The 72,089-nt window shown below is 30.5% G+C and overlaps 4 protein-coding genes across 5 annotated transcripts; 1 reads left to right on the forward strand and 3 right to left on the reverse strand.

Annotated features, from left to right (window-relative positions):
• Positions 1 to 10,497: 10,497 nt before the first annotated feature.
• Positions 10,498 to 12,564, reverse strand: LOC115714784 (uncharacterized). Its single transcript, XM_030643536.2, has 3 exons — positions 11,995 to 12,564; positions 11,814 to 11,896; positions 10,498 to 11,402 (listed from the first exon to the last, which is right to left on the reverse strand). The coding sequence occupies exons 1-3, from the start codon at positions 12,083 to 12,085 to the stop codon at positions 10,815 to 10,817; spliced, it is 762 nt and encodes a 253-aa protein (XP_030499396.2). The 5' UTR covers positions 12,086 to 12,564; the 3' UTR covers positions 10,498 to 10,814.
• A 9,831-nt stretch (positions 12,565 to 22,395) lies between these two features.
• On the forward strand, positions 22,396 to 26,670 carry LOC115714214 (ATP-dependent 6-phosphofructokinase 5, chloroplastic). Its single transcript, XM_030642805.2, has 13 exons — positions 22,396 to 22,961; positions 23,057 to 23,147; positions 23,247 to 23,320; positions 23,672 to 23,783; positions 23,930 to 24,025; positions 24,158 to 24,259; positions 24,347 to 24,421; positions 24,855 to 24,995; positions 25,132 to 25,248; positions 25,322 to 25,426; positions 25,724 to 25,804; positions 25,939 to 26,067; positions 26,168 to 26,670. Exons 1-13 carry the CDS (start codon positions 22,669 to 22,671, stop codon positions 26,333 to 26,335), a joined length of 1,584 nt encoding a protein of 527 aa, XP_030498665.2. The 5' UTR covers positions 22,396 to 22,668; the 3' UTR covers positions 26,336 to 26,670.
• A 14,514-nt stretch (positions 26,671 to 41,184) lies between these two features.
• Positions 41,185 to 44,303, reverse strand: LOC115714274 (cyclin-D4-2). Its single transcript, XM_030642910.2, has 6 exons — positions 43,411 to 44,303; positions 42,921 to 43,007; positions 42,708 to 42,806; positions 42,391 to 42,592; positions 42,173 to 42,294; positions 41,185 to 42,073 (listed from the first exon to the last, which is right to left on the reverse strand). Exons 1-6 carry the CDS (start codon positions 43,753 to 43,755, stop codon positions 41,768 to 41,770), a joined length of 1,161 nt encoding a protein of 386 aa, XP_030498770.1. The 5' UTR covers positions 43,756 to 44,303; the 3' UTR covers positions 41,185 to 41,767.
• An 18,619-nt stretch (positions 44,304 to 62,922) lies between these two features.
• Positions 62,923 to 66,351, reverse strand: LOC115712674 (14-3-3 protein 1). 2 transcript variants are annotated; one of them, XM_030641001.2, is made up of 4 exons: positions 65,620 to 66,351; positions 65,391 to 65,513; positions 63,443 to 63,559; positions 62,923 to 63,132 (listed from the first exon to the last, which is right to left on the reverse strand). In XM_030641001.2, the coding sequence occupies exons 1-4, from the start codon at positions 66,121 to 66,123 to the stop codon at positions 63,118 to 63,120; spliced, it is 759 nt and encodes a 252-aa protein (XP_030496861.1). In that variant the 5' UTR covers positions 66,124 to 66,351; the 3' UTR covers positions 62,923 to 63,117. The 2 variants fall into 2 exon arrangements, with proteins under 2 accessions (XP_030496861.1, XP_030496860.1); XM_030641000.2 differs by having other exon boundaries at positions 62,923 to 63,138.
• Positions 66,352 to 72,089: the final 5,738 nt, after the last annotated feature.

A 72,089-nucleotide genomic window follows, 5' to 3' on the forward strand; every position in this document is an offset into this window, starting at 1 on the left:
GACTAGATATTTTAATGAAGAATTCTCATATTTTGTAAAAGTCACCTGGTAATTCAATTTTAGGCTTCTATTTTGCTTATGAAAGTAATTTGGTACCATCACATTTGAATAAGATTGAGTATGTTGACTTGTGACTGGGTTTTTAATGAAGAATCCTCATATTTTGAAAAGTGACCTGGTAATTCAATATTAGGTGTTTATTTTACTTGTGAAAGTAACCTGGTGCCTGCACTTTTGAATAAGATTGAGTATGTTGATTTGTGATTGGATATTTAATGAAGAATTCTCACATTTTGAAAAAGTCACCTAGTAATTCAATTTTGTGTTTATTTTACTTCTGAAAGTAACCTAGTACCTGTACTTTTGAATAATATTAACTGTGTTGTGACTGCAATTTTTAATGAAAAATCCTCATATTTTGAAAAAGTCACCTCGTAATTCAATTTTAGACTTTTATTTTTCTTCTGAAAGTAACTGATAGATGCTCTTTTGAATAAAGTTGAGTGTGTTGAGTTGTGCTTGTATTCTTTTAATCAAGAATCTTCATATTTTAAGAAAAAGTCACCTGGTATTTCAATTCAAGCTTTATTTTTCTTCTAAAAGTAACCTAGTACCTACACATTCAAATAAAGTTGGGTGTATTGAGTTGTGACTGTATTTTCTAATGAAGAATCCTCATATTTTGAAAAGGTCACCTTACAATTCAATTTTAGGCTTTTATTTTGCTTCTAAAAGTAACATGGTACCAGCACTTTTGAATAAGGTTGAGTGTGTTGAGTTGTGACTCTACTTTTGAACAAAAAAATCTATTATTTTTTTTTAAAAAGTAGCTTGTTAATGAAGTTTATTCTTTCTTTTTTCATAAGGAAGTAAAATGGGGCCTATAATATTTTGTGTAAACAATTGTAAGCAGTATGTTAGAGCTTCTACATTCAAACATACTGAATATTTTAAAATTAAAAAATATGTGAAAGAGCACACATGCTCATTGGAAGTCATCATATGTAGGATCATAGACAAGCAAATTGCAATGTTATTAGAGTGCTCATCAAGATAAAATTCACGACAATCAAGAGGGTAGATGCACCAAGTGATATTATGAAAGACATACTTGATGATTATAGAGTATCTATGAGTTACTCAAAGGCTTGGAGATAAAGAGAAAATATATAGAATCGGTAATAGAAAATATATATGAATCATACCAACAGTTACAAATGTATTTTCATATGCTAAAAATAGCAAATCCTAAACTACTTCTAACTTGACTACATATAACAAAGATCGATTCAAATACTTGTATCAAGCATATGCACATTCCATCAGATGGCAACATTGTAGAGCAAATATTATGGTTGATGGAACCTTCCTTAAATCTTACATAATACCAAGTGACCTTATTCATAATACTATTTTTTTATTATTATTATTTCACATATGCTTCACAAGTGAGACAATGCAACACCATTTTTTTTAAAAAAAAAAATAATAATTGAAGAAAGAATAATAATTATAGACAATATTCAAAATAAAACCTCCACATGTAGAAGGTTTCAAGAATATGAAGTGTCATGTTCAAATGGACTTGTCATTGCCAAAAAAAAAAAGCTCAAGAGTTATGACTTTTGTTCTACTTACTACAAAATTGAAACAATATAGAAACTTATGCAAAAATAGTATATCATTTGCCACATGAGGATGAATGGAGTCTACCAAAAGAATTGAACGTACTTGTGCTACCTTCAAAAGAAAAAATTCCTCCTCATAGACCAATAAAGAAAAGAATAAGATCACGAGAAGAGAAAAGAATAAGATTACTGAAATATCATTTATAGGTAGCTAAGTATTTTAAGGGCCAGTTTGGCACAGCTGTGCTGTGGGGAAAAGCAGCTGTAGCTGTGCTGTGGGAAAAAGCAGCTGTAGCAGAACTGTGGAAAAAAGCTGAGCTGAGTGTTTGGTAAATTATAATTTTTAAAGTGCTGTGAGTTGTTAAGATTCTATTACAATAATAATAATATTTTAATCTAGTTCATTATAATTACAAATATATATAAAAAAATATGTTATATAAATTTTTTATTTTTTTATATATTTTTAATTATTTTTTTCTATAGTATAAATTTATATGCATTTGATAAAAATAATTTTTAATATTTTTAAATTATATTTTTATCACTTGCAAAAGATAAAATTGTAGTTTATAAGAAACATAAATTGATATTATTTGTTAATAATAAAAATATCAATATAAAATATTTTTTAAAATAAAATAAAAAATTAGAAATTTAAATATTATTTATTTTTAAATATTTTTTCATTTAAAAAATATTTTTATTTTTTATAATATATAATAAATAATTAAATAAATTTTTAGTAAAAATAATTTATTATAAAGTCTTTTAATCAAAATAGTTTTTTCTAAAAGTTGGGTTGTACCAGCTTTAGCTTTTAGCTGTAGCTTTTCCATAATTTCTTCAATAAGCTGTTTTTTAACTGCTTACCAAACACCTTTTTGTCACAGCTTTTTTGAAAAGCAGCTTTTAGCTTTTCCAAAAGCTGTGCCAAACGGGCCCTAAGGATAAAATACATTGAAGGGTAGAATGGTAAATTTGTCCCTATTCGATGTAGATCATTTATAGAGGATCTTTGACTATTAGGATTGTAACAATAGGTAATCATAACATATCTATATCCTGGTATATGTAGAGTGTTCTATATAATTAAGAGTGTAATTCTAAATTTATAGTGGCGCAAAGAGGAATTAATAAGTTAGAGAATTTACTTTACAAATTCTAGATCTACTTATTGGAAGCTTGGTTATATAGGCCCATGGTCCCACACTAGTTGAGATAATAGTGCTTGCAGACTTAGTTAATTGGTTTTAATTAATCAATTATAATTCTAAAATTAGACTATGTCTTATTAATGAATTTTCACTAAACAATGGCTTAATTTTGAACAAAAGAGGTTTGGAGGTTTATTTGTTAATTAAGAGACTTTGTATGGTCTAATTAATAAATAAAATTAATGGAAATTTTAGTTAATAATTAATTATAATTATTAAATAAATAGTTTTGACATTTATAAGATTGAAATTAGAAAATATGGTATTATTGAAAGAAGAATAAGTGGTTGAAATAAAGTGGTAAAATTGTAACTAGTGAGGCTCATTAGTGTGGTCGACCACTTAGTGTTTTTTTGCCCATTTTTTTATTCTTTTTTATTCTATATAATTAAATCCTAAACCCTAGTTGAAATACTATAAAAAGAACATGATACTCTCATCTCATCCAACAATTCAATTCAACCAACCAAAACCTAGTTTTCATTCACTGACTACTAGTAGATGAGAGACACATTCTACAGTGATTTTGAACCCTCATTTATTATTCTTCACCAATTCTCCCATAGTGATAGAGTACCATGCCCACACATAGCAAGTCAAGTACTCAATCATAGTGCGGAAGACGGTGGTAACCAACCCGAAGGAGAGAAAGAGATCAGGCTCAGATCTTGTTATTACTCTGCGACAGAAAGGAATAAGGATTAAATATCTGAGCGGAAGGAGTCATTATTATTTTGCTGCATTAATGTAAGGTTTTCTAAACTCTTATGTGTTTAATTTTATCGTATTAGAGATATTCATATTTAAGGTGTTAATGAAACATACATGTTACTAAATCTAGATTCTAGTAAAATAAATCCCAACAGAGACAACCAATAGTCATTAAAGGTGGTAGGCCCAGGGGTCAAGGTAGTGATGAGTGGATTTGGACTAAAGAATCAAATATTCATTTCTTTACTAAATATGCCTATCTAGCTCAGGCATTAGATCGTTCTCCTACTAGCCACGTTGCTCCCGCTTTATGAAAAAACTTTAGAACTCTAGAATCTTGGAGCGTCACAAGGTCCTTTGGTAGAGTATTCTATCAAATGCCTTACCTATTAGGGCTGCTCTTGCTAGAAGGATGCATATTGAGGATGTATCTTGTCCTATTTGTGGTGAGAATGAGGAAGTAATGGAACATCTTTTCCTCTATTGAAACCTTGCTTTTCACCTTTGGAGGTCCTCCCCCTAGGGTGTAATGCCAGTGCAGAATTCTGGGGCCCGAGTGTGGAATTGGATCAAATTCTTATGGAGCCTGAAGGAAAAAGGGGTGGAGGTCCAGGATTTCTTTTTGTATGCTTCAATTGTAGTAGATACAATATGAAAAACCAACAATGAGACAATTCACAATAATTCTATATGTAATATTAAGCGTTGCATTGACTCTATTTCTATATGTTACGTAGATTTTAGTTCTTGTCTGTTTCCTTTGTCGATGATGGTTGCGACTCCTGTTTGATTTCCCCCTCCGGAAGATTGGGTCAAAATCAACTGTGACGTCAAAGTTGGTTATGAATCAATGTGCATGGTGGCTTTGGCTAGAGACCACAAGGATTTAGTTTTGTGGGTGGCTATCAACATGCTCAACTTCTCTGACCCACTCATTGGAGAAGCTACGGCCTGTTAGTTAGCCCTGGAATCAGCGATCCTTTGGAAGCATTCGTTTGTGATAATTGAGAGCTATTCTGAGACAGTGATCAACACGTTGAAGGAGACTTGTTCTGTTTGGGGTATTGATAACTATGTACTTCAACGTAAAAATCTTTCAAACCTTTTGATTAGTTGTAACTTTTTGTTTATTTCTAGACCGTGTAATTTTACGGCCCATAATATGGCTAAGTAGATTTTTGCCTGTAATATAACTAGTATGGTCTGTCCTCCATACCAAATAAATTATTATGTAATGACCATGAGGTCTAACGTTTTCTAGTTTTAATATATCTATGCATTTTATTCAAAAAAAAATTGTGAAGCTAACAAACTAACTAAACCAATCTTTAACTAATCTTTATTGGTTAGAGTTGACATAGTACTCAATAATATCATTGCTAGCTAACATTTTCTTACTCTAATATGTAATAAATATTATCCATCTCCCTATTATGTGTTTTCCTTTAAGATTATTTTTTTTTTAGAACTTTTAGACAGTTTTAAAATTCTCCTTGTATAAATACCACTTATGTATAGTTGTTTCTATTGCCATTTTAACCAAGCAGTAAAGTATCGGTGATAACCCGCTCTTATTAATACAAATATTATTATAAATATGTAATATAATAATTTGTACATATATTAATAGAAAAAGAAAAAAATCAGTTTTATATTAAACGACTATATATATGTTCCTACCTTTGTTTCTCTGATCAGTTTGTGATTTATTTTAAAATGTTGTAACTTAATTAATATACTTATGGGTAATTATATGGTGAGGATGTATTGTTAGTTAAGGGGTGTTATTCTTTTTTGTATAGCTCATTGTAAATACTTTTCTGTTAGCATAAGTTAGTTATTTTCTGTTTGATTCTACTAAGCTTCTGCTATATATAAACCTTGAGCTATTGCTCTGTAAATCAATAACAGTTTCATTTCACATTCTTTCTCTCGTTAACATGGTATCAGAATAGCTCTCTTTTTTTCGTTCATGGCGACTCTTTCGGCTTCCTCGTTTACTCCGGTGGCATTTTCTCACAAAGTTTCAGTCAAGCTTGACGATAATAACTTCTTACTATGGCATCCCCAAGTTTTATCTGCTATTTGTGGCTATCGCCTTTCTGATTACAGTTCCAATACTGTTCGATCTCCATTAAAATTTCTCCATGAAGCAGATGAAAGATCGAGTACTGTTAACCCTCAATTCATAGAATGGGAAGTTCAGGACCAGCTCCTATTCTCCTGGCTTCTTTCTTCCATGTCTAGCAGCATTCGCACCAGGATCGTTGGTGCTGAAACATCTGCTCAAGTCTGGAAAACTTTTGAGATCTACTTCGTCACTCAAACTTCAGCCAAGATCGATCTACACCAATCAGCTGTAGAACTTTAAGAAAGGCTCTCTGTCTATAAATGAGTATCTGCTTCGAATTAAGGCCCTTGTCGATCGTCTTGGCTTTATGGGTCATCTAATTTATGCTAAAGATCATGTTGCAGCCATCTTTAGAGGTTTGCCTTCTAAATACGATACTTTTGTCAATTCTGTCAATTCCAGAAACTCTCCTTATATTGTTGCTGAAATAGAGACATCGTTGCTCTCTCAAGAACATAGAATGGGCACTCATAATAAAGATCTTGACTCTGTTAATCTTGCTACTAATCGTAATTTTTGTGGCAAGGGAAGTACTTCTTCTAATCCTGTAGTTAATGATCAAAAACCTCATGGAGATTACGCTGCTCCTTACTCTGGTCGTGGCAATCGTGGTCCTTGGAATCCATATGTTGTTAGGCCTAGATCCACTTCCTTTGGTTTTCCTTGTTCATCAGCTGGCTGTGGTTTCTCTCCTAACTCCTCACCTAACACACCTACTACTCCTGCATCTGGATCAAAACCAGTTTGTCAACTTTGCTCTAGAATAGAACATATTGCCTCTCGTTGTTATCAAAGGTTCAACTTTGATTTTCCAGGTGTTGGAGCTGCAAATATAGGCCAACCTTCAGGTAGCATTGCCACTGCAGATACTCTTCTTGATGAGGCTTGCTATCCGGATTCTGGTGCCACCTCTCATTGTACAGCAGATCCAAGCAATTTTACCCAAAAAGAACCTTATTGTGGCTCAAATCAAGTTCACATGGGTGATGGTGCTGCATACTAATTCAAAATGTTGGTAAGACTCTATTCCATACACCTTTTACTTCTAAAACACTGATTCTTGATAATATGCTTCATGTTCCCCAAATAACAAAAATCTCATCAATGTTTCTAAGTTTATCTTAGACAATAATGCTTTCTTTGAATTCTATCCTAATCATTGTTTTGTTAAGGATCAGGTTTCACAACAAACTCTAATGGAAGGCAAACTTAGTAATGGTCTTTATGTCATCTGGCCAAATCAACTCCAGCTCACACCATCTCCCTCTTTTGTGCATCCTACTGTTACCTATGCTGCCTGTGAACTTACTAATAATTTACATTCAATAAATGTCTGTAATTCTTTTTCTCTCTGGCACAAGAGGCTAGCTCATCCCTCTAGTCGTGTACTCAAGTCTGTAATGACTAGTTGTAATGTTCCAATTCATAATAAAGAAAATATTGAGTTTTGTGAAGCTTGTTACAAAGGAAAATTCATAAGTTTCCATTTCCTCACTTTACAAATGTCTATTCTAAACCTTTACATCTAATACACACTGATATTTGGGGACCCTCCCCCACTTTATCATCCAATGGCTATAGATATTACATTTCCTTTATTGATGCTTACTCGAGATACACTTGGACTTTTCTGTTAAAAGCAGAGTCTGAAGCAATTCAAACCTTTCAAAACTTTCACACACAGGCTGAAAAAGAATTTAATAACTCTATTATTATTACCCAATCTGATGGAGGGGGTGAATACCAGGCCTTCGAGTCTTATATCTTGGCCAATGGTATCAAACTCAAAATCTCTTGTCTGACAACTCATGAGCAAAACAGAGTTGCTAAACGAAAACATAGGCACTTAATTGAGTCTGCACTTACTCTTTTAGTTCAAGCATCTATGCCTCTGAGCGATTGGGATGAAGTTGTTAGAACTGCAACCTATCTTATTAATAGGCTTCCATCCCCTGTTATTCAAAATCAAACTCCTTTGTTTCTACTATTTAATCAAACTCCTGATTACTCCACTTTAAAAATCTTTAGCTGTGCTTGTTATCCTAACACTAGGCCCTATAACAAAAACAAATTAGAATTTAGAATTTAGAAGTGTACAATGTACATTTCTAGGCTATAGTCTTAAGCACAAATGTTACAAGTGTCTAGCTAATAATGGAAGAAATTACATCTCTTGAGATGTGATTTTCAATGAACAATCCTTCCTTTTGCTAATGTTTCCTCTTCTAGTGCTAGCACTTCCACTCAGCCATATTCTGATTTTCCTACTGCATGCATCCCTACTGTGTCACCTATGTAACCACAACAAGACTTTCCTCCTTTTCCTAACGATTCATCTCATCATCTACACCAGAGTCTTCCCACTCACATGTACACAAATTCATCATCTTCATCTATACCAACCACTTCCACTCCTTCTTCACTTCATTCTGATTCATCCACTTCACCTCAACCACCCACAAACACACCACCATCCTCTCATTCACATAATCCATCCACAAATCAACCTGTTACAACCTCTGTCCATCCTCCTGCACCTGCCAACCAACATCCAATGATCACCCGAGCCAAAGTTGGTACTTACACACCAAAAACCTTACTGGTTTACAAAACTCCTCTATCATTGGTTGCTGCTCTTAAAGATCCAAAGTGGCATGGTGCTATGGATAATGAAATGCATGCTCTAAGAACCAAAGGCACTTGGACTCTTGTTCCTTTACTCATGCCATTGGCTGCAAGTGGGTACATCGAATTAAAGAGAACTCTGATGGTTCTGTTGAATAGTTTAAATCAAGGCTCGTGGCTAAAGGTTTTTTGTAACAGTATGGTTTTGATTTTAAAGAAACCTTTAGCCCCATTGTCAAACCCACAACTATTAGAACTATCTTAACCATTGCAGTCACTAAAGGTTGGAGCATTCGACAGTTAGATGTTAACAACGCTTTTCTTAATGGGGATAACCTCCTGGTTATGTTGACAAAAAATCCTCATTTGGTCTGCAAATTGAACAAAGCACTATATGGTTTAAGACAGGCACCTTGTGCCTGGTTTGATAAGCTCAAAATTGCTCTCACACAGCTTAGTTTTCATTGCTCCAAAGCAAATCAGTCCCTATTCATCAAGCTCACTTCATCTCATACAATTTTTTTCTTGGTATATGTTGACGATATTCTTGTTACTGGTTGTTCTACAGTGCACATCTCTGCTTTAATTTCTCAACTCAATGCCTCAGTTGCTTTGAAAGACTTAGGGCATATTGATTATTTCCTTGGTATTGAGATACATCATTGCACTACAAGTTTGCATCTCAGTCAACAAAAGTATATAATTGATCTTCTTTGTCGAGCCAAGATGGAACATGCTAATCCCCTACCTATTCCTATGGTTGGTGGGGACAAGTTAAGTGCTCATGATGGAGATCTTTTCACTGACCCTCATCTATTGGTTGGTGCATTGCAGTATGCCACAATTACAAGATCAGAAATTTCATTTGCTGTCAACAAAGTATCTCAATATATGCATCAATCTTGTGAGCCTCGTTGGAAAGTAGTCAAAAGAATCATTCGTTATCTCAAAGGCATTCTCTTCACTATGGACTTCATGTTCGACCCTGCTCAACTTGTTCTCACGAGTTTCTGTGATGTTGATTGGGTATCTGATCCTGATGATCGACATTCCACAACTGGGTTCTGCATCTACTTGGGATCTAATCTTATCTCCTGGAGCTCAAAGAAACAACAGACTGTATCCCGATCCAGCACTGAGGCTGCATATCGGAGTCTTCCTCATGCAACTACTGAACTTATTTGGCTTCAGTCCTTGCTTGCAGAAATTAGCTTTTCCAAGTTGCCTACCCCTACTATTTGGTGTGATAATCAGAGTATTGTACTGTTGTCTGCTAATTCGGTGCTTCATTCTCGAACTAAGCATATTGAGCTTGATCTGTACTTCGTTCGAGAACGTGTTTTACAGCAGCAACTTCATGTTTGACACACACCAGCTCTTTAACAGATTGTTGATCTCCTGACTAAGGCCCTCTCTACTCGACTTAAGTGTCTTCGAAGCAAACTGAGTCTAGCTTTAGCTCAGCTTAGTTTGAGGGGGTGTTAGTTAAGGGATTCTATTTTGTACATCTCATTATAAATATTTTTCTGTTAGCATAAGTTAGTTATTTTCTGGTGGGCGCTTCTGCTGTATATTAAACCTTGAGCTATTGCTCTGTAAATTAATAACAATTTCATTTCACAATATTCTTTCTCTCATTAACATGCATCACATACCTATTTACATTTTCAGCACTTTTTAATATTAATGATTCAAAACATATAGTAATTATTGATAACATCTTACAGATTTTCAAAACAAAAATATGAATTCTTTACAAGAAATGTCACTTTTGCCAGCACATTTTTGTACTGGCAAAAGTTGGTATTGCGCTGGTAAAATAAAATTTACTTGTGATGTGTTGGCAAAATGGGGTTGGCAAATCAACGTTGGTATTAGAACTTTTGCCAGCATAAAATGAAAAGCGCTGGTAAAAATGACTTTTTCCAGCGCGTAAATGCGTTGGTAAAAGTTAGATTTTAGCCACTGTAAATGTACGCTGGTAAAACTTTGACCTCTTTGCCAGCGTATTTTGTGAAATGCGTTGGTAAAAGTAACTTTTACCAGGGCAATAGCAAACTGTGCTGGTAAAAGTGACATTTCTTGTATAGTGTACACTAAAACTAAGATTTTGAAATGTAAATGAAACTAATTGATAAATGTGTATTATTTTTATTAAATCATGGATATAAAGTTGAAAGGATAATTTCACTAAAAATTGATCCACTTTTCATTTTCCCAAGTAATTAACATACATATACATTGATATAAAACAAACATGCATATTATATATTCATAACGATTGCTGATCGAGAACAATATATATACAACAATACCATGCATATATATGTCGTATATATACGTACATAAATTAACCAATAAAACTCAACAACACTATCGTGTCAGATTGTTATGATCCACTTCAAATAAGTAAACCTAAATCATATTTTTATAAGTAACTTATATATCAAACTCAAACCGATTAATATATTTATAAATATATAACAGTACAACTCATCTACCTCAAATTTTCCAACCCAAATCAAGTGGTTCTCGGTCGTTATTGAAGCTGATAGCCCCCCTATGCAGCCGGTGGCCGCCACCACCGTGGTTAATATTACTCATCATACTAGCTTGGTTTCCATGTATTTTCTTAGTCATGATCACCGGACCAGAATCTGATCGGAGACTATTAATCCAATCAAACTTTTTTGGTTTCTTTGATGATGGTGATGATCTTGAATCATTAATATAACTCTTATTAACAACATGAGGCTTTGTAGTAATTTTATTGTCATTTTTCTTGGTCTCTTTAATTTGTATCTTGGTCCCTCCTTCCATTTTTATGTTTATATTCACCTCAGAATAAGTCTCTTCCTTTTCGAATAATCTCCCTCCAATATTATTATTATTTTTAGATTCTCTTTTAGTCCTCTGTTTCCGGTGCTGATGAAGCCTATGCAAACGGAGGGCAAGATGGTAAATTCCTTCCTTAATCTCTTCTTCCAAGTCTCTCTCCACATCCAACTCCAGCTCGTGCCGAATTTTCATGATCTCTTCATCATGATCTTCTTCCCTCAACAATTTGTTTTCTGCCTTTACCTTCATCATCTACACTTTAAACATTTAATATATTCATACGTACTTATGTAAATTCTCTATAAATTAAGTATAATATATATAGAAAAAAAAAAATTATTGTAATTACACTTCCTTCCTAGTATAATAACAGAAGTTTAATTTGTAGTATATACTACGTACGATTTAATAAATTTGTCTTAGCTTCCTTTTGTTCTAAATCTTCTCCATTATTTGTTAGTTGTATTTTTACTAATATTAGTAGATGTTGTAATTTTGTTGTGCGCTAAGTGAGTTTTTACCACACAAGAGGTTTGCTTGTATTCCACTTTCAATTATCTCTGTAAACCCTAAACCCTAAACCGACCGAGAGGTTTAACTGATTTGCTATCTATTATTAACACGAATTTATTCAAAATATATATATATGTCTTAGCTAATTACCGGTGGGTCATCAGGCCAAGAAATTTCATTCTCATTATTGCTGAAATAGTCCAGAGACTCGGTCGATAAAAAGCCTGAATATTCTGCAAAAACACACATACATAAAAAAGGTATTAAATAAAAAACTACACAAATGGGAAAGCTTAGAAAAATTCATATGTGTGTATGAGTGTGTGTGAACCTAGTAGGGGATCTGATTTGGTGTGTTGTTCTTCTAGCTGGTCCATACTTGAACTTTTTGTAGTAAAAAACGTTGAGAAATGAATGAGCATTTTAAATGGTTAAAGAGTGATTTGGAGTGGGGGTGAGGGGAAAGCGAAGGGGGACCCTTGGTGCTGTTGGGATGAAGGAGACATATATAATAACACACATACATAAAAGTTTTAATTTTGTTAGAGAATTGGAAAGAGGATGTTCGTTAAAGATGTTATTTGGATTGGCTTATTTGAATTTAAGGGCCAAATGAGTCAGCCCAAATTGGAATGATTTGATTGTATTTGGAAGATGAAAATGGAGAGAGTTTTGCTAAGTGTGTATCAAGTAGATATATATAGAATAGATGGTGCTTTACGTGGAAGGGATTATGGGGTTTGGGTTTGGGTTGCCCTTAAAGCATAATCAACGTACATATTTGGAAGGATCATGATATTGAGTAGTAGTAGACTAGTAGTATTGTACCCACATGCTTGATGTCTTTGCCTATGGATAGCTACCCTTCACTTGATCAGTTGGGTTTCCTTCAATTTAAACTTTGGGCTTTTATTCTACGCCCAATTCTACAAAATTATGGCCTAATTGGAATATATTGTAGGAGAACTTTCAAAAATACTACAATGGGGGAAGTTTATAAAACTAGACACAGAGTTTTTTTATATTTTTATTGTTTTAATTTTTTAAAAAGACTGTGTTTAACATTTCAAAATTATAAATATATTATGTTCCAGTAACATAAAAAAAAAAACAATTCAAAAATAAATAAAAAACAACTCTAGAATAACTTAGGTAGTGTTCGGTAACCATTAAAAAATCAGTTTTCTGTTTAATTAATCAGAAACTAAGAACAAATTATAAAATTTTGTTAAGGTGAATAAAGAAAAACAAAAAATAAAATAGTTACCGAACAAGCCTTTAACAAATAACATGAAAATAACTATAAAATAACAAAAATATAACTACAAAGCAATAGATGAATAACAAAATATTGACCTAATTGCAATAAGCAAAATAATATCAACTCCTCAATATATTTTGGTATTACGAATTTTTATTATTTAGTTTTGACAACATGATTTATCTTTTTGTACTATACATTACATTGTTTTTTATCTTTCATGAAATTTGTTGTTATATTCTTTCAACTTTTTTTTTTTTATTGTGAGTTAGTGATAATTAAAAAAATAACTATAAATTGAAAAACAACTAAAAGTAACATAAAAATAATAATACAATAATTGCATATATATACAACAAAAATATTTTTGGAACAAACTGAAAAATATACACAATAAATAATGCACATAAACTAAACAGTAACGGTAAAAAAATTAACAGAAAAATAATTATAAAATAACTATAAAATACCTAACCAGCAAAAAAAAACTATGCAAGACATAAAAAATCTATGTTAACATTAAAAAAAAAAAACTATAAAATAATTATTAAATAACAAAAAAAAAAATAATTATGAATCAATAGAAAAATAACAAGACATCAATCTTGTTAAAATATGCAAATCATTCATAAATTAACTCTAGATAAACTACAAAGTATCTCCAAGAAAATATACTATTTTTATTAATTATGTAAAAGATAGAAAACTATAGGAGGAGTGCTCTTAATTTTTTGTAAGAGAGAGAAAGAGTGTTAAAAAAACGAGATATAAAAATGTACACTTATTATGTACAAAGATAAAAAAAAAATTAGTTTGAGAAAAAAAATAAAAAAAAAATAGAGAGAGAGAGAGAGAGAGAGAGAGAGAGAGAATTGGAAAAAAAATAAAAAAGAGAAATAGAGAGAGGAGAGAAAGAAAAAAAATCAGCAACTCACTCAAAAAAAAATCAAAAATTGAATAAAAAAATATAAAGAAAATAAAAAAAATAAAAAAAAAATAAAAACTTTTTTGAAGCTTTAATAAGTAAAAAATAGTAAAAAAGAAAAAAAAAATTAAGTAAGGAAAGTATAAATATAAAAAATTTCTTGTCAAAGTATAAATAAAAAATTTGAAAAAAAAATATTTAGTGTAAATTTCTCTAAGTACACATAAAACATGTGTAAGTTGTTTAATTTTAATATATTGAATTTTAATTTTACAACATGGAGAGTTTTATATAGGGCATTTTACAATTTTGTATACATTATTTTAATTAATTACAAAATATGTGCAAAACAACTTATTATCATTTTCTCATATACTTTTATATATAATTAAAAACTTTTTTTCAATTTTTATTATAATATATATATGGTAATAATTATTGATTAGTATATATATGGTAATATTAGTTAGGTTTATTTTTATGTTTACAATTATAATAAACATATTAATAATATAAAACATTTTATATATGTATTTATTGGCTATGTTTATTTTTATGTTTACAATTATAATAAACATACTAATAATATAAAATATTTTATATATGTCTTTATTTTATTTTCTATTAATTAAACATACTAATTTAATAAACAAAATAATAATATTCACATAAGTTTATTATATCACTCTACGTGTGTTATGTTTATTTTTTTAGTAATTTTTTAGAAAATAAATAATATATATAAAAAATTGTTTATCTTTATCTTTTTCTTTGTTTATTAATTGTGTCGTGTTTATTTTTTTTAATTAAATAATTTTTGGAATTTATAAAGTTATGTTTGTTTATTTATTGTTTGATGTAAGAATTATACTTCAATAAAAAACTTGTTCACTAACTCATTAGAAAATAATCAATATATAGAAACAATAGAAAGAAAATATACTTATTTTAGTATAGTATAAATTGACTATGTCTATTTTTATGTTTACAATTATAATAAACATACTTATAATATAAAATACTTTGTATATATATGTTTATTTTGTTTTCTATTTATTAAACATACTACTTTAATAAACAAAATAATAATATTCACATATGTTTATTATATCACTCTACGTGTCATGTTTATTTTTAGTAATTTTAAGTATTGATTTATATTTATATACATTAATGTTTATAATTTTGATATTGTATTTTATTAAAAAAAAATCTTATTAAATTATAATAATTCATATTAAAATAGATAATAAACATTTATCTTTTAATAAAAAAATATTTAACTTGTTTATTTTTATAAAACCGTTTAATTAATTTTACGAAATTGTTTATTTTGAGGTTTAATAAACATATTAAAAATGTATGGTTTCATGTAATAAGTTTTCAAAATGTATAAATTTTTAAAATAATTTTTTTTTGCACATTTTTTGTAATTATTTTATTTTTGTTGTACATTTATGAAAAAAGCCCTTTTATATATATTAGGTGGAAGTTACGTATCAGGCCACGTAAATATTAATTTTATTTCAGGTTTGGTATTTTTGGTTTTTTTTAGATTTAGGTACTTAAAGTGGTATAATTATCAAACTGCTTATTTTTATAAAAGTTAAATTTGTGTCAGTGCATTTGGTTAGTAAAATATAGTTGTGTTTGTAAATTTATGATATGTACATTGTTATTAATTATAAAAAATATGCTAATATCAATATTTACATACTAATATTGTAGTTATATTTCACCTGAAGAATTAATTTATATATGATAAGTCATAATAATATATAATTTTAACATTTATTATTTGTTTTTAGAAATTTTAAAGAAACAATAATATATATATATATTACAAAATTTAATAGAAACATTATGTAGCGAAAAATAAAAAAAAAAATGGCACCTTAAAATAGAAGAAAACAATTAAAAAATAAAGTCTTAATATAGAATACCCTATAAAAAAAAATTAATCAAAGCATAGTGAAACTTTATCCTAATCTTCCATCGAATCAGCTCTTTAAATGGTGAATTGATTGTACTTTAAACTTATCGTTTGTTTTGGATATACTTACAATTAGATTCTCTATTTTTTTGCTGATAATTTTTTTTAGTTTTTTAGACAAACAATCTATGTTTCTGGAAAAATAGTTTTTAATATTATTTTTATAAGAATAAGATAAGATTTATAATTCTTTTATTTGTGAAAATATATTATATGTATTTAACTGTTAAAATTTACGTCAATCGAATACAACTTTAATTGAATTGCAGTACATGACAATATATTTTCTGTAATATCTGTGAACATCACAGCATCTAGCAACTCGATACTATCGTCGAATTATACATATGTTCTTACACTAATAATTCATACATAATATATTAGTGTTGGTATGAATATCAATTAAATTCTAATGTCAATTTAAATAGATTGTATTTACCGTGGTTTAGAAAGACATCTTTTTCCGTAAATTGGATACTCACAATCAATTTTTATATGATTAATAAGAGAACATAAATACGGGAAAAATCTTATTATTATTTAAACAATTCAAATTCTTCCACATATTTGTTATTCGAGTACACAATCATTGTTATTTAGATAATCATGTTACACTTTTTTCAACAGATAGACTCCTCTAAATTCTTTCGTCATTGGAGTTTAGTATTAATAAAAGCAAACGAAATTATTATTTTTTAAATATTACAAAATACTAAGAGAACGATTAGAAATTGAGAATTAGAGACCTCATCTTGAGACAAAATGTGGAAGGAATGGGTTAAAAAAAACTACAAATATCTAAATTTAAAATCATTTTTTAATTAAAAAAGAATAAAAAACAAACTATCTGAATTGAAAGTAAAATTCAAAAAGTAAAGATAATTTATTTTAATATTCAAATTTTTTATTGTAACAAAAAATTAAATTATATACATTATTTAAATTTCAACATACGCCATATATATTGTATACTTTCTACAAATTAAAATGGAAAGACATGTTAAATCAGCAATTCAAAAATTATATATACACTCTCTTTAAAGAGAAAACAACTTAGATTCATCCCCCAAATCATCATCATCTTTTTGGTCCACACTCAAATCATCCTTCTTTTCGGTCTCCCCTTAGAAAAAAAGAGAGCACTGAACTTTGCTCGTCTCAGGTATCTCAAAGACTTCATTTATATTATGCTTGCCAAGGTAACCTGAAACTAGCTTCAGTAACAACTCTGTTGCATTGTTCACCTTTACATCAATGCAGAAGACCTCATCTTTCAATTCACAAACAACTTTGTAAATTTGTTCATTTGTTGGTTTCCCAACTACAGCAGATTCAAAACTTCGTACTACAATATAGGTGTTAGTCAATTTCACCTGCTTAGTACACAAAAAAAGTTATTAAGCATATCTCCTCCTTCAAATTCAAACGCATCAGAAAATTGAAGTAGTAAATGTACATGTCCACTAGTGTGACCACCGTGGTCTCGAATCCACTTTGTACACTAATTTGCAATGTTTAATGTTCCAAAAGTCAATTGGAGGCACAGTGCGGTCCACGTGACTAGCAGTCCAGTCAACACGAGTCAAGTATACAAGCTGCCACAAAACAAAAATACATACATCTATAAGCATTACAATACATGAGCGAATAAAATTAATACCATCATAATAAGGGGAAAACTGACCTGTAAAATATAGTGCAGCCAGAAACATTTTTTCGTGTTTTTAGTCTTGTACCGCTGTAGAGAGCTCATTAGATATCGAAAGGCAGCAGTGGATCAATTCTTCTTCTTAATTGACCTTGTATCAATTAAAGAATGCATGTAGATAGTGTTGACATTGGTACCATTCTTGGGCAGCAAGACTGTTCTGATACAAACCAGAAGAAACTTAATCAGAAACATGTAATCGCTTTCGCTGCTTTGCTTCAAATCCTTCTCCAGCATAGTCAGTGAAAACTTATAGTCATTGCCCTTCAAAATTTTCTCAAACTCATGAGGTCACGGTCACTTTCTGTTACGACAAATTCACCCCATCCCTGATTGCCATGACATCCTCTAACAGCTTGGCCGATAGTTGAATAGTTCTTCCAAATATCTCTAGCCGACAAGTGGTTGGATCCACGTGATCGATGAGCTAACTAACTATCTTCCCATAAATGTAAGGGTCATCCTCCCTTAAGAATGTAGAGAAACCAACATTGGCGACCATTTCTTTTTGCGCGTTGTTGAGAACTGGGACTATTCTACCCGACCGTTCGAAGGAACAACGACCAGAGACATGAACATCCCCTATCCCTTCATTGTTCTCAATTGGTTGCTCACTAGATACTGTTTCCTTCAACTTCTTTCCTTTCCCTCTAACACCAACTTTTGTAGGGGAAGGCTCAACTTCATAGGAAGCCCAATTTTGTATCTCTTCATCACTCAGCAGCTTGAATTGCTCTTTAAAACTACCCAGTACCTGCAAAATTAAGAATCTCAATTAAGTAAAGAACACTAAATGATGAATATCAAAAATAAAAGATCCATAACACACTCCAAGTCACTCACATCTTGTTTTGACTTATCTGCATGTGCTGCAGCATACACTTTGAAATTAGCTTGGTTGCATCAATTAAATAAAGGAAGGGTATTAGAAATATTTTTTTTAAAACCAAAAAAATTAGTGCTAAAACACAGGGATAAATAACTTACTAATATTTGACCCAAGCTTCCTTTGCATTTTTTTTTCATCTCAGCTGCATCTTTTTTGTCTACAGCAGGACCCCTCTTTCATTTAAATCCCATTGCAAAAACCTATTACACAAGACAAAATATCTTAAATTAAAAAATATTCAAAACAGTAAAATGTTGGAAGACAAATTTTTTGAATAATTCATTGCAATAGTCTAAAATTTCAGTGTATTCATGACATCCCTACACTTAATTTTCTGTTTTGTTTCCAATAACAAGTAAGCATCTCTTTCTATATAATATCATTTCACTTTATGTACTCTAATGGTCAAATTTACTTTTATCATACTTATAAAAACTAAATACATTGGAGCAATTAGCCTAAAAAAAGAATCTGAACCAGTAACATGTTTCATTTAAGAGTACCAAATAATGTCATTCATATACAACAATCAATCTAAATATTTCAAGTAAAACCACTCAAAAGAAGTAGCACAACCATCACCAAAACAATATCATATTTAAAACCCCAGTTATCCTTTCAGGTTACAGCACCATAATAGAAAAAGCAGTTTTCATACTGATTCTTTAATGGAATCAATCTAAAATTTCAGTAATATCCCATCTCTATTCTTAATTTATGTTTATGTAGTGAAAAAGAAGTGCAAGTTCCCATAATTAATATTAAGGAAGATGTATCTTCGATCAAATAAGATGTTTTATGTAAGAGCACCAATATGTCATTCATGTACAACAATCACTCTAAAGATTAAAAGTAACACCAATCAAAAGAACTAGCAACAGCATGACCCAAATCATATCACATTTAAAACTCTAGTTATCCTTTCATGTTAGAGCAACAATTACACAGATTAAGAGAGATGTCTCTCTTTTCATGTTACAGCACAACATAAACAGACATAAATCAAGGGTGAGATCTCTCTCCTCCATAGTTTTCAAAACTCATATATTCATTTTAATACTTATTACATGTTACACAATCAAGTACTTTAAAATGATGAGAAAGTCATTTACATTTGAAAGAATTCCAATATTTAAAAATGAAACAAAACAAAAACCATTCCTAGAATTTAGACATGAAACACAACATGGACAACCAACAAACACATATGATAAGTAACTTTATTGAGTCTTTTTACAAATCTATAAAAAATTCCCTAAAGAAAATGTCAATCCTATGCTTTGATATCAAGCAATATTAGTCAAATCTACCATGGTAGCTACTCTATAAGATCTGAAAAAATATATTTTTCAACCAAATTAAATGAAGAAAAAGCACCACATCTAACAAGAGTATGCAAATCTATTATCACTAAATATTAACAATTTTTTACATAATTTTAATTATGAGTGACTAATGTACCTAATTTTCATTGACAAGGAACTAGAAAACTCCCCAGGCCAAATATACACTTAGACAAGCACACTTTTTTCATTTTTTTACCACTAACAGTGAAGATAAAATAAAGTTTAATGGTTGTTGTGTGTGACTTTTTTTAAAAACTATTTTATAAAAGTAATTAACATTTTCTATTTCATAATAATTTCTTACATAATTTTGGTTATGAGTGAATAACACTAACACTAACACTAAACTCCTCAGGATGAATAAACACTTAAACAAGCAATTTTTTTTCTTTTTCTATCACTAACAGTGTAGTTAAAATAAGGTTTAATGGCTGTTGTGTATGAATTTTTTTAAAAAATATTTTAAAAGTACTTAACATTTTCTATTTCATAACAAAATAAAACAGTTTTCCCTATGTTAATTCTTTAATGGAATCACTAGTTACAATAGTCTAAAATTTTAATATATCCCTATGCTTAATTTACATATATCCAATGAAAAATGAGCAAGTTCTAATTTTTGTACTTGTATCAATAGTACTATATGAGTCCAGGCCAAAATCAGAGATAAATAAACTACATTTACACCTAAAAAAGAAACTCCTAATCATTCGTTTCCGCAAATGCGAGAACAAATATAAAGGAAAATTAAATTTTTAATATACTAATTGAAAACTCAAACTTTTGTTTCTCCTAAACTAAAGCAATTATTTATCAACCCAAATCTATTTCTCCAATCCCCAAAAAATAAAAATCCAACCAAATTAACAAACAAAGATTTCTTCAATCAAATTAAACAATGCAAGTATTTTATTGCACCAAAAATACATAAATCAAAATACAAAATGACAGATTCGTTCTTCACTGTGGGTAATCAAAAATGAAACAATACAGTACAATGAACACTTCAGAATCAGAACACATGCACGGGGAGAGAGAGAGAGAGAGAGAGAGAGAGAGAGAGAGAGAGAGAGAGAGAGAGAGAGAGAGAGAGAGAGAGATACCTCAACAGAGAAACGGTAACTCACTTGAAGATAAAGTCGTCGATACCTGAGAGAAAATAAGACTATTAAAACTGCATCACTTGTATCAATACATGAAAATAGACTTCAAAAAAGATTTTATTTTTGATTACTCACAGTGAAGAACAAAAATCATGAAAAGTATAACCAGAGAAACTTACTTGTAGAACAAACTGTCGAGATCCCTACGACTGTAACAACCATAACAATGGCAGAACACGAATAATGTACACCACACACTTGCTCCCTCAAAGTATGTACACAAAACGAAGGGGAAAAATGGAAAATATGAGTTTTACCTAATCTGAAACGAAAATGGAAATTGAAGAGTTTTACCCTAATGTAAAAGAAAGAAGATGAAGTTCGAAGAAGAAGTGGGTCATGAGTGAAGAATGAAGAAGAAGAGAGGAGGACGGTTGGGGTTAATATGACTGATGGTGGTCATGTCAGTTTTTACTTTTTTAAAATTTATTAATTTTTTATTATAAAAAATGAACTGGTTACCAATATATTTTATCCTAAATACTCTTATATTAACCTCAGTCCTCAGATTAAATAACTAATCCATCTAACGGTCAGGTACATCACGGAATAAATACCCTTAAATACATTTAGGGTCGGCCCTGGGCATAGGCAGGCTAGGCCCGCACCTAGGGCCCACTCATTTTAGGGGCCCAAATAAAAAAATTGTCTTTTAAAAAAAAAATATATTTTTAATAATTTTTAAAAATACTATTTATCTTTAAAGTAAGGGCCCAAATTTTTTTTTTTTGCCTATAGCCCATTTCAACTCATTAACGAGACAAAATCGTGTCCCTATATATTTATCATCTTTATTACTTAGTTGAGAACTTATTCAAAGAGGAAATTAGACTCTATACCCTTTTTATATTGTCCTCTTTTATTTTTACCCTCTTTTTTAAAATTTATCATTTAGGAAATTTTATTTACACCCCAAAAATTTTTAAAGGCACCCCATTTTAATAATTTTAGTTTAATATAAAATTTATATCTTTAATTGTACTAAGTTTTTTTAACTTTTTTCTTCCAATTTATATTCTTAAAAAATATACGTATCAAATAAAAATAAAGTATATTTTAAATATTATGACAAAAAAATTAAAATAAAAAATTATATTAAATTTTCTTAGAAAAAAAATATATATACATGAATTAGAAAAAATTATAAAATAAAATTAAAATAAGTATTGAAATTAACATAAAATAATGTGAAGAAAAAAATTTTAAAAATTTTTTAAGTTTATATTTTTTTTAATAATGAAGTGTATTTATAAGTTTATGGGGTGCAAATAGAACTCCCTTTATCATTTTTATCTTTTTATCATGGTATTTTGGGTACAATATATATAAAAAGAGGTATGTTTCAATGTAAATTTGATTAATTAATAAATAAAAGAAGTATTTTTTAATACACCCCTTATTCAAATCCAATAGAATATTCTTTTCTACAAAGAAAAAACATAATTCAAAGTTTTAAAAGTATTATTTCTTTGAAAAATAAGATAAAAAAGCCGGCAACGGCAATAATGAATGAAGCCTAATTCTATTAGAAAAAGGAAACAGTAGACTGTTCTAAGAGTCCCCGTTGGAAAAAGGTTCTTTCTTTATTTCTCTCTCTTTATATAAATATTGAAACACAAAGTCAGCACTTTCAGCTTGTACGGTCACCACCACCAAGGCTATTATTCTCTTCGATCAAAGCCTCAACATTACCGGTGGCTGTGCTTGTGATCTTCCATTCATGGACACAATCTCGCATTCCATTATTGCCCCAAAACTCACCATCTTCCGCTATGGACTTTCCCCTTCCAAACATCTAACCTTGAGGTCCAATTCAACGGCTAGAACCAACGCCGCCTCCCGGAGCCGCGTTTCCGCCGGTATCAAGATCCAGAACCCGCCGATCGATTTCAGTGATCCTGATTGGAAATCCAAGTTCCAGTCCGATTTCGAGAAACGCTTCAATCTCCCTCACATAACTGATACTTTCCCAGATGCTGAACCCATTCCTTCCACTTTTTGTCTCAAGATGAGGTCTCTAATTCTCAATTCCTATTCATTCTCTGAATACCAAGTGTTTCGTATTCTGTTTCTGAAAATTTTCATTTGATTTCTTTTTTCTACTGTAGAACGCCTGTGACGGAGGAATTTAGAGGAGGTTATCCTTCGGATGAAGAGTGGCATGGTTATATAAATAACAATGATCGTGTACTCCTTAAGGTGAATTACTGATGACTTAATTCAAAGATTTCTTATCACAACTCCATAATCCATGTTTTAATTCGTTTTGTTTCTTTATATAATCTCTCTCTCTCTCAGACCATTTACTACTCTTCTCCTACCTCGGCTGGTGCTGAATGCATTGATCCTGACTGTACTTGGGTAGAACAATGGTGAGTCTTTTTTTTCACTGGTTTCACTATCATATTGATGTTTCAAATTCCTTGTATTGAGCCGCTGAAGGCATTGTGTTTGAAGCTTTTTTATTGGTCTCTAGAACTTAAAAAGCACAGATTTTTACATATAACTTAAAAAAGAACAGATTTTTGTTTGTTTAAAACATAATGCATGATTGAATCTTGTACCATAAAAAACCATACTCCATGAAATATTGCAGTTTGAAAATTAACATTATTTAACTGTTATTAATTCTTCAACACATTTATAGTTGAGTTTGTTTTGCATGTAATGTTAAATTAGACAAATATATCTCTTATTGATGGTGTAGTATTTAATTAATGCAGGGTTCACCGTGCTGGCCCTCGGGAAAAAATATATTTCAAACCTGAAGAAGTGAAAGCAGCGATTGTCACATGTGGAGGCCTCTGCCCTGGTCTTAACGATGTGATCAGACAGGTTGGTTTCATCAGGCAGTAACTAAAAATGAAATAAATAGATCTCGATGTTTATAGTAGCTATAGGATATACTGATATTTCTTAACATGCATATGATTTGAGATCAGTAAAGATTTATTGCGAACCTATAAAATTATCTGCTGCAGATTGTGATTACACTTGAAATTTATGGAGTAAAGAAGATTGTGGGGATTCCATATGGTTATCGTGGATTTTCTGACAAAGAATTAGCCGAAATGCCTGTAAGTCTTTGTTTCTATCTTCCAGATGTGCATATACTTGTTAATGAAGTTTTACCCCCAAAAAGAAAGTGCTGAACTTTTTATGGTGCTCTATGTTTACGTAAATATATACTGTTGAATTGTGATTATCAGCTTACCAGAAAAGTGGTACAAAACGTTCACCTGTCCGGTGGAAGCTTGTTAGGAGTTTCACGTGGAGGACCAGGAATAAGTGAAATTGTGGACAGCATGGAGGTTTGTAATTTCAGTTTTCTTAAGAGTTAATAATTTTGAGGACACACATGGTTCTTAGCCTGACAACATTTATTAATCTGATATCAGGAAAGAGGAATCAACATGCTTTTTGTGCTGGGTGGGAATGGAACTCATGCTGGGGCAAACATAATTCACAAAGAGGTTGTTTTGCGTGTATCCATTTACTAATTTTTTGTGTTTCATGTTTCATAATTTATCATGCATTCATAAGTAAGGTCACTTTTGAAGAGATTACTGAAAGCAGTAACCTTTAGGAATATAAATTGCTTTGGTACAAGTTGCTTTTAAATTTCTTGATGATGTTGATGCATTCCTGCTTTACTTAAATTCATTATGCTTTTAGTGTAGGATTCATAACCATAATTATTTGTCCATGCTTTCCATCAGCAATGGTAGAAATTAGAAAGCAATTTACTGCCATATAGATGACCATGCCTCTAGAATCATCTTATTGGAGATGTTAAACTACTTTTACTAAATTTATGATTTTGAAGCTGTTTCTCTTTATCTTGCCTTGACCTTGCCTGCCATTTCTATTTAAGTCTCATGTCCTACTTTTCTCATTTTATTTCAGTGCTGCAGAAGAGGGGTAAAGGTGGCTGTTGTTGGCGTCCCCAAAACTATAGACAATGATATTTTGCTGATGGACAAAACTTTTGGTTTTGATACTGCTGTTGAGGAAGCACAACGAGCCATAAATTCAGCATATATTGAGGTACGAGTTTTCATTATAATTTGTGACTTGTTCGATTTCACTTAAATTGCTCAAGCCTTATGTATAATAATTTCATTGTTAAATAACTCAGCAGGAGAAAGCTAAGTTTTTGTTAACTTCTCAATCCTTATTACAGGCACATAGTGCATTCCACGGTATTGGAATTGTAAAGTTGATGGGTCGTAGCAGTGGATTTATAGCCATGCATGCATCCTTGGCTAGTGGACAAATTGACATATGCTTGATACCAGAGGTACTTGTCCGACTTACCAATTGGTTTAGTTATTTTTCAGAATCTGTACTGATAATGGTTTAATACATTTAAGGTACCTTTCCATTTACATGGCCCTCATGGTGTTTTGCGGCATCTGAAATACCTCATTGAGACAAAAGGATCAGCGGTGGTCTGTGTTGCTGAGGGAGCAGGGCAGGTTAGTTAGTTTAATGTCAGTTTTTCACTGTTGAAACATGATCAACTCATTGGGACAACCTTACTTGAACAGGATCTGCTCGATAGGCTTGTACCTCTTTTTCCTTTCAAAAAAAAAAAGAAAAACTCATTGGGACCAGTATATTTTTGTGTTCTCAGTCTAAATATTATGAAGCCTCTCCCAAAAAAAAAAAAATGCCAGACTTGTTTGAGATTCAACTTGCTAAAAAGAACTAACAAATTGATGTTTTTCTTTCTAAAGCTCTAAGTTAGGTATGTTACTTTTTTTTTCATGCAGGATTTTCTTAAGCAAACTAACGCTAAAGATGCATCTGGAAATGCTATTCTTGGGGATATTGGTGTACATCTTCAGCAAGAGGTACCTCTAATTTCTTTTGTCCAGTAATTTAGTACTAAATTTTTCTGATAACCAACATAGTTATTCTCTTCATATTTATTTTGGTTGTCTTGTCGTAATTGATGTATTAATGTTAATTTCTATCCCTTTGTCAGACGAAGAAGTATTTCAAAGAAATTGGTATTACAGCCGACGTGAAGTACATCGATCCCACATACATGATTCGTGCATGCCGTGCAAATGCATCAGATGGGATTTTATGCACCGTTCTAGGACAAAATGCTGTGAGTTTCTCTCTCTCTCTCTCTCTCTCTCACACACACACACACACACACAGACCTTATTGTTGATTCTTGACTAAAATGAGTTCATGAAAATTTGCAGGTTCATGGGGCATTTGCTGGATACAGTGGCATCACTGTAGGGATATGCAACACTCACTATGTTTACCTTCCCATTCCCGAAGTCATATCTTATCCAAGGCTAGTAGACCGCAACAGTAGAATGTGGCATCGTTGTTTGACCTCCACAGGTCAGCCTGATTTTGAATAAGAGCCAATACTCCATTACTTTGTTATAGACTGAGGTTAAGATAAATAAGTCTCCAGTTTAGAATAAACTGTAGAAGAAAGTAGCCGCTTTGAAGGTTTTATATTTTTGGTTAGTGACATTTACTTAATCAACCCGGAGAAGGAGGAAATAATACAGAGGATTAATTTAGTCGACATTTAATAATTTATCAAATGTATAGGCTATCATTGCTCCAGAGTTATATAAAATTTGTTTTTATTATTGAAATCCAGACAAGTCACCAAGCGGTATGTGCTTGGTTCATATTTTTTTTGTACAACCATATTTTATCAAATGCATTACCATTTTTTCTTAGAGATTTACTTTCTATGTGGTGGTTTTCTATTTGCTTAGTGTTGAATTACTTTTTCCAAAATAAATTTTCTCGAGGAAAGAAACCCATATTTACCAAGGCACGGAATTGCAGATTGAGTTGGAAAGATTAATTTGGTTATAAGTGAGAAGGTTGGGAAGACAGAGGGAGGAGATCATTATCATGGTATTGTCAGTTGTTGATTAAAATTGATTCCATAGAATTTGTTCAAAAAAGATGGATAAATTGATTCCATAGAAAAGGATTTTGCATTTTTATGGATCTCTATTACTAAGTTTAATTCTAAAATTGGGGGTCATTTTTGTATCTCTATTACTAATACTAAGTTTGATATTGAAAGTGATATGATTTCCACACTTTTCTTTTTATATCTCCAAATCCAATTCAGTATACTAAAAAAATATTCAGTTACAAAAGTATAGGAATAAAACTGATACTGTGAGAATGACTGTTGATAGTTCTAGATAAAATTGATACCGTGTTCTATAATTTTCCTAAGTTATGTTTTGGATAGTTCTCTCTCTGAAGGGTAGTACTAGGGTTTTAATGTTTCCTCTTGTCGTCTACCAGCCATTGTTGTCGTCGTCAATTGGCGTTCTTGTCCGTCCAAGGTCGTTACTACTGGTGGCAGTTTCTATGTGATGCTCCCTCACAATTTCACGACATGGATTGCAGTCAACAAATGATGGAAAGCCTTCAATGCCTTTGTCTTCCCCAAAACATGTAACCTTCTAATCGCCATTTACTCCTTGCTTTGTGTCCCATCTAATACTTATTACCAGGGCCGATCCTGAAATGTAGTGGGCTATAGGGAAAAAATTATTTTTGGGCCCTTATTTAGAAAAAAATGGTATTTTTTAAAATCAGCAAAAAAAATTGTGTAATTTTAAAAGGAGAAAAAAAAATTTTGGGCCCCTGGACTAGGTGGGCCCTAGGCACAGGCCTAGCCCGCTTATGCCCAGGGCCGGCCCTGCTTATTACCCAGTTCGACCATTAACTCCGCAGCCCCTCTTTCCCTAGAACCCCTTCATACCCGCGATAAGATCCCTCCTCCTGATGGAGTTTTTAACCAATTTAATCCCTCTGCACCTCCTTGGTTAATCATTGAACCTATATTTCTAGGTAACCCTTCCCCTTCTCCAGGCGTCTTTATATCTGCTATAGAAGCCACTATCATTTTAAGGTATATCATTGAAATTCCTAACATGGAGAATTTACTCTTCTCTGCTACATAATACTTTGAGATACTGGTTTTTGCTATATTTGTCTATTTAAAGGAATTTTTTCACTTATTCCCAATACCCTGTTCCCATCTGCTACATTCTCTTTCAGATACGAATCTAGCCCCTTTCTTAGTCTCGTCCTCCTCTTTCCCCCTTTCGTTGTCACCTCTGAAAATGGAAGACCTCTCTAATACTCTTACAGCCACCCTTCAACTTACTGAAATTGAAACAAAGATACACTCATTTTCAAAATCCACTGATCAGCCTAAAGAGGATAATAGAGAAGAGCCTTCAGCTTTTCTTGCAGTCAAGCTCCTTACCACTCGCCATTTTAATCCAGATGCTTTCAAAAATTATCTTTGTCAAATGTGGCCTCAACGGTTTTCAATAAACATCTTGGAAAAAGATTCAAATTTCTACACTGTCGAATTTGGTTATTTTGGTGACCGTAGGCGTGTGCTTATAGGCCAGCCATGGCAGTTTGACTATAATCTTATAGACATGACACCCCTTGAAGCTGGTTCTTTAGTCACTGTTGATATGCTTTACCTCAACTCTTTTCTGGATCCAAGTTTTTGGCATCCCATTTCTAAAACGATCTCGTGCTTTAGCATGAAAACTTGGTGAAGTTCTAGGGCGCTTCATTAAAGTTGATACTGCTTCGCTCAAAGAATCTTAGGGCATGTATTTGCAAGTTCGTATTGAAATTGATGTAACTCAGCCTCTACTGTGGGGAACCAGCTTTCATTTTCAAGGAATGGCAGTTCCGATTTGGCTTGAATTTTGTTTTCAGAACCTTCCTGATTTCTGTCACTATTGTGGCTATCTAAGCCACATAGTGAACCACTGTCATGATTTTCTTGCCAAATGCGACTCTTCATCAACTCCACCTCTATTCAGTTACGATCACTCTCTTAGAGCCAAGATTCGTATTACCTCAAATCCTTTTTATATGGCCAGCACTTGTTCACCTCAGGCCTCACATTGCTAGTCCCAAATTTTTGGTTGCTACCCATCATCTTTGTTCAAACCAACCAATGATCATCTCCAAAGGTCCTTTTAATGAGCCAACCTCTGATTATGGCATTCAACATTTCAGCTAGCCCCGTACCACTCTGGTAGGATGTTATATGGCTAGCTCATCCCATTCATTTCCTCTTACTCGTTGCCCTAATAGTGCTCCACCCCTCCCACCATTCTCAAACTGGCCTTCTTCAAGTAATGTTGTTGTCCTTGATGATCTAACTCCTCGGCCACCTGTCCCCTTGCCTTACCCAGCGGCTATAACCCAAAATACCAACCCTCACCCTGCTGTTACCACTGCTGAACAACTTCTCACACCTATACCGACTTCAACAAATCCCGTGATTGCTAACATCACGGTCACTACCGATACAAGTGGCCATACCGTCCCTGTTGCCCAATCTTTCTCCACTATCCTGGCAGACCTTACCCCCAACCAGCCCCCACAGTTTGCCATTGACTCTTCATCTTCACCAGTTTCTGCTCCTCCAACAATCTGTCAGTTCAAGTCACGCCGTCCAAAATGTATAAATGAAATTGAATTTTGGAAGATGCTAAAGCATACTCGAAACTTAGGCAAAATCCTTGATAAGGATCACACCTATGAGGCAGGTGTTGCTTAGCGCGCCCTCCAGGAGCATGAGTTTCATAAGTTCGAATGCTCGCGGACTGGGGAGTAAATGAGCATAATGTTCTCTCTCCCTTTTAGTTAAGCAATTTTTCCCAACCCTTTTGTACATAATGGAGACTAAACTCCCAGTTGGTGCACTAAATAAATTTAAATTGCATCTTAAGTTTCCTAATGGGTTAGAATTCCCTAGAGTCGGGCTGAGTGGTGGTCTTTTGTTGCTATAGACTCATGATATGGATGTAACCCTGCTTTCTTATAATATAAGTCATTTTCATTGCTTTATTAAGCTTCTTAATCTTACTACTTTTACTTTTATTGGCTTTTATGGAGCTCCTAACCCAATAAATAAGCCTCACTCTTGGCAATTTCTACATAGACTTGGATCTTATACTCACCTTTCTCCCTAGCTTATCATGAGCGATTTCAATGACTATCTTACTCTGAATGATAAAATTGGTGGAGACATATCTCGCTGTCCATCAGCTCAGTTCCAAAACTTCCTCGATGCTTTTGCCCTTCACCCTATTAATGCTCTTGGAAACCCTTATACTTGGACTAATAAACAAAAGCAACAAACCCATACCCAAGAGCGTCTTGACTGGGGCATCTCAAATGATGATTGGGATCCCTCTTTTCCCTCAGCTCGTCTTCTTCATGGTGACTTCTATGGTTCCGACCATCGTCCTCTTATTCACCCTCTATCACAGGGCCACCCCTCCAACCCAAACTCGCGGTTCATCTTTGATAACACCTGGATCTCTGAAGCGAGATTTGAGGACTGTCTTCGTCAAGCCTGGGCACCAAACAATGCAACTAATGGGCAAGACTCGAGAGTCAAAATTAGTGTCAAACTGCAAAATGTCTTTATCCACCTCAAGCAATGGAAAAAATCCCTTGGATCCTCCCTTTCTCACCAAAACAGGATATCCAATCTCAACTTAAAAACGTGAATGCCATCTCTCAGCCTTCTAATTCCCAATTGGCTTTAGGAAGAACCCTGGAAAGTGAGCTTCACAGACTCTTATATAAAGAAGAAGAGTACTGGCAGTAGTATTTTCGTGTTAACTGGCTTAACCTCAGAGACAAGAATACCTGCTATTTCCATCAGATGGCATCTTCTCGACGCGCTACCAATAAAATTCATTCTCTCCAGCGCCCTGATGGCTCTACTGTTATCGATGCAGCTTCCATCTTGCATACCATTGAACATTATTTTGCTCATTTGTTCACGAGTCAGAATCCTAATATCGACTTCATTGAAAATGTTGTGATTGGGATCACTAATCATATTTTTGAGTCGAAAATGACAAATTTTCAGGCATCTTTTACTGAAGATGAGATAAAAATCGTTGCCTTTCAATTAGCTAGTGATAAAGCCCCTAGAATAAACGACTTCAATGGAGTTTTTTTCTAAAGAAACTAGCACTTTTTGGGGAAGGACGTTATTCAAGCAGTTCAAAGCTTCTTGAATGGGGATGCTGACATTGCCACAATAAATAAGACTGTCATAGTCCTTATTTTCAAGCAAGCTCATCCCCAGTAAATCACTGATTACCGTCCCATCATCCTTTGTTCCACCCTTTATAAAATTGTCTCCCAAGTGTTGGTTAATAGACTAAAGCCCATTCTTATCCGTATAATATCCCCCACTCAGAGCACTTTTCTCCCCAATCGATTAATCTCATATAACATCATTATTGGCCAGGAGATTATCCATTCCCTTAACCATCGCAAGATGGGTCGTATTGGATGGATGGCTCTAAAGCTGGACATGGCTAAAGCCTTTGACGGAGTTGAATGGATTTTCGTTCGGAAAGTCATGGAGAAATTTGCCTTCCCACCCTGATTCATAGCCCTTGTCATGACTTGCATCTCTACAGCCACCTTCTCTTTCTCTCTTAACCAGCAGGCTCTAGGACATTTTCAACCTTCAAGAGGTATTCACCAAGGGGATCCACTCTATCCATACTTATTTCTCTTATGTTCTGAGAGTCTCTCGTCTCTCATTACTCAGAAAGCTCAGCAATCTCAGCCCCAAAAGCATTCCGATGGTATTAAAATAGCGCCCACTGTGCCAATAATTTTGCATCTTTTCCTTGCAGACGATAGCTTACTCTTCAGTGCAGCTTCCTCAATCGCAGCAACCACAATCAAAGATATCCTTCATGATTACAGTCTGGCATCTGGCCAAATGGTCAATTACAGTAAGTCATCTTTTTTTTTCTCACCTAAAACAACTGAGGCCATCAAAAACCACATCACTTCTCTCCTTGGCATTCCAATAAATGACTCAATTGGAAATACCTAGGCTTGCCACAAACTTTTGGTCGATCAAAAAAAGAGGCCTTCAACTACCTCAAGGATCGGGTTTGGTCTCATTTGAACAAATGAAATTCCAAACACTTCTCCAAAAGGGGAAAAGAAGTTCTCTTAAAATTGGTAGTCCAAGCCATGCCCTACTATGACATGGCTGACTTCAAACTCCCAGCTTTCTTTCATTCCAAGCTTGAGTCTATGATGGCTCTTTTTGGTAGGATTTGGCAAATTGGTCCTCCCTAAGCTATTCCAAGTTTCATGGCGGGCTCGGTTTCCGATCTCTGAAAGCTTTCAATCATGCAATGTTGGCCAAACAAGCTTGGTGTCTTCTTCAGGCTTCACACTCCCTTGCTGCAACCTTACTAAAATCTCGTTATTTTCCCTACACAACATTCCTAAATTCTTCTAAGGGTCATAGGCCTTCTCTAGTCTGGATCAATATCTCTTGGAAAAAGGAACTTCTCATGTCAGGTCTTAAGAAATTTGTGTGTGATGGTTCTACAATCTCAATCTTTAATGACGCTTGGATTCCACGATATGGCAAGCTAAACTACCTAAAACACCTCTCAGATGGCAGTATGGTAGTAGCAGATCTCATAACCCCTACCAAAGAATGGAATATTCCAAAAATCCATAATATCTTCCTTGATGATATCAGCCAAGCCATTATCACCATCCTACTAACCCCCTTCCCTACATCTGATACCCATTACTGGTCCCTTACACCACACGGAACTTACACTGTCAACTCTGGTTATCACAAAGCACACAACTTAATCTGCCAACTTGAATCGACACCTTCGGACACCATGGCAACTCATAAATGGTGGAAGATGATGTGGACTCAACCTCTTCCCCCCCAAAATTAAACACTTTCTTTGGCGAGTATACCATGATATTCTCCTAAGCTATAATTTGCACAAAAGAAAGTCTCTGTCCTCACCAAGATGCAGTCGTTGCAACCACCAGTATAGACCCAAGTACATGCTCTTTTCAGATGTTCAACTATCCAGCAAGTATGAAAATTAACAAATTTTTATACATTTATATCTAACCATACCTCCCTAACTTGTATGGACTTACTTCACTTGGCTGCTAGCACCTTCACAACTAGCAAATTCCAATTTTTTGCTTGTTTTCTTTGGAAACTATGGCATTGCAGGAACGAGCATCTGCACCACTGCTCCATTCTCTCGCCTATCAAAATAATACAGTGGACTGAAGACTACTTGGCTCATTAAAGTTGCGGTTCAGAATTCCTCATAGCAGTCATCACACCAGGGGCTAACGTTACCATCCTATCACTTGAAGCTTACCGTGGACGCTGCTCAAGATGAACAAAATCATAAAATGGGATTCGGTATGGTTCTTCACAACAACCGCAATGAAATGCTTCTGACTTTGGCAACACCATGGTGGGGTATCCATTCACCCTTGATAATGGAAGCCCATGCACTCCAGCACACACTTAATTGGTGTAGAAATCATTCCATTTAGCCAAATTGTATTGAATCGGATTGTAAAATACTTGTTGATTATATTTATAACATTGTTAATCTCCATTTAAACAGGTTTGTAACAGAGATTGAAAGCTTGTTGTCTTTCCTCCTAAAGCTACTGCCAGCTATATTCCTAAAGGAGCAAATGAAGCTGCTCATCGTTTAGCTAAGTATGCATTAAGTCTAGATCAAGAAGGTTTATGAAAAGGATCTAATTTCTTCTCTAGTTTATATCCTGAACTTTGATTAGTGGTGTTTAATGGATACAGGTGCTTCTTCAAAAAAAAGAAAAAAAAGAAACAATGAATGTTGATAAAAAAATATAAAATAAAAAATGAAAAATAAATAAATTAACAATATATGTAGTTTTATTCCTTCCCAAAAAAAAAAAAAAAAAAAAGGAAAAACACTATCTACTTAGTGTTGCACAAAATTTAGAATTCGATTTATTTACATTGGAATAGTGCAAAATTTAGCATTCCATTGATTTGGTATAATCTTTATACTTACCGATGACACTTAAATATAATCTTAGAACAATAATATAAATGGCACAATAATGTGTCATAATAATAGACAAAATTGACAACAATTTCAGAATAATTTTTTATATTTACACAAAGATTTTGTTTTTTTTTTGTATTTTTTGAGTTTTCGATAATACTTGAATATAATCTTAAATAGGGTCATAATAATAAGAGGAGAATTGATAAAATGCATCACTAGTGTCTAGTACTCTACTCAATATCATACCGCTATTTGATGTAATTAAATATCGAGTTTCATATAACTTAAGAAAATAACTTTTAAAAAATATCGCTAATAAATCGTTGGATGCATTGCTACCTATAAAAGATATTGGGCACCACTAATGCCCAATAGCAATGCTCTAATAAGAGCATGAAAGGCTAAGGTATATAGGGTAAATGATATGTTTTAAATAATTATTATGGGTTATTTTAGGATTTTATGTTAGTTATCTATATATATATAAAGCTTTTTCATTGGTTGTATTCTTTTGTTTTTGACTTTGCAATTGAATAAAATCATACTTGGGATTTGGTACTTTTGCCTCCTGGTAAACATGTTATTGGTTCTCGTTAGGTGTATAAAATTAAGACCAAGTCTGACGGGTCTATTGAACTGTACAAGGCTCAATTAGTGGCTACGGGTTTTTCACAACCGTATGGTATGGAATTTGAGGAAATTTTTGCTCCTATAGCAAAAATAATTATTGTTCGTACTCTCATAGTAGTGACATCAGCTTTCCAATCGACTATACCTCAAATAGACGTTAAAATTGCCTTTTTGAATGATGACTTACATGAGGATGTCTACATGGTTCCTCCTCCAGGTGTTCCTCATAAGCAGGGTGAGGTTTGCAAGCTAAAAAAAATCCTTGTATGATCTTAATCAGGCTCTTTAAGCATGGTTTCAAAAGTTCTCTACTGCTATTTTATCTCTTAGTTTTGTTTCAAGTGATCATGATTCAACTTTATTTGTCAAGTGCACATCTGCAAGTCGTATTCTGCTTTTCTTGTATGTTGATGATATGATTATTATAGGAGAAGATTTACAGGGAATTATAGTGTTAAAGTCAGAATTAGCTTTTCAGTATGAGATGAAATATTTGGGTTATCTGTGCTATTTTCTAGGTATTGAAGTTGCCTTTTCTCCATAAGTTTATCTTCTTTCTTAGTCAAAGTACACTACTGATATTATTGAGCATGCTCGCCTTATAGATACTAGAGTTGTTGACACTCTCTCTGAGTTGAATGCTTGGTATTCTCCTTCTAATGTCTCTCATTTGGAAGATCTTACTTTGTGTTAGGGTTTGTGCTCTGAAAATCCTGTAAAATTATTTTTGCTTATAAATAAGAGTTGAACATTTTGATATATGCTTGAATGTTAAATTATCAAAATTTAATATTGAATAATTTATATATATATCAAAAAATTCCTTACATGAGGTTGTGACTTGTATAGTACGGAGAATTAAGATCACTTAGCCATGAATAAAATAATCAGCAATATATTAAAGTTATGAAATCTTTAATCAACGGTTCCTAGTACGATTCACTGATGCCCATTAGTTGGTGCAAGTAATCTTGATTCAAATTGTTGATGTAGTATGACATCTAAGTGAATGTGTTGTATATAATAGATATTATAGATGACATGGACCGATATGTAATTAAGTTGTCTTTATCAAACATGTCGTTTACTACAAAGACCTATTTATATCATAAAGATGATCAATCGTAGATCGACCTAAATCTTGAGTAATCATGAACTCATGTTCATGTTATTAGTTTCTTTGATTCACTTGTTAAAGTTTCATGGAGAAAATGATTGTTACAACTTCTATTTTGAGAATCTAATATATTGATGATTGGGAACATGATCTACAATTATGAGATCCTGATTTTCCTAATAGATCAAATATTGGTTCTCTTTTAAGTGTTATATGTATGTATATGTATTTGTTTCATAATTATTATTGATTTTGTTTTATTTTTTTATAGCAACAATAAATAATGAAGATGTTGATGTTGATCCAACAATGGTAATTAGTTTAGTTTTTATAATTTATCAAATAAATTATTAATTTTTATTATTAAAACTTTTCTTTATTTATTTATTTTTTTTTTACAGGAGCTTTACGTTGTTGATCTTGATGATTAGAATATATGTTGTTTCATTGTTAGTTTTTATTATTAATATACTTTGTTATTAGTAATATGAGTGTAATTTATATTTGAACTTCACTTCAACTCAACTCAAATCATAAATCAGAATTTGTTTAGAACTTCATTTTTTTTTTATGGGTATTGTTCAATTTTAATATGAACATCTTTAGAAATTTGTGTCCCTTAAAGTCTCTTTTGGAAATTTGTTTATAAGCATGTCTTAATGAATCCAAGGACAACAAGCAACCTAGGTTAAGATATAATAGTAATTAAATAAAAAAAATTCTCATAGAAGCCAACATATTTGGTTTCTTCATTTTAAAGTTTCTTTAAAATTTACTATTCATACTTTACATTTATAGAATATTATTTATTGCTTTAAATATATTTTATTAAGGGATTTTTTTCATAAATGTACAACAAAAATAACATAATTACGAAAAATATGCAAAAAAAAATATATTTTAAAAACTTATACATTTTAAAAATTTATTACATGAAACCATACATTTTAATCATTAAATAATAAAATATGTTTATTAAAACTCAAAATAAACAATTTCGTAAAATTAATTAAACAGTTTTATAAAAATAAACAAGTTAAATATTTTTTTATTAAAAAATAAATATTTATTATGTATTTTAGTATGAATTATTATAATTTAATAAGATTTTTTTTAATAAAATATAATATTAAAATTATAAACATTAATGTATATAAATATAAATCAATATTTAAAATTATTAAAAATAAACATGACACATAGAGTGATATAATAAACATATGTGAATATTATTATTTTGTTTATTAAATTAGTATGTTTAATAATAGAAAATAAAATAAACATATATATTCAAAGTATTTTATTATATTATTAGTATGTTTATTATAATTGTAAACATAAAAATAGACATAGCCAATTTATACTATACTAAAATAAGTATATTTTCTTTCTATTGTTTCTATATATTGATTATTTTCTAATGAGTTAGTAAACGAATTTTCTATTAAAGTATAATTCTTACATCAAAAAATAAATAAACAAACATAACTTTATAAACTCCAAAGAGTATTTAATTAGAAAAAATAAACATGACACAATAATCAAAGAAAAATATAAAGATAAACAATTTTATATATATATTTACTAAAAAAATAAACATAACACGCATAGAGTGATATAATAAATCTATGTGAATATTATTATTTTATTTATTAAATATAGAAAATAAAATAAACACATATACAAAATGTTTTATATTATTGGTATGTTATTGTAAACATAAAAATAAGCATAGTCAATATTGCCATATATATAATAATCAATAATTATTACCATATACATTATTAAAAAAATTGAATTTTTTTTTTAATTATATATAAAAATATATGAGAAAATGATAATAAGTTTTTTTGTACATATTTTGTAATTAATTAATATAATGTATACAAAATTGTAAAATATGCTCTTTTATTAATTACTTTAAGTTTTAATAATTATTTTTTTATGGGAATGTGTATATATTATTAATATTATATATTTAAAATGAATAAAATATAATAAAATTTTAAAAAATAAGATTTTTGTAGTGTATTTTAAGAAAATTGGTATATAGTATAATGTAAAAGTATATTGTAAAATTGAGAAAATAAATTTTAATGAATTATTTTAAAAGATAAAAGTAAAAAAAAAAAAAACTATAACATTAACACTTGTTTTGCCTATGTTCAAAATTTTGGTGCTGCAACCAATGTTAGAATTATCAATTAACACATCATATTTGTTTATGTTTTCAAAAAAAAAAAAAAAAAAAAAAAGCTGTTTAAGTCCGAAAGAGAGACAAAAGTTGAGAATAAAAACACTACTAGACTATGCTTGCAGTAGTCACAATTATTTATTTAGTGGTTCCCATACACATAATTATTCTGTGCTTGACTCAACAAATTTCAGTGGTAGTGGTAATAGTATATTAGTGAAAAGAAGAAGTAGAACAAGCCTGTCAGAAAATATTCAAGTTAACAAAAATATTAGACATAATCTGTATATGAATAGTACAGTTTAAATATGTTAAGAAAGAATAAATCATATTAAAAATATATGTATGTTACATTAATGTTGTAAATATGGGTCAGATTTTTTTAATATTGTACGAAATTAGTACGAGTCTGAGAGGCATGAACACGATCCGACACACAAAAAAATAAGTTTTTTCATTTTTACACTTTAAAACAGTTTTTTTTTTTTTGCATTTTTTTGCATTTTTATGGAATTCTACATAGAAATCCCTATTGCAACTAGCACTGCAACCACTTTAGAAACTCAAACCGTAAATTTAAAAAAAAAAAAAATTAGAAAAATAGTATGTAGAGTAATTCCCAAAAAAAAAAAATATATGTTTAGGCATGACATAAGACGACACCAAAAAATAAGAACTGAGGCATGCATGACATAATACAAGAAATATGGGCTTAGGGTGACACGACACGAAAACATATGAGCTTAGGCATGACACGATACGAAGTCCGAAAACATGACACGTAAGTACAAATAAATTAGCTCGAAAGCATAATACATTAAAATGTCTAATAATTTGATAACAATAACAATGATAAATTTTTATTTATCAATTAAAATTATAATAATATTCAAATTATAATAATAATTATTTTTTATATGATATAAAAAAATATATATAAATGTAACTAAAATTATAAAATACATATATTTTAGTATTTAGCTCATCAATTGAAATAAAAAAAAAAAATATAGTGCACAAATTTGAGCTCATATAAAAGACATGTTTGTCTATTTCAGAAAAACGAGTCGGCCTGAATAAATCACTACACAAATCTAAGCACGGTATGAAATACCGGACTTGCAGGCTGTAACGGGCATATCCTATAAAGTTAAGGGAAACTAACAAAAATACTGAAATTTGTGTTAACTTTTACAAAAATACTGTCACACGAAAATCTTTTCAAAAATACTGTGTTTTTATAAAACACCAGTAAAACACAAAGCATAACAACTCAAAACAACAGTAGAACACCAGTAAAACACCAGTAGAACACCAGTGAAAACTTAACACAGTATACTGCAGTATGAAACTTATAAAAAAACACAGTAAAAATGTAAAAAATACCGCCTAACAGTATTTTTGTAAGAAAATAGCAAAAGTTAGTATACAATGTAAATTTCCCTAAAGTTAATGCACGACATGACATGACCCATAACTTTTTATGTCACAGTATGATACGATCTATATTTTTTTATGGTTTGACACGACACAATTCATATTTTTTATAATACGGCACGACTCATTATTTTATGGTCTGGCACGGCACGATTCGTATTTTAAAAAGTATGAAAAATATGAGTTAAGCTAGCAAGACACGCACATATTTATAGCTATGTCAGGAAATACCTATCACATGTCTATTGACTTCATACTATACCTACAGAAGTTTCAGAAATATAATTTAAGTATTATTATCGTCCAAAATTAAACTTAAATATTTATCCGAAAAATTAATTTTCACTATGACACAAATTACTGAATTAGCTTATGTAATAAAATTATCATTGGAAGAAAAAAAAAAGTGCTTTTTTAGGGTGTGAAGTGTCTCCACCACGTCTAAGAAGAGAAATTTGTTGTCCTTATCCCACCACACCACCCATATTAGCACATTAAAATCACAATAAATAACAGTTCTAAAATAAATCACAATAAATAAACCTTTAAATAAATAAAAAACAACAACAACCCTAAGAAAACATATTGTTGGCCTCACACAAAGACATCTATGTGAGGTCATGAATTACATTAACATTTCGTATGCTTTCAAAGTAGATGTGTCTTGATTTGTCCAATGAAGAAATTTTTATATTTTTTAAGAAAAGTTAGAAAGGATCAAACACTTAACGCTACTTTATATTGTTTTTTAATAATTAAAAAAAAAAAATACTTCTATAGTGGCAATTCAGTAAATAAAAAAAATCATTTTTATATTTCAAAATATATATATTTTTTTTATTATTTTTACAGAATTCTACATAAAAATCTTTACTACAATTAACCGGAAAACTTAAATCTCAACCTAAATAGAAATCATTAGAAAAAACACTTTAGAAATTCAAACCGTAAATTTTTAAATAAAATATTATTAATCACTCTAAAAGTAAAATCGTATAGTAAGTATTGGACACACTAATATTGAATACATGTTGCTTAAAAAACCAAGTATTATATGTATTTTGAAATGCACAAAGATTTATGAATTGGACAATTTGTATTTGTTGCAATTTGTATTTGTTATTTATGAATGTAAATTTGCTTATTTGTTGTTGAGCTTGAGAAACCTAGAAAAACAATATAATGAATCATGATGCGTTTAATAGACTAAAAATCATATAATCATTATTTTTCATTCCCAACACATCCACATTGTACAATCACTACATAGAAAGAAAGAAGAAGAAATTGGACAAGTAAAGAAAAGGTGAAATAATGATTAAAGAATTCCCAACGAAGCCATGATTAATTTCATTTCATTTATAAATAATAATATAGTTTGCAGATGGAAGTGGAGGTGGAATTGAGTTGAGTTGGAAATGAAGTTTGTATTGGGTTCTCTTCTCTCTCTTCTCTCACGCCTTGGAACTGTTGTTTCTTTCTTTCTTTCTATCTCCATCTCATTCTGATAAATCAATCAATTGCAATCGCAGTCAGAACAAAATCGTTGTGGGCCTTCTTTTTTAGGCCCAGTGGGGCCCATTATGGCCCTTTCCAATACCCAAAACACAAATACAGACAAAACCAAACCACTCACTGCCTTCTCCTGACTGGCCACTGTAGTGTACCCTCGACCAAACCTAAACCAAACATATAACCTAATAATAATATTATTAATATAAATAATATTCATTATTAAATTAACCATATCAATGACCCCAACGTCGTCGTTTTAATGCAAAGACAAATCTAACCTATACGCGGCCCACTTTGCTAACTGCTACACAAATATAAAAGCCCACCAAAGTAAATCAATTTTGTTAATACTTTTTAGTTGTGGTAAAAATAACGGATCATGAATTTTCCATTTTAACCCAGAAATAAAAAAAAAAAGAGAAAAATTGTTTATTGTGTTATTTGATATTTGATAGAAGAAGAAAGAAAATCACAAAACTTGGAGAAAATTTTCTTCTGTTCCCTCCCACTGAAATGAAGAAAGATGTGAGAAGAAAATTTGTATTACTCTGAAAAGACCAAGTAATTGGCTATTATTTATGTTTTCATTATGTTCTTCACTGTTGATCACCAAACCCCACCACTTTAAATATCCATATATGCTTATGCTGAGAGGAGTTCTTATGTAAAAGTAGCTGCTGGGAAAACTTCAATTTCATGCTCCTAACATGAAAACCTTCTCTTGATGTGTCATTTCCACCACATTTATTTTGTTTGTTTAAATTAAAAGGGAAAAAAATAAAAATAAAAAAAACTTGTTCACTCCTTTTGTTTCTCTCTCTCTCTCTCTTTGTCTTTCTCTCTCTTTTATCTTTTCTTTCTTTGTGATTTGTATATGGAATATCTCCAAAACCACACCAAAAAGCCCCATTCAACCAAAACTAATTTGGACTCTCATTGAGAATGAGGTTGTGTGGTGTGATGAGTTGGAGAAAACTTTGGCAAAATCTCATGACTTGAATCCTACATTATTAGATAATGCATCATCACCGGATTTCCTTCTCTTGGTAACTCGACTAATATTATCAAGACTAGTGTGTGAAGAGTTTTTTGCATATGACACAACTGTGGTCAATTCATCACTTTTGTAGCTCAAGCATGTAGCAGCATCCAAAACCCCAACTGGGCTTTGAGGCACTGATGATAATGATGATGATGATGGAACTGAGGCTGAGCCACTTACTACTCCATTAGTGGTGCATCTACTGATCAGAGACAAGTCTTTGATCAGTTCAAGACACTTCAAAACTCTCCCCTGCAAAACATACAAACCACACACACAAACACAAAAAATGTTATTGATTTCAAATCAGTACATCATGTTTTTAAGTGGGCCAACATTTTTTTTTTTTACCTTTTGTACTAGCGTGAAAGAGGAGATGGCCCTATCTATGTCCACTGCTTTTACTTCTCCTGAAACTGAAATTGCCACCGCTGCAGCAATTTCAGAAGGTTTGAATTCCAAGAAGTCAATTCCTGCATTGAATTCCCACCAAGAACTGCATCAAACTCCATTAATCCTAAAGAGGAACAAGATAAACACATACATTCATAGATGGTCAAGAAAATGACCTCTAATTGTGCCCAATATGAGTTGTGCTGATTGGCATATGGATGACATTGATGGATGCTGATCATCACTGATCTTGCTGAGAAAATAGTCAACGAATGAGCAGGAAGTAGAAGTGTGCAATCTCCATTTCAGGGTGCTCAACACTAAAAGCTCCATTCTTTGTATAGTTATAGCTTCAAACACAAACTTGGGATCTCCAACCTGCCAATCAAGTGATCAATAATACTTCCCCACATATCAGAATCTAAAAACAGATTAGGCAAAATCATATTGCCAATTCAACAGTCTAAATCGAAATATGTAAAGACTTCTATACCTGCAAATCCACAGACTGAGGCACTTTAGTCTCATCCATTTTTGCTGCCAATGACAAACAAGCTACAGCTAACAATTGTACAGTCCACGCTTTACCTCTCTAAATCAACAAATGCAAGTAGAATAAGAAACATCAATGAGAAAAGAGAACAATTAATATGTACAAATGTAATGACATAAATGATGTAAATTCAGGTTCATCTTCTCAACTTACAGGCAATTCATAATGTGAAAGGAACCGGTCTAAATAGTTCATAGCTAGACAGATACACATGGGTCCAAAACAGTAATGAGCTTGAGCCTGTCCATTGCAATATTGAAAAATCAGTCAGTGACAGAAAAGGAAAAATAAAATATAATCAAATGAACTACATAACTAGGATTCTTCATAACCCAATTAAACTATGAACAAATGGGAAAAACTAAATTAATCTACCAATAATTTAGTCATTGCTTAGCAAGAATTTGCGATACAAGAATTCCAATAGACCTAATACACACAAATTGTGAGAGGAGATGAGTTTTGAAGGGAAAATAGAGGAGTAGTAACTGAGAAACATATAAATCAAGTTGGAAAAGCCCGAATTGCATCATCATAAATGCAACATAATTATAAACAGTTATGAGAAGAAATTAATCCATAGCTAATGAATAAAGAAGCAAAACATAAGAAACCCATTAGAGAAAATTTAATCAAAGCAAACCTTCCAAATCCAATCAAGAGCTTCCCTTCTAACGCTCAAGTTCAAGTCTCCACTGCGCAGTCTCTTGAGGTAATCAGCTCTTGGCAAATGCTCACTCTCCCTTAAAACCATTGCACGGATAATCTCATCACTCTGTAATGGAAAACTCATCAAAGGTTCGGATCTATCAAGGTCAAAACTTGGTTCTTGATCATGGATTCTTTTCTTTGGTTGTTGGGGCATCAAAGGAGATGATACCCCAAACTCATCCGTGGCATTATTACAACCAAGATCATCATCAAAGCAAGTATTGGTATTCTCTTCACAGAGAAGGTTTGAGTTAACACAGTCAAACCTATCTGCCATTGAAAGACCTCAAGAAAGATAGTCTGTAAAACCCAGAAATATATCATCAAAATGAAGCCTTTTGTAATGGGCTATATCAAAGAATCAAGCTTTTTCCCCATAAGCATCTTCCTTTTGGAACAAAACCCAGAAAGCGATAACGATGAGAAGAGAAATAAAAGAGTGGAGTAGAGAGAGAGAGAGTGAGTGAGAGAGGCTTTGAGGAAAGGTTATGGCAAAGGGAGAAGCTTTAAGTAGAAAAAGAAATGAGCATGTGTATTTAGGGTAAAACAAGAGAAAGAAAGAGAGAGCCGTCTCTAGCTATGGTGGCTTCCGTAGAGAAATACAGATCCAAACATTAAAAAGAATATACAGCCAGCCAAACACAAACATTAATCCATTTTTGTTTTCTTATTTGGAAATAAGAAAGAAAAAAAACTTCACCATGGCTATTGGGATATGTATCTCTGATAAATACTAAAAATTCTTTTTTTTTTTTAATAATGGAATTCCTTCATTTAAAGAAACAATTTTTCCTTTTTTTTTTTTAATAATAATAGTGGCATTTTAGTCAAACTATTTTTTGATTGATTTTTTGGCTTTAAACCCATTTGGCTAGTGAGTCCCTATTCAATTTTTTTTATTTTTTCTTTTTGCTAGTGCTTGCTTTACCCCATTGGTCAATACAAAATTTATTTATTTATTTTGTATATACATAAAAAAGAAATGACAATGTAATGAGTCCAAGTATTAGTAGTGCATGATCTTTTAATTTTTTGAGGCGAAAGTTGTAAAAGAAATTATACCATCATTAAATCCATATTGTACATAATTCCATATAATATATCAATAAATCAATAATGATATATGCTTTTTCTTTAATGAATGTCTCTACTATATAAGATGAGTGGTTGAAATGACTAACATATAAATGAAATTTATATGGGGTGCTACTCTTGCTAAATGCTAATGGTAGGCTTTGATCACCTCCAACCAACAAGCACTTTACATTTACATAAGTAAAAAAGTTGAGGCCTATTGACTAATAAGAGTAACATAAATGTTTGCAGGTAATATCTATTCTCATCAAAAAGAAAAAAAAAAAATACATCTTTGTATATGTATAAAATCTAGTTTGATTCTTATTAGATTGAAAGAAATTGTTGTGATTTTTGCATATGATTAGAGATTATATACCAATTATGATATGATTTTATGATATAAGGGAAACAATTAAATGCAAAAAAAGAATTTGAGGGTTTTTTTTTTTCAATCCATGAGTTTTGGTTTTCCTTTCCTATAAAAATGCCATTAACATTAAGCCCTTGTGGTCTTTGGACATTTAATTCAAAGGAGGCCAAGTGGTCAAAGTATTGTATTGATATACCTACTACTCTTGTTTGTTTGCTACTCTCTAGTGCGTTTAGTTCTGTTTGGTTACATCAACAACAGAGGGCCTGTTTGGATTGAAATTAAGGAGTTGCAATTATAGTAATAAAAATAAATAATACACGTACGTACCCCGTATATTACTCCCAAAAAAATTATTAAATGTGGAAAATTTAGATAGCCATGAAAATTCGTTGTATTTACATAAATTTTGTTTTAAGTTGAAAAAAAAAATAATAATAAGAAAAAGGCTTGGAGATCAAATATAGAACTTTAATTAAACATTAGTGGAGTAAAAAGTAAAAATATTTCATGAGATTGCAAATAGCTTATATGAGCTGGAACTTCTTTAGCCACATATGAGTAAGATTCATGAATCTAAAAACTAAATCTATTATTTATTTATTTTCCTAAAATTTATCTACCTTATTTCTACAATTTCTTACCCTTATTGTCAACTCACCAAAAAAAATTATTATTATTATTATTATTATTATTATTATTATTATTATTATTAATATTTGTGTGAAGGTTGTATTTTTTTTCTTTTAAAATTTTTTTAGACTAAACCTTGTGAACTTTGGATAGTAAAAAAGTATGCTTGTCAAATATATTTTTGTGAAAGATAAAACAAATAAAATTTATATTTTATTAACCATAACCGGAAAAGATAAATAATGATATTGTGTTAAGACATATTTATAATAATGAGAATATAAAAAAATATATATCACGGTATAATTAATAAACTTGAGACACATATTATAGTTAAAATTATTTATTTAGTTCAATCCAACGTATAACTTATTAACTTTGTCCGTATTTAAATTAGAAATATATTTCCTTACAAAAAAAAAATAAAAATATATTTTAATTAGAATTTTAAGGATATATGATTGTAAAATACTGACATTTAAAAAAAAAATTAGGGCTCCAAATTAAAACTATAATAAAAAGTGGAGTGACCCTTTCCTTTAACTGCATTGTGTTTCCCATATACTTTACAGTATTTAATTTTATTTCTAATACATTCTTCAAGTTTATAGTTAAAACGCTTGAAAGTATGGACAAAGAAGAGCTTAAATATAACATGATTGAATGTTATATTTAAATGATCCCTACAATGTTAATTTAGAAATTTTGTCAGATTAAAATTGATTGAATGCCGCAAATTTAGTAAAATAAATTATTGTTGTCTTTAGGTGAGAGAATCTAACACATTATATGAAGCACGCAAAAAAAGTTAAAAAGGTAAAGAAAATAAAAATTTAACCTACCTCTGATACTACATTACATTTTAGAGAGAAATGCTATTTAAGAGTAGAAATAGATTTCTAACTTAATTGATTAGTTAACATAATAATTGAAGTGCCGATAATTTTATTATACAACATAATAATAACATATTATTATCAGATATTAATTATTTTTACTTTTAAATTTTATCAACCAACATGTTTAAATATAATAAATACATTCAATTATGATTAATACATAAATATTTATGATAAAGCCCTTACAAAAAATATATTTATGACAAAATAAATTTTTAAATTAAAGTTTAAAATCACTAATAATTGTAATTGATCATAAAAAAAGAGAAAGATGTCCATTGAGATGGTGTTAAGATTTATGCCCTGAAAAGCCTATAAATATATCCTTGATTATTATTAAAGAGTTGAATATTTTGATATATGCATAAATATTAAATTATTAACATTTATTATTGAATAATTTATATATAAATATCAGAAATTTCTAATTTATATATGAGGTTGTGACTTGTAGCTGTACAGAGAACTAAGACTATTTGGTTATGAATAAAACAGTCAGTAACATATTAAAGTTATGGAATCTTTAATCAATGATTGCTAGTACGATTCACTGATGCATGTTCTTTGGTGCAAGTAATCTCATATCGGATTATGGATGTAGTATGACAATGACATCAAAGTGAAGGTATTGTATATAATAGATATTATATATGACAATGACTGATATGAATGAAGTTGTCTTTATCTAACATGTCGTTTACTATAAAGACCTTATTCATATCATAACGATGATCAATAGTAGATCGGCATAAACCATGAGTAATCATAAACTCTTGTTCATGTTATTTGTTGAAATAATTCCCCATATAAGCTGACCTGTCACAGTTAGGAGTTAAAACAAGTTAGTTAAAACCAGTTCAGAACGTAACTAACCTAACTGTGTACAATCCAAGATCAAGAAAACAGTTAGTTAATCCTAACTAACTTATCCAGCTATGACAACAATTATAAATAGAAGCAACCAAGCTCATAATACTTACAGCTTCAAGTTACTTCTCTAAACCAGAAAGAGATGATGGGAGAGATCCAGATCCATTGAGAGTTCATCTTGTGTTCAAAGAAAAGCAAGAAAAATAGTTAGAGAGAAAGAGAGAGAGAGAGAGAAGGGGATCGGTTCGATCGTGAGAGAAAGAAAAGAAGAGAGATTGAGAGAGTTGTACATACCTTAGTTGAAGAAATGAGCTACCAGACGATGCATGTATCTTGGAGCTCAAGAACTTGATGTAATCATTGATCTTGATAGTGAATTGTGGCTGATCTTCTTTAAGGCAGCTCACCAAGGACGTAGCCCCAATTTCTGGTGGTGAACCTTGTAAAATCTCTCTGTGTTTGCTCTCTCTAACCCTAATCTTTTTACTTACTTGTTTTTGTTCATTTTTGGGGTGATTATCTCTTTGAAACCAGCTCAAGAAGTGAGATGGTTCTCTCATCTCTAACCTATCACTTGCAACATGTTTTGCCCTAATTTGTTTTTCCTTTAAAGATTTGTTCAGACAAAGCTAAAATTGGTAAGGCAAAGTTAAAGTAAAACAATAAAAGTAAAACTAATACGTGTCATTAGTGTGCTCATTCATTCAGTAAAAGAAAGGTCAGAATTGACCTTGAGAATTAATGTGTGAGTTGTGTAGGGATACAAGTGCGCATTCCTACATTATTAATTTATTTAATTCACTCGTTAAAATTTATCAGAGAAGATGATTCTTACAATTTCTATTTTGGGAATCTAATATATAATGTGGATGGCTGGGAACATAATCTACAATTAGAGAATCATGACTTTCCTAATGGATCAAATGCTGGTTCGCTTTAAGTGTTAATTCTGAGACTAGAAAGTTGTACACAAATTTAGATGTGATCACTGGAATAGTTTAATATCTTAATACAAATTGATACTATCTTAATTGTTTAATATCAAATAATAATGGGATACACTTACAAAGTGCAACTAAGCTTCAAAGTGCTAGTTGTTAATGTTGGTTTTTGTGGTACTAAATCAAATACACAACGGAAGGGTTTCATATTGTTGATTATTAATGTATTGTATTTCAATGGATCTCCAGATGTGTGTACATTAAATCAAAATATAAAATAGTAAGTTTAGAATGTATACCTCTTGAAAACTATCAGGGTATTGTTCTTGAGTAGGTTTTGGACAAGATTGGATCGAAGAGAAAGAATTCTCTCATTCTCCTACTAGTAATAATTTTCAAGGGGATAACCTAGGTTTAGATTTGGTGAATGGTAGTGGCTTTGAAGATGTTTCGCGAAGAGAAGTACTATTTTAATTAGGCATCTCGTCCAACAAAAGGTGACCTGTGTTCGAGATTGCAGTCCTCTTGAAGTGGAAAATGTTGATGACCTTGTAGGGGACTAAAGTAAAAAAAAAGGAAATGTTATCAGGTCAATTACATGGAAGGGGAGGTCTCGACAGGGAATGTGCAAGTGATTAGTGAGGATCTCAGATCCCAAGAGATTGCCAGACCGCACCTATGTAAGAAGCGATCACATAAGTCGATGAGCCTTGTTGCCTTTGAAAAGGACAATGGTTACTTTGATGATACATTGGGTATGTCTGTGGAATACCAAATTCAACCAGACAATGATAATCCAATAGGTGAACAATTCCTAGAGCTTTCTAGTTCAATTTCTCTTATTTTGGATGCAAATGTTGGGGAAGGTAGAAATTAATCTTAAATCAACTATGGAAAAGAAGGATTTTCCATTGGTCGGGGAGGCAGGCCTTTGTTGGAATTTATTTTACCAGGATCTTAGATCTACTCACAAGTATGTTGTTTAACACCCTAAATATGAACTTCCTAAAACGATAAATTAAACACATATAAAGTTAAGAAAACCTTACATTGATGCAGCGGAATTAATGTCTCCTTCCACTCAAATCTCTAACCCTCGTATCCTTTCTGTAGCAGAGTATAATCAAGATCTGAGCCTGAATGTCCTTCTTCTTCAAGTTTGATCCTTCACAGTCTTCCAATCTATGATTGAGTTACTGCTTGCTGTGTGTGGGCACTTACTCTTTCAATAGGATCGAAATTTATGATGAAGAAAAGGGAAGAGAGGTTTCGGCCAGGTATAGAAAGTAGGGAAGGCTCAGTTTTTCTGAAGAGAGAAATTTCTGTCAGAAAAGGTTATTCAAAGTTATGATTTTGACTGAGCCATCACTTTCTATTTATAGGCAACTACTAAGTTTAGGTTAGGAATTATTTGGCATTAAAATAATGAAAATATTAATTTGAAATCCCACAATAAGTGGCCGGCCATGGTGTAGTTTATGGGCCCCACTTGATTTTGCAGTTTTATCAAATTTTATTTCTATTTTCTCAAAAACGCCAATTTTCCAATTCTAACCTTTTAAATGCCAAAACTAATTATTTAATAACTAAAATAGATTATTAAATAATATTATCATTTCATTTAATTATTAACTAGACATATAAAGTCCATTAATAAATAAATAAACCTAGAATCTCTTTTCTTTACAATTTCACCCCTACTTAGTGAAAATTCATAAAATTAGACATAGTCTAACTTTAGAATTATAATTGATCAATCACGAATCAATTAATGAGTCTTACAAGCAGAATGTTCTCAACTAGAATGGGGACCATGGATCTATATGCTGAGCTTCCAATAAGTGAACCAAATTTACCAAGTAAATTCCTACTTATTAATTCTTCGTTGAATCCACTCTTAGAATTTAGAATTGCACTCTCAGACTTATATAGAGCATATTATATGTTTCACGATATCAATATGCTATCTTATTTAACCATTGTTATAATCTTATTGTGATTTAAAGATCCTCTATATAGATGATCTACATCGAGATGGGATTTCTTTACCGTTCTCACCCCTCAATGTATTTTGCCCCTTAAAACACTTAGCTACCTGTAAATGGTGTTTAGTGATCTAATAATTAGTCAGTTAAACAAGAGCTCATCCATTTACTTCTATTTGCTAAGCTCGAAGGGAATCATCACTTGACTTCTATACACCAGTAGAAGCTATAGATTCCATATTTATGTTCAGCACTCCCACTCAATCATACTATCATGTTCCCAAAATATACGTATCACCCTGACCTAAAAGTAGGCTTAACTAATAAATCAAAGAACATGAATAACACTCCTGAGTTGAGCCTAAGCATATCAGGATTTAGATTCTTTTAATCTTAAGATCAACTACTGATATTGACTTGGAAAGATATATATAACGGTAAGTTTGTAATATCTTAACTTAGTTATAATATCGGTCCAGTCCAATGTATACTCCATACATTCGAAACTAGTATACTTTACTAATGTCCTGGAAAGAACATAACACTTACTCCAAGTGTAAGTATACATCATCGCTGATTATCACATTAGTGTAAATCCAATAACACTGATGAAACAGGGACCAAGTCTTTTGATTCATTTGATCACAATCACATTTCACTGTGTTGACGATACTGTAATTGTGAATAAACATATGATCTGGATTTAACTGATTCTGTGTGTAAATGTAATAAACATATTAAACCATTAGCATGTAAAATTCATGCAAACATCAATCACTTCAAATTTCTTATATTGATAACTAATCAGATTGTAAAGAGTTTTATTTAGGGCATAAAACCCAACAGCCTTATCATGCCCCCTAATACCTCATGAAGACCTTATCTTGGAACTGTCATAGCTTAGGGCAAGCCCGACAGTGAAGGCCCTTTAGGGTTTGGTTAGAAGGGAAGATCTTGATTTGCTTTTCTTAATGGAAACTAAACTGTATTCCAACCGTATGAATCATATTTGGAGGAGACTTGGATTCTCTAATGTTGTTATGATTGACGCTAACAGATCTGTTGGAGGCTTATGTCTTTGTTGGAAGGCAGGATTGATATTGAAATTATTCAATTTGATATTTTTGTGATTGTGGTGAAATTTTCTAACTTTCTGCAATGCCTCGATTGGATGGGCGTCATTATTTATGGCCCGCCTGTTCGAAGAAATAAACATGATTTGGGGAAAAATTTATCACTAGATATGGTGACTTTATCTAATTTGTGGATTCTTATGGGTGATCTAAATTGTGTTGTTGACCAGGGTCAGAGGTTCCCAAGTCTCCAACCATGATACATTTGCAATGACTTCCTTTTGAACACTAGTGGGGTGGATCCTGGTAGTATCGAGAACTTATTTACTTAGTCGAATAAAAGACAGGCTTTACACCTTATAAAAGAAAGATTTGACAAAGTTATCAGGATCCGGATTGGATTATTTTGTTTCCAAAAGCTGGGGTTAATCCTTATCAATCAAAGATTCTGATCATGCTCTCGTCTTCTTGGATTGTTCTTTGACACTAAAAAATTTCATAAACCCTTAAGATTCTTGGACACTTAGACTCGAGACCCGGATTGTATGGAGGTGGTCCAAAAATCTTGGCTCCTTGTGGTTAATGGATCTAAGAGTTTCCAACTAGTGTCTAAACTTGCTAATACTAGAAAAAACGCTACATGGAACAGGACACAATTTGGATTTTATAAAGATAAGATGGTTATGCTAGATACTTTTCTCCTTGAGATTCAACAACGACCACCCTCTCTAGAGAATGCTCAATTGGAAGCAGACATCCTTCTTGAACTGAATGAGGTTTTTTCTCAGCATGACTTTATATGTCATCAGAAATCTCATAAGACCTCGTCGCGAGATGGGGACAGGAATACCAAATTCTTCCATGCCTCTACTATGATTTGTAGGAAAAAAAATTATTAAATCTGTCACAAAAGATGGTGTTAATTAGATTTTACGGTGCCAGAGTATTGGGAACTATTCCTTGGACAAGTTTAAGAGCATCGATCAATCGAATCAAATTCTCCCCATTGAGCTCACTGAATTAATTTCCCCTATGATTTCAGCCCAGGAGAATGAGGATATGATAAGAATTCCATCTAGAGATGAGATCAAGAAGGTGGTTTGGTCAATGGGCCAACTAAAGGCTTCTGGCCTTGGTGGCATGCCAGGTCACTTCTACTGTGCTTATTGGCATATTAGCTGGCAATGATGTGGTTGATACAATCATTGAGTTCTTTAGGTTGGGGGAATTTTCAAAGGACCTTAATTGTACTTTCATTGTTATTATTCTCAAAAGGGTGGGGCTGTTAAATGTGATGAATTCTAGTTGATTTCTTTGTGCAACTTTTCTTACAAGATAATCTCAAAAATCCTTGCAAACCGGATTCAATCGGTGCTCTCAAAAATTATATCCCTATTTCATTCTGCTTTCGTCCTAGGAAGGTGGATTGTCAAAAATGGTATACTTGCCCATGAGTTGATTGATTCCTTTAGAAAGAAAAAAAGGACAACTGGCTTTGTTGGTCTCAAGTAGACATGTCAAAGGCCTATGACCTCCTTGAGTGGAATTTTATTGATCAAACCCTCCAGGCATTCAGATTTGGGGACAAATTTCAGCAACTCATCTCCAGATTCATCTCAACAGTGTCTTTCTCTATTTTTCTGAATGGCAGTCTACTTAAACTAGGGGTGAAAATCGGTCGGTTATGGTCAGTTTTTACAATTTTATAACCTACCAGTCGGTTACGGTTTTTATTTTACGAAAACCGTAACCGGCCGTTTAGAAATTATAACCGTAACAAACCGACCGTACGGTTTTTGGTAGTTTTTCGGTTTGGCGGTTTTGGACGGTTTTTGGCAATTTTGGACAGTTTTTGGCAGTTTATTGCGGTTTTTGGCGATTTTGGCAGTTTTTTGGTTTAACTATTTTTTATTTCAAAAACCGAAATTGACCGCCATGTTAAAAAAACCGAAACCGAAACCGACTGTCAAATTCGGTGATGATGTGGAACTGAAAATTCGGTTACGGTCTGGTTGGTTTGATGGTCAGTTTTGGTTTATCGGTTTTTATGAACACCCCTAACTTAAACAATTCCTTCCTTCCTGTAGATTACGTCAAGGGGACCCCCTCTCTGTTGGTTTTATGGTACTAATTCAGGTACGCAGAGGAAGAGTTTCGTATTATCTGATTATCATTATATCATATCCCAATGAATCTCCAGATGTGTGTACATTAAATCAAAATAATAAAAATTACAAGTTTAGAATATACCTCTTGAAGCTTATCAAGGTATCCTCGAAACTTCTCATATGTTTTATCCTTTAATCCAGATAATGAGGATGATGCAATTAGACTCACACTAGTGTCTTCCAAATTGATCCACCACACACAAGGAATAGTATGGGCTATTGAAATAAAGTGTATAACCTTTGTTCTTGTTGAGTTCTCAACACATGAGCAAGAACAACTGAGAGAAAAACTAATTTCTTTTTTTCTCTCTAAATTTTGAAAATTTAAGTTCATGAAGACTGTTCTGATTTCTCAAATTAGACTCCTATTTATAGTAGTTAAATACTTTTAATTAAATCATATTTAATTGTTTAAATAAATAAATATCTATAACCAAATTCGGTTATTGATATTTATGAGGGAATTTCTCAACTAATTGAGTTAATATTTTAACAAACTTGAAATATCTATAACTACTTTTCAAATTAGATATTTACCTAATTAAGTTAATTAAATAATTAATTAATCTAAAAAGATAAACTTCATAGGGATAGGATAATGTTATAGGCGCCTACCATTATCTTTAGAACAAGGTTGGTGTCGTACACTTAATTATGGTGTGTGTTTTAAATATTTATACTCGCAAGTGCACGAATCGGATATGGAATATAGTGTTCATATAAGTACGAGGTCGAACCCAAAGGAGTCGATTTATATCTAAGAGAGACTTTTTAAACTCAAAATTAATTAAACTCTAACCTAGCTCCAAATAATTGATGAGATTTGTTTCATAAAATAAAATAAAATAAATAAAATTTAAAATAAACAGGGTAAAAGGGATTTGATGATTAAATGGTAGATGAAAGATTATTAAGACTTTAGAATTCACAATATATATTAATAATATTTATTCCTCATTGATCAAGCAGAGATTGAGTCCTTAGAACGACCTTTTAAAGAGTCTTTGGGGTGCTCCAGTTCATGAAAGAACAAAACTATTCATTTGGAAGACTGCCCCGAATATTCTTCCTATTAGCTAGAAATTCCATGCTATTTTTGATTTTGGTATGCACTGTGCCTTGTGTGACCATAATGAAGATTCTCTTTCCCATGTGTTTTTCAAATGTATTGTGGCTCGGAAGTATTATTTTTCTACTCAGTGGGGCATTAGAAGAGAGGCTTTAGTTTTTAATTCTACCAGGGACATGGTTAGGTGGATTTTGGATCCTTTAGCTGGTATGATTTCTGATACTGAGTGAGAGAGGTTTACGTAGGTGGCTTCAACTCTCTGTTTAGCTTTGTGGAAGGCTCATAATGTGGCTTTCCATGAGGATTCTATTGAATCCTCGACTTCCATTCTGTGTCAGTCTCTGGCAGATGTGCAAGATTTGTGTAGGGTGTGGTTGGCTTTGCAGCTTGCTCCTAAGCCCCCTCTGCTTGTTCCATAGCTCCCCCTAGGAATGGTGTCTCAGTTTACTCTGATGCGGCGATGTGTGGCTCCTTTGCCTTTATTGCTATCTTGGCGGTGGACCGGGAGGGTCGTTTGTTGAAGCTTTTTCTATAAAAGTCCCCGCTTCTTATTCTTTATAAGCTGAAGCATATGCCCTCCTTTTTGCGACTTCTCTTTGCAGGAAAAATGGTTGTAATGAGGCTAATCTCCTCTTGGACTGCCAAGTGCTTAAGGCTTTAGAAGTCTGACATTGTCCTTCCTCTTCGAGTTGCTGTTGGATGTGGTGGGAGAAGCTCATTCTCTTAGATTTTTTGGATTCCTAGACTTACTAAGGCCATCTCCAATGGTAAAATATAAATTTAGTGTTAAATCAACACTAAAAGACTACTATTTTAACACTATTTTTTTTTCAATTCCAATCATAACACTGAAAATTACACTAAAAATATATTATTTATTATTATATTATTTTATCAATATAATAAAAATATTTTAATACATATAATTATTTATTTTTTCTTAAAACTATTATTTAATTATTAAAAATTAAAAATTAAAAAAAAAAAAGATTTATCGTGGTCTATAGTGCCCACTATTATTAGTGGGATACTGTAGATCCTCATGAAAATAGGTTGAATAATAGAGTTCGGTTGGAGTAAAAAGTGGAAAAAAATTACACTATATATAACATTATAGTGTTGATTTGGAATGACTTAAATGACATTTTTGCTTGGGATGCGTCCCAAAATTTATATCGATCTTTTGATGTAAATTTATATAACAACAATTAAAAATAAAATTTAAATATTATTTTATTATATATAAATAAACATAATATTCTTTTAATATACATTATATGTAATTAGATTTTAAAAATATCATTCAGTAACGAATCCATTTTAATTAGAATTTAACTATTCATATCTAATCAAAGTTAGATATCGAACTACTATTATTTATAATTGGATTAAATTAGATTTGACTGATTAAGTGTAATTAGATTGGTTTAAATGTTGTCTATCTTTCTCTAATAATATTACCTATATAATTGTAGTCCATCAAGGAGGAAGTTAGGTGGAACTAAAAATAATAGTATTTTTTTAAGAAAAAAAAATGTATACTTAGTCTCCCTTTAATCTTTTTTCTTCATATTATGACACGATTTTCTATATCCATGGGATTATCATAATTTGATTAACCTAATGTTGTTCTATATAATTAGTAGAAAAACATTACTAACATTTATTTATCAAGAACTTCTACATTGACATAGGTAAATCTCAAATTGTGACAAAACTTACTTATCATCATGGTAACTTTCTTTTGTTTTGGTATGCACATCCAAATTGAAAGAATAAATTATGATAATTATACCCCAAAAGAAGAAAAAAGAAGAAGAAGAAGAAATGAGTGAAGATGGTTATTAGTGTCAGAATATGTTATCCGGCATGGATCAGTGATCCTTCTATATATTATCAATTATCATATATATATACTCACCAAATACAACATATGCATCTTCTAGTTGTCTTAACAACGGTCATCTTTTAATTTATTTATTTTCATTCTAATAATAAATAACGGTCGTCTTTTTGTTCAATTTATCATCTCTTTTGTTTTGTTTTTTGTTTTTCCTTTTCCCCTTTTGCCCCCATCTACAGAATACTATACAATTAGATGAAATGTTATAATAATAATAATAATAATAATAATAATAATAAGCCACATTGTTCCCTGCACTACACATAACCCTCCCAATGTAAACCAAACCAAACATTTGCTATAAATTTATTGGACAAAAATTGGCAAGTGAATATAGAAAAATTGATGTTTTATTTGCATCTTATAAAATGATAAGTACACCTTATTATTAAACAAAATGGTATAATACTATTTTGAATCCCGTATTTTGGAAAAGTTACCAATTGGACCATCTGTTTTTGTTAAATAACAAAATAGATCACGTATTTTCAAAATGGTACAAATATGACCCTGAACTGATTTTTTGTCAAAATAAAATTTAATAATAATCTAATCTAAAGGTGTTATGACAAAATATTTACATTTTATGTATCTGTTCGTGTTAAAAATTATCTTCAAGTTAGTTGTATTAAAAAAAAGTTGTCAAAAATTAATTTCAGGGTCCTATTTTTACTATTTTAAAAAATACAAGGTCTATTTTGTCATTTAACAAAACAAAGGGTCCAACTAGTAACTTTTGTAAAACACAAAGTTCAAAATGGTATTTACCCTTAAAAAAAAATAAATGTAAATAATTTTTAAAAATTACTCTTAATATTTTTTTGAAAAAATTTCCTCACATTATTTTATGTTAATTTCAATAATTATTTTGACTTTGTTTTCATATTTTTCTCTAAATTTTATACATATTTTTTTATTTTTTCTATGAAAATTTAATGTAATTTTTTATTTTATTCTTTTATCATAATATTTAAAATATAATTTATTTTTATTTGATAGGTATATTTTTTAAGAATTTGAATTAAAAGAAAAAAAATTAGTACAATTAAAGATATAAATTTTATATAAAATAAAAATTATTAAATGTAATAAATTTATAAATGTTTTAAATGTAAATAAAATTTATCATAGAAAAAATATCTTCAAATTCAATATTGACCCTTAGTGCCAAAACGAATATGTTTTCACTCTCCAACTCAATCAAAGAAGATTGTGAGTAAAATCATTGAAATAAAAGGTTAATTGAGTCTAATTTCTTTTTAGAAGGATCTCAATGTGCAAAAGCTTGATATTTGAAGGAGCAAAGGGCTATTTGTTACTCAATTGTAGCATATCACGTGATATGGGTATTTGTAAGAAAAGTATAGTGATTTTTCTAAATTGGCATCTAACCAATTTTTTTTATTGAATTTTTAATTTGTTATTGTGGTATGATTGGACTAACACTTTGATTTTTAAACAACTTGTGTTGGTGCGCTTGCAACATTAATATTAGTATGAGGATTACTTATACCTAAATTTATTTTTATTGCTAATAATTCAAGATTATTGAGATAAATATAAATTCAAGATGGTAGAATTAACCTTAATTATTACATAGAAGTATTTAATACAATCTTATATGATTTGATTAATATATTCAATCTAAATCTTGCCCACACACACAAATTAAATAGATGAAATGAAATGAAATATATAAGTGTGAGATTGGTTTATGTTTTGATGTACATATATGACAATTACTAAAATGATGTTCCAAAACGACAAATGTTAAAGAAGCTTTTATTAATTGGTCTTATTTTTTTTTTTAGGGTTTAGAAATGGGAATCGCGTGCTCAAATCAGAGACAAACAAAAAATGGCCGTTTGTTTTAGGCATTGTGATCGTGATATTCGTTTTTCAATTTGGGTGTCTCAATCTCATTTGGTATTTGGTCAAATATGTTTCACTTCTAAATCATTTCAATTTTCAACTTATAAGTAATACAAATTTAAGTTTCAAAACTTTGGGAAACACATAATGAATTTGAACAGATTCGAGGATCTAGTTTTTTTTTTCTTTAATAGGTTGTAAATTAATGAATTTCATTTTACAATATGTTGGAATAATATTGTCTAATTTAAGAGTATACCAAACAAATTTATGTGCCCTCATCAAAATTATGACATTATATTAAAAAAGAAAAAGAGAGAATTTAAAAATTTAAAGAATCAAAAGTTTTTTATTAAGGGAAGAACATTTATTCAACAATATAAGATGACAAGTTTTACAAGATCGGAAATCACTCAAAGAATTACCCAAATTTCATAGTGGAAATTGTCCAAACTATATCGATTATAATAATAGAGCAAAAACCTCATAACAATCACACTTCGAAAAAAAAAATAAATAGACAAAACAATCGTAAAACAATAGTATCTTTTTAATAATCTTACAATTATGAGAAATTTTAAAAAAATTTAAAAACTGTATTAAAAACATGCTACAGCAAATGCTCTAAATTTTTTTATTTTAAAGTTTTTTTAAAATATACTATTCATGTTCTACATTTATAGAATACTATTTATTGCTCTAAATATATTTTATTAATTATTTTTCGGTTTTTATAATTATTTTTGCATGAGAATATGTATTTATATTAATATTATATATTTGAAATAAAAAAAGTTAAAAAAAAAATAGTAATGTATTTTAAAGAAATTAATATATGGTATAATATAAAATATACTGTAAAATAGAAAAAGTAAAATTTTGATAAACTAGGTAGAGTATTTATCTAACATTAAATTGGAATGAATTAACGTCTCAATAAATAAGGTGAAAACCATTATTATTGCAACAAGCAGAATAAACTAATACTAATATCGAACAAGTCTCATCGATGAAGTCCAACAAACTTAATACATATCAAACTTAACAATTTGAAAATTAGATTATTTGATAAGTTAGTAAAATATGCATTATTAACAAGACAATAAATCTTTATTAACCTACATTGAAGTTATATTATGGAAGATCATGCCTAAAACTCAGCATAATTAATTAAATAATGCATAGTCGAACTACTTCACCATTAATAGCTTATAATAATAAAAACTTCACATGATCATGATCATGATCAGTACACAATTGGAGTAACTAAGAATCTTTAATGTCTTATTAACCATTTATAAATTAATACAATACATATATATGAATATATACAAGTATAAACTTACCACTGAAATAAGTTGTCTCAACTTATATATTGTATCTAGAAATCACCAAATGTGTATATGAGTATGTGTGAGATATCGATAGAGGTCCATTTATACTTGAGACACATCATTAGAAATTGGCAAAAGAAATCATGTTCAATAATCCCATAAATTTTAAAATATAGAAAGTTTCATTAGAGATGCCAAAAGATGTCTATATGAATAAATTTCTTTCATCTACAAAAGTATATATATCAAATTAACCGAAGAGAAACCCAAGAAAGAAAAGAGTTGAGAATTGTAATATGGTCAAGAGAAATTTAGAAGAAGGTAACCAAAAAAACAAAATCCACACTTAGGATACTGAATCTGCATTTTATAAAAAGAACCCTTCTAATTGAGATCTAAAAGACACATGCTCTCTTTCCCTTTTCTAGAGACTTTAGCCTTTAGAATACACAAATTTCTAACCCTTTTTCTTCTCCTAGAGATGCTTTCTCCATACCCAAAATTAAATTAGAATAATAAACAGTCTTGTATTTGAAGACTATTAAGCTTTCCACACTACCTTTTTAATTATTTTATTTTTTATTTTTATATATATATTATATATGGAAGGATGTTTCTTTTTTTTTCTTTTGGATATGGCTCCCAAAAATTCCTTAAAGAAAATATCATGTGTATATTTTTTTTCTCAACATCCTAATTATTTTATTAACCAAAAACAGTAAATAAAATAAAAGGCCTCATTTTTATGTTGGACCTGCATAGCATGGCATCACTAGGTGTGGTCCAAACACAACACCCCCTTTCGGTCTTCAGCTTCTTGTGTTTGAGATTCGAGCTCTCGATAATGCTCTTATCTCTCTCTCTCTCTCTATATATATATATTTATTCATTATAAATGTCTATTTATTTGAGGGGAAAAGAAATGTGTCTTTACAATAGATTTATACTGCTCCCACTTGTGAATTATAAATTACATTTTTTTTTCTGATAAACATTTTAAAGGCTGCATTTATGTCAATGTAGTCGCTGTTAATAAGAAAATAATCTTCTTTTGTTTTTGTTTTTTGAAAAAATGATCTTATTAAAACCTTACAAGAAAAAAAAAATATCAAACAATATCATTAATAATAGTTATACAATCCATAAAATTAGCAATACTACTAGCTTTGCTAAAGAGTACGCATGCAATACTATTAACAATTCTAGGACAATACATAAAAGAAATACAAATAAAATTACCTATAACAATACAATTTAAGTAAGATGGGTCAATCTTTTTATTAAACTTCAAATTAATAAGAAACACAACTCCAGCCCCAATTTTAACCAACTCATTATTACACAACTCAGCGTCAAAATTAATTTTCATTACCTCTGAAGGCGTTTAGACCATCTTATTTATCTCAAAGTTTAGCCGCCAATAGTGTTTTTTCTAATCTATTCTCTTCAACAAAATTCATTAGTTTATTTTATTTTTTATTTTTGCAGAAAAATTCTTTATTTCATTTAAATAAACATAAAAAAGAAGTTTGTCTCTACCCTTTTAAGTAAATATTTTCCTTCATAATTTAATTTGATTTGTATCTCTAATTATTGAAGTTTAGTACTGCCGAAGTACCGAGTTAAGGAGGAGACAATACCGTTACTAGATGTACTTAAATTTTTTTTTTAACAAAGATGTACTTATTATTGAATACATATATTTAAGAAAATACTGGAAAGAAGAAAAAAAAATGGTTGTTTTAAAATTAAGAAGAATAAAAATCAATAAATAAAAGGCTATATCAAAGTTATGAGCAATCATATCCTGAACACTTGCACATAACTACAATGCTTCCATTCTAGACAAAAACTACAACATTGCCTCTGTTGTAGACACCAAGACAGAATATACTGTCTTTTTCAATATTAAAGTTGAGTTGGTCCAATAATTTTCCAAGAAAGGAAGAAAATTGTAAAGTAAAAAAAAAAAAAGAGAGAACATTTATTCTTCTTCCATAGATAAATATGTAAAACGAAAAAATACTCTCATATTTGAGACTCGGAAAAGAATCAAATGAGGCCTGAGATATCAAGAAACACCAACAATATTAGAGTCAAAGTGAAATTTCAGATTTTTTTTGGGTTGAGCTTAATTGCATGCATAAATCATGATTGCATTGAACAGTGAATAATGGGAGTTGGACCATAACAGAAGCCAGTAGCCAATTAAGGTCGAGTTTTCATTTTCAGTTTGAGTAATGGTCCAGCATTGATCATTGCTGTTTTTCCTTTTCATTATCAGAAAAATTAACTGTAGTAATAAAATAAAATAAAACAAGAATGACCTTGACCCTTGTAAAGGAAGATCACCAATAAATAATATATGCTTCTATATTGGAGAACCCTATATAGAGTGGTCGTTTTTATTGATTTTAGAGCTACATAGAATTCCTATTTGTAAATGATGACAATTAAGTCTTGGTATTTGCAATGGACTTCCCGCCCTGAAGGTTGAAGTTAGATTATACCGGTTATTTAAACATAGATGATAATGATGGTATGAAGTGATGTAGAAAGTAAGACTTAATAACGATGAGATTAATCCAGACCCAAAAAAAGAAGAGAAGGGAAAGAAAAAAAGTGGAGACAGAATAAGGTCAATTTCTCTCTTTTTGTATATTAAAGCAAGAAGAATGAGGCATATATTTTTTTTGGTGCTGGGCAGTGATTCTTCCCCCGTAGTCCATTGGTTTACTTTATTTGGGCGAATAATTGGGCAAATATTCCAAAGCATACCTTTTTTTGAGGGTGGGAAGGCTGAAGAAATATGTTACTACTCTCTCCAAGGCATATTCCAAAGCATACCTTCCTTTTTTCTTCTTTTTAAAAACTGAGTCTTTTTGCCAATACTTATATTTGATACATATCGGTTCTGCCCACAAGTTTTAAGGATAAAAACCTCACAACCATGAATCAAGTCTATTTGGGATAATAGTTATCAACATTTCTAACTAATGCAAAGTCACTAACTAGTTAATAAGGTTAGGTAGCATGTTAAGGTGCCCATAAATTTTCACCAGATCTAAAAGACTTGACAGCTAAAACTAACACCCATGTGGCCATGTCACTTATGAGTGTCCATTATCCCCATGGCGTTTTCAATAATTATGGGCTCAGAATAACCATATAGAATTTTGGATAAATTGCAGTATTTGTCATCAACTTTGATGACACCCCAATATTTTTAAAGAAAAAAGACCGTACCTCCTGTTGCGGAAAGAAATAAAATATTCTGATCGTGTCACGAGTACATTCTTTTAAATAGAAAAAAGAAAAAGAAAGAAAAAAATGAACAAGAGTACATGGATATGCATACAAGGACAATAAATTAGCTAAGTCATATGCAGATTATGAAATATGTATGACATTCAAGCCCACCTCCTTCGAGGAGCACAACCAATCCTCAAACCTCATCTATCTGCTCCTGCAAGAAACCGGTTTAGTCAGATATTGTGTATGGTTTAAAGACTATCACAAGATGGTAGATTTAACATTAAGTAAATGTACTTCAGAAGGGTCCAATAAGTTTAATAACAGATTTGAGAAATCATTCATGTCGTGATTCAGCACATTCTAAAAAATTCTTCAGTTATTTCTTCTTGTTTTTTGATGGACTTGGATATTTAGTTTTAACTATTAGGGTCACAAGTAAAAGTAGGAGCAGCTAAATTTCCAAATATAAATTGCTGCAAAACTACACAAAAATGCCAACTAAAAATAGCACTAACCTGCATATCAGAAGTCCAGAGAGTGAGGTTGTCCCTTAATAGCTGCATGATCAGTGTGCTGTCCTTGTATGATTCCTCACCGAGTGTATCCAGTTCAGCAATAGCATCCTCAAAAGCCTTGATTTAGCAAGGAAAAACAAATTGTTGGAATCAACTTGATAAGAAAGTTAAAATTCATGTCAATCAAAACTATGTTGCTTTATCAAATCCCTAACAAAAAATAATAGAATGTAGAACTACGGAAGAACTCAATAAAATTATGAAGGGGAATTTATATCTTATTGGCTATGTTGTTGATGGGGAGTTGCAGAATATCACATTTCCAGTCAAATTTAACTTCGGCACTACTGATTTAGATATGAGAAAATAAAATATAAATCTCAATCACCAACAACTTCATTTTAGATAAAGACTCAACAAGCTTGAGTAACTAAGATATCGTCTCATCATTTCCAATACCACATGACATGATGCAAGCTAAAACATCTCTGTCCCCAATCAATAAATAGTCTATGTTATCAAATCCAAGAGGAGTAGTTTAAATGATAAAGCATGTGGTTGGCTCCCACAAGATCTGAGGTTCCGAATCAATCCAAGGTACCTACATAGCAATACTAAAATTGTTTGGTCTATCAACTTTCAAAGCTAAGTTGTCATTTTCCTAGTAGCCTGTAAGAGGTTATGAATTAAAACAAAGATTTTCCTACTAACTTTCTTGTTCGTTTATGTTGATTGTAAAAACTAAGTTCATTGATCATAGGCAAAATTGCCTGTCTTCTCAATAGCCCTCTCCATGTACTTCTTTTCCGCTGTCCTCTATCTACTTTCAAGTTATTTAAAAAATCTTATGACCACTCCATTTTCCGAGACAACATTTAAATGTTTTGAACACTTTTATTCCATTTTATACAATTCTTTTCCTTTTCCCATACCAGTTTCCTCTATTCCGAATTCCACTACAATAATATATTCATGGTTCACGGTCACCTACACACATTTACACGTTTATGTACTATATTCAGACTACTTGTATTTATAACATATCAATATTCAAAAATGGGAAAACTTTGTTGCATCTCTAAATTAAAGACCACTTATAAAATCTTAATGGCGAGCTCAGGTTGGATGAGGCATGGATGTGCCAATTTCAGCAGCATCAAGTACCATACCACAAAAATAACACAAGATTTGTCTCATCTTAAGTAGAACAATTCCCTTGCACAGAGAAAAATTTCTTCTCTCTTAAACATTACATTCATACCTGAGTCACACTTTTAATACAATTAACACCAATGCCTCACCAGCTTCAGTTATTTGATTAACTAATCAGTACTTATTAACTTGAAGTGCAGTTTTAGGGATCAATAATTCTATTCATCTAAATTCTAAAGGCCACAAGGAAAAGAACTACCATTTCATCTGATTCCCAAGTCTATTAAAAGCTGTTAGAAAAATACTTCCATAAATAGTATATACTCAACTTGCCTCTCACCTAGCAATAAAGAATTATTTCAAGCAGAAGAAGAAAATAAGGGGGTAAGACTCTGACATGAAGCCCAAATAACAAATATCTCTGACCAAAACGTACAAATTTATTGAATAGCAAAAAAACCAGGCCTATCTTGAATTCAGATACTGTCAAACTCATTTAATTCGTACAACCTTAAACTTAGTTCTTTTTAATCTAGTCATTACAAATTTGGTCTTGTAAATTTGGGTAAAAGGACGGGTTGTGTATTAAAAAAATTTCTATTTATAGGAAACGAACTCCAAGGGCTTGTTTATGACAAAAACCAAGTGTAGTTTTCCGTAAAATTAATCCATCACCGATGGGTACAATCGGTAACTAATCGCATTTGAAACAATTTCTTTGTTCAGATAGTATGGACTGTCAAGCAGCGAAATCTTAACAATCCCATTAGGTATTAGTCACAAAAATAGGGCTAACCTGTTTTGCCATGGCACAAGCTTTGTCTGATGAATTGAGAATCTCGTAATAGAACACAGAGAAGTTCAGTGCCAAACCCAGCCTTATTGGATGCGTTGGACTCAGTTCAGCAGTTGCAATATCCTTCAACAAATAAAAATTCGATTTATCAAGCTTCGTATTAATGCAAAGAACAGTACAAAGTACAATAGCACTAAAAAGCATTTAAATCGAATAAATCTCAGGGTACCTGAGCAGCCTTGTAAGCTCCCATCGTCTCCTCCGCGGCAGATTTTCTCTCGTCTCCGACCTTGAACTCAGCGAGATACCGATGATAATCGCCCTTCATCTTCAAGTAAAAAACCTTGGACTCACCGCTGGAAGCCGAAGGAACGAGGTGTGAGTCCAATAGCCCAAGGATCCCAGCGCAGACGGTAGAAAGCTCGGATTCCACCTTGGATCTGTAATCTTTGACGAGTGGCACGAGCTCATCGTTCTTGCGGCCTTCTTCCTTCTGCTCGATCGACGAGACAATTCTCCAGGCAGCTCGAAGCGATCCGATCACGTTCTTGTAAGCCACAGAGAGAAGGTTCCGCTCCTCCACAGTGAGTTCAGTGCCTCCTGGAGCAGTGGACCCAACAACAAGTTTCTCCATAAACTTAACCATCTCCTCATATCGCTCGGCTTGCTCCGCGAGCTTCGCCAAGTAAACGTACTGGTCCTTGGTAAGGTTTTCCGGAACGGCAGACGCCATTGTTGCAGAGCTCGAAGTCACAGGAGAGAGAGAGAGAGAGAGAGAGAGAGAGAGAGAGAGAGAGAAGGATTTGAAATTTTGAGAAAACAATGGGTTGAGTTGGGGCTTAAATTACGAGGAGCAAGCATGGTTGGCCATTTTAGATATTTGTTAATATTTTATTTTAAGGCCTGCGAATGAAAGAAAGATATTTTGTTTTTTTTTCCTTTTCCCTTGTTTTGTAGTTGGTAAATACTACATAGACGGCGTCGTTTTGAGGGGATGTGATGTCATTGTGATGTAGGCGAGTACCGTAGGTGTTAAGGGTAGGAGCGCGTGGTGGAGAATGATTGGACGATAATTAAGAGAGGAGGATAATAGGAGGAGAAGATGGATTAGAGTCAGCTTTGTATGGAAGATATTTCGGCTTGGGCTGTTGGGCCGCTCTTCATATATGAGGAAACTAAGGAAACAAACCGTATCTTACTTGTACTTAAATTAAATTAAGTCATATATATAGTTTGAATAAATAAAATTTAAATTAAGAAATATATATGACTATTGATAAATTTATAAAAAAAACCTAATCATATGATTTTAAATTTGATGTTATTACCGTATTTTACTTGTACTTATTAATATAATTTTTAATAGGTTTGTTTAGTATATAAAATAAATCAAATAATATGTTAAACTACTTACTTATATACATAATTTAAGTTGTAATTTTTTTTTTATAAATAAAATATACCAAATAAAATCTACTAATTAAAAATGAAAAAATAGATCGAATTTTATAACTTTTTTAATTGATTTACATTTTTATACTAATTGAAAAATCATAAATAAATATAAACTTAAACTATTAAAAAATTATATAGATATTTGATTACTGTAAATTATGAATTATAACAATATTATTAAAATATTATATTGAATTAACTAATAAAATAAATAAAATACTTAATGGATGAAAGAAGTATTCGGACAACAATTTTATATTATGTTTATTTTTCTTTGAATTTTCATAGTAAGAACATCCTACATGTGAAAAAAAATTTCAATTCAATTTTGTTATCTCTATTGATGAGAATCATTATAACGAAAACAAAAATGAAATGTACAAATTTCTATTATTTTAATTAATTAAATTAATTAATAGAAATAAATAGTAATTATTTTCTACACATATTAGAATTAACTTTAATTAAATTAGTTATATTTGATTAAGTTAGTTGAGGTACTCATTAGGTTGTTAGAACTTTAGTTAGTTTTATCTAACTAATCGTGGTCTTTATTTGCTGTCTATATCAAGGCATGCGGTACCAAAACATCTTTAGTTAAGCATAATAATAAAAAAATTATTTCTATTTTTTGCTTATTTCTCTCGCTCTCTGTTTCTCACTATATACAAAGATACTTCACTTTATTATTGAGAGGCTAAACTAAGTTAAGATGTGTGCAAGAGAAGCTTCAAATTGATGCTAAAAGACCAAAAATATCTTTCAAACTCATTTTTAACCCTGCTAACAAATAGAAATAATAAACTCATTTTCATGTGTCATTTTTTTTCTTCATAATATTGTTCATTATTAATTGCATAAATGTAATCATGTGTATTTGGTGTTTTTTTTTTAAAAAAAAGTCTATTCATCTTAATTTTTTTTGGATAAATACCATTTTGGACCCTCTATTTTACAAAAGTTACCAATTGGACCTTGTATTTTGTTAAATGACAAAATGGACCCTGTATTTTTTGAAATAGTACAAATAAGACCTTGAATTGATTTTTTGTCAAAATAAAGCTTAATTATAATCCGATCTAAAAGTGCTATGACAAAACTGTTTACATTTTTTGTATCTGTTCGTATTAAGCATTGTCTTCAAGTTGGTTGTATTAAAAAAAAAAGTTGTCCAAAATTAAGCTCAGGGTCCTATTTTTACTATTTTAGAAAATACAGGGTCAATTCTGTCATTTAACAAAACACAGGGTCCAATCTGTAACTTTTGCAAAACACAGGATCCAAAATGGTATTTACTCTTTTTTTTATCCATCATTGAAGTCCAAATCTCATTGATTTACTTACAGTTCAGCCTCATATCTTCCTTAGCAAGTTCCATTATTCCTTATAATTATATCAAAGAACAATTGAAACCTCCTATTTCCAAGATATTTGTTACCACCACTACCTATTAATATTTTATCATATTGAATTTTAGGCTTTATAATGACAATAAAACTAATACATGTAACTGCTATTTTAATACATATATGTCATATATAATAATAAAATAAAATAATGGTTACATCCATCTCTATTAATAAATAGATAGAAAAAACATGCACAAATTAAATGAGAAAAATAAAATAAATAGTTAATCAAATTAACACAAAATAGAGAAGAAAGATCAATAAAAAAACTCTTATGAACTACATGATACATCTTCTATATGTACAATTCACATATATATAGTGTTATTGAAATTTAATAAATTCTTTTATAATGAAAATATAGAATAGTGTTTGTAAATTATTTATTTCAAGCTATAAGATTACTCATATTCCTACACAATATTATCAATTTAATTAATATAAAAATTTACTTTTTTATTAATAATTAAATTCTTGAATATTTATTATAATGAAGATTTATTATAACATTCAAATATTGATTGATTGTCTTAATAATTCGATTAAGACATAATGATTAATAAATTTTTCATATTCTTAAAAAAAAAAATTATCATTATTATGCATATTAATATATATAGAAGCATACATTTTATTAGTCAAAACTAAAGAATGAACAAAAAAATGATGATTAAACTATTTTTGAATTTGTATTGAAATATTAGGATTAGAACTAAGTATCACAAAATAGATGATTTTTATTTTAAATTATTACTAATCAAAAAATAAAATTAAAATAAATATATAAAACTCACAACTAAAACTGAAACATAATGAAACAAAAAAAAAATAGAGAATATAAAATAGTAATGAATAATAAATATGAAATAAAATTGAAAACATAAATGAATAAAAAAAAAAAAGAAGAAACAATGTAAACAATTTTACATAACCTCTCACTTCATCACTTTTTGTAATTAAGAAACAACTACTAAAATTCTAAACCTAAACAACACAAAAGTAAAATTCATATAAAAAAATATAGGAAGAATGGTGAAACTAAGCAAACTTACATTAAAAAAAAAAGTAAAAAAAAAAACATAAATAGAAATAAAAGAAAAATAAACACATGAACAAATCCCAAAAATGAAGCTTTTAATCACCTTCACTTTTCAAGATAAAATTCATATAAAAAATATAGGAAGAATGGTGAAACTAAGCAAACTTACATTAAAAAAAAAAAAAGTAAAAAAAAAAAAAACATAAATAGAAATAAAAGAAAAATAAACACATGAACAAATCCCAAAAATGAAGCTTTTAATCACCTTCACTTTTCAAGATCATCAAATCTTCAATATGCATGATTGTCATCTTCAAGTTCTTCATAAACTTCAACATATTCAATTTTAAGTTCTATATTTCTAAAGATAAAAATGAATTGAAAAGAGAGAAAAAAAAATATAAGCATTCCATAAATAATTACATTATATTTTCTATAGTAACATTATATATAGTTTATATTGTGTAAGTTATGAAAATGAAGAGACATTATCATTAATGTTAATAATAATAATAATAATAATAATAATGAATATTATATGTAGAAGTTATAGAAATAAAAAGTCACACTTGAGAATTTAATATATGTGTATTTTTCTAAGAAAATAATAAAAAATTCTCACAAAATAGATAAGTTAGACTAAATAAAATATAGAAAGCCTCCTCAACTCTTCTAATGCTTTCCTTTATATATATATATATATTGATGATATACCAAATAAAATCTACTAATTAAAAATGAAAAAATAGATCGAATTTTATTTAATTAACTTTTTAGTTTTTAACCAAAAGGACATTTTTACTTCAAGAATGTAGAAGTCCAATTTTTTCGAGTTTCATCTATTTATCAATTTTTGTAGGGAATATACTTATTTAGTACTCTGTGTTTTCTCAAAAAAATATATTTGGTATTCTGTATTTTAATAATATTTATTTGAATAATTATGAGAAAAAAAAAGTAAAAATCTACAAATATAATTTTATTTATATACTTAAACGTTAAAAATTTATTAAAAAATTAAAGATAAAATCAATTGATGTATTTTAAATGATGTTACTTTAATCAAAAATTAAAAAGTGAGAGAATTAAGGATAAAATTATTAGAAGTATTTGTTAGAGTGATTTTAGAATGCTAGTTACCGCCTCATATCTCTGCTTTATGTATAGGGCTTTTTTTAATAATATACTTAAAATTAATTTTATTTATAAAAATACCTTTAAGAAAATTATTTGCGCAAATACCGATGTGCCACGTCAGCATACATACCGAAATTCAAAATAATTACCGAAAATAAAAAAATTAAAAAAATCTCGTTTCCAGTAATTTTCGCTTTTTGAGAGTTTTTTAAAAAGTAACCATTTAGTTGCTTTTGATGTGAATAAGATATCAATTAGTTACTTTTTCATTAAAATATTTATTTCAGAATTTTACACATATATAAATAATAAAATAATTATTTTAATATATGAGAAATATTTATTTTCCTCTCCGAAAAAAGACTACTAATATTAAAAGTAACTTGTTTGTTTTTTTTTTATATTTTATTAATAAAAAATAATAAAATTTTAAACTTAATAATATTCAACGTATTAAGTAATATCATAAATTATTGTAAATTTTTTTATTATATTGTATTTAAAGTTACCATATAGTATACTAATAAAATACTATGTGGTAACATTTTTAAATAAAATGAAAAAAAAAAACACATTTTAGTAACCTATAAAATCGGTTACTTATTTAAGATATGTTTATGTTATTTTTAATAACTTTTCATATTGACTTTAACTATATTTAATAAATTAGTAAATTGCAATCAAATATAAAAAGTTACCATTTGGCAATAAAATATTTATATATATAAAAAGTTACCATTAAAGTTATTAGTATAATAATATATAGATATTTATTATTTTGAAACATAACTTATTTATGGGTTAAGCAAAAAAAAACTTATTTTATAGTGTTTAAATTACTATTTAGTATTCATATAAATAATTTTAAAATATATTGAAATTTATAACATATAAGCTTAAAAGTAATATAAAAATTTATATAGTATTATAAAATTAAAAATTAAAAAAATATATAAAAATGAGAGAGAGAGAGAGAGAGAGAGAGAGAGAGAGAGAGATAGAGAGAGAGAAATATATAATTTCATTTTATTAAGAGAAAAAGATAAAAGATAACTCTCTTCTAAAAAAGAAAAAATAAAGACAAAAAAGATAAAAAAAAAAGATTAATAAATAAATAAATCAATGATGAGTTGTTAAGAAAAATAAACAGAGTTTGAAAAAAAAAACAATAAATAGAGAGATGTTAACTCTTAATGGTTGGGTGGTGGATAGCAAAAATAAAAAAAATTAGTTTCGGTACACCTTCATGGATTTATTGAAAAGAATTCAGGTATTGATATCAATAAAATATTTGAGCACATTTTCCTAAATATTTTCAAAATTATGTATTGTGATGTAATTATCTCTTATGTATATAGATATAGACAGATAAATAGTTCAAAGATATTTAAGAAAAAAATTTAAATATGTTACAATAGTTTAGAGATATTTTTTGTTTTTTTTATTATTAATAAATATAAGTTATGAAAAAAAAATGCTTTAAAAAATATATAAGTCGTAAAAAAAATAAGAACTGAAATATGTGATGGTTATGCTATTTGAGTTATACAACTATATATATTTTTAAAAAAAAAAAATAAACCATTAATTAATTATTATATTTTTCTTAATTAATTAATGCATCAATCAATATTTATAAAGAGAATAAAAAATAAAAAA

This window comes from Cannabis sativa, chromosome 4 (genome assembly GCF_029168945.1).
Source record: "Cannabis sativa cultivar Pink pepper isolate KNU-18-1 chromosome 4, ASM2916894v1, whole genome shotgun sequence".
Taxonomy (NCBI): domain Eukaryota; kingdom Viridiplantae; phylum Streptophyta; class Magnoliopsida; order Rosales; family Cannabaceae; genus Cannabis; species Cannabis sativa.

Excerpts from the sequence above, each read along its gene's own strand:
- LOC115714784 (XM_030643536.2), bottom strand. The coding sequence starts at position 12,085 with ATGCTCATTCATTTCTCAACGTTTTTTACTACAAAAAGTTCAAGTATG. Across the intron at positions 11,897-11,994 it reads CAAATCAGATCCCCTACTAG|AATATTCAGGCTTTTTATCG; the intron begins GTTCACACACAC and ends GTGTTTTTGCAG. Across the intron at positions 11,403-11,813 it reads CTTGGCCTGATGACCCACCG|ATGATGAAGGTAAAGGCAGA; the intron begins GTAATTAGCTAA and ends TTTAAAGTGTAG.
- LOC115714274 (XM_030642910.2), bottom strand. The coding sequence starts at position 43,755 with ATGGCAGATAGGTTTGACTGTGTTAACTCAAACCTTCTCTGTGAAGAG. Across the intron at positions 43,008-43,410 it reads CTCTTGATTGGATTTGGAAG|GCTCAAGCTCATTACTGTTT; the intron begins GTTTGCTTTGAT and ends TGCAATGGACAG. Across the intron at positions 42,295-42,390 it reads CATATTGGGCACAATTAGAG|GAATTGACTTCTTGGAATTC; the intron begins GTCATTTTCTTG and ends AATTCAATGCAG.
- LOC115714214 (XM_030642805.2), top strand. The coding sequence starts at position 22,669 with ATGGACACAATCTCGCATTCCATTATTGCCCCAAAACTCACCATCTTC. Across the intron at positions 24,260-24,346 it reads AAATTGTGGACAGCATGGAG|GAAAGAGGAATCAACATGCT; the intron begins GTTTGTAATTTC and ends ATCTGATATCAG. Across the intron at positions 24,422-24,854 it reads CAAACATAATTCACAAAGAG|TGCTGCAGAAGAGGGGTAAA; the intron begins GTTGTTTTGCGT and ends ATTTTATTTCAG.
- LOC115712674 (XM_030641000.2), bottom strand. The coding sequence starts at position 66,123 with ATGGCGTCTGCCGTTCCGGAAAACCTTACCAAGGACCAGTACGTTTAC. Across the intron at positions 63,560-65,390 it reads CTTGTGCCATGGCAAAACAG|GCTTTTGAGGATGCTATTGC; the intron begins GTTAGCCCTATT and ends TGCTAAATCAAG. Across the intron at positions 63,139-63,442 it reads TCTGGACTTCTGATATGCAG|GAGCAGATAGATGAGGTTTG; the intron begins GTTAGTGCTATT and ends GGTTTCTTGCAG.